The 72,089-nt window shown below is 36.3% G+C and overlaps 3 protein-coding genes and 2 pseudogenes across 5 annotated transcripts; 4 read left to right on the top strand and 1 right to left on the bottom strand.

Moving 5' to 3' along the window:
• The first annotated feature begins 5,115 nt into the window (after positions 1 to 5,115).
• On the top strand, positions 5,116 to 8,094 carry LOC142625707 (cysteine proteinase mucunain). Its single transcript, XM_075799401.1, has 4 exons — positions 5,116 to 5,743; positions 6,480 to 6,715; positions 6,850 to 6,990; positions 7,488 to 8,094. Exons 1-4 carry the CDS (start codon positions 5,251 to 5,253, stop codon positions 7,764 to 7,766), a joined length of 1,149 nt encoding a protein of 382 aa, XP_075655516.1. The 5' UTR covers positions 5,116 to 5,250; the 3' UTR covers positions 7,767 to 8,094.
• Positions 8,095 to 27,116: 19,022 nt separating this feature from the next.
• LOC142623881 (UPF0481 protein At3g47200-like) lies at positions 27,117 to 29,418 on the top strand (annotated as a pseudogene).
• A 3,612-nt stretch (positions 29,419 to 33,030) lies between these two features.
• LOC142623232 (UPF0481 protein At3g47200-like) lies at positions 33,031 to 40,565 on the top strand (annotated as a pseudogene).
• A 4,325-nt stretch (positions 40,566 to 44,890) lies between these two features.
• On the bottom strand, positions 44,891 to 48,154 carry LOC142626058 (protein RER1A-like). Of its 3 annotated transcripts, none has more exons than XM_075799829.1 (4): positions 47,613 to 48,151; positions 45,505 to 45,685; positions 45,313 to 45,378; positions 44,891 to 45,233 (listed from the first exon to the last, which is right to left on the bottom strand). In XM_075799829.1, exons 1-3 carry the CDS (start codon positions 47,969 to 47,971, stop codon positions 45,322 to 45,324), a joined length of 597 nt encoding a protein of 198 aa, XP_075655944.1. In that variant the 5' UTR covers positions 47,972 to 48,151; the 3' UTR covers positions 44,891 to 45,233; positions 45,313 to 45,321. The 3 variants fall into 3 exon arrangements, with proteins under 3 accessions (XP_075655944.1, XP_075655945.1, XP_075655946.1); XM_075799830.1 differs by having other exon boundaries at positions 44,891 to 45,022; positions 47,613 to 48,126; XM_075799831.1 differs by having other exon boundaries at positions 44,891 to 45,378; positions 47,613 to 48,154.
• Positions 48,155 to 55,807: 7,653 nt separating this feature from the next.
• LOC142625730 (phosphatidylinositol 3,4,5-trisphosphate 3-phosphatase and protein-tyrosine-phosphatase PTEN2A-like) lies at positions 55,808 to 64,111 on the top strand. The gene is made up of 13 exons (XM_075799433.1): positions 55,808 to 55,983; positions 58,275 to 58,715; positions 58,929 to 59,030; positions 59,123 to 59,179; positions 59,350 to 59,415; positions 61,026 to 61,202; positions 61,315 to 61,401; positions 61,488 to 61,552; positions 61,628 to 61,704; positions 62,318 to 62,364; positions 62,485 to 62,615; positions 63,258 to 63,327; positions 63,459 to 64,111. Exons 2-13 carry the CDS (start codon positions 58,275 to 58,277, stop codon positions 63,972 to 63,974), a joined length of 1,836 nt encoding a protein of 611 aa, XP_075655548.1. The 5' UTR covers positions 55,808 to 55,983; the 3' UTR covers positions 63,975 to 64,111.
• Positions 64,112 to 72,089: the final 7,978 nt, after the last annotated feature.

Below are 72,089 nucleotides of genomic sequence, written 5' to 3'. Positions count from 1 at the left end.
AATATTGATGATTTGTTTTATATTTTATCTTAATTGCTTAAAGGATAAGGAAAAAGGGGTGAAATTGTCAATTTATAAAAAATGCAATTTCCTTTAAGCTTGGAAATTTGGATTCCCGTATGTTTTAAAGGGAATCCACATTCCTATTGAAAGGGATTTAAGGGAAGAATCTAGATTCCTCTAGCATTTGATTCTCTAGCATGATTTGCAACCAAACATAGAAATCTTTAAACATTCTTGGGAATCCTAAAATATTGCTCCGTACCAAACGCCACATTAGAGTTTTAGAGCTGGTCAGCTCTATTTTCGTTTTTATTGTTGGAAGAGTAGAGCTGAAACTATTATAAAAATCAAATTGGAAATTACAGGAGTACGAGACTATGAGTTGTACTCGTAAACCTGTTTCCTATTCATATCAACGTGGAAGTGATGACTTTAGGATTAACAGTTTTTCGAAAATCTCATTTTTGGATTCTTTTAAGAGGCAATTTAAACCCTTAAATATATATATATATATATATATATATATATATATATATATATATATATTAGTGTGTCAATTTAATCCATGAAATACTATTTTTATAACTTAATCTATCTCTATGTAGTATAATTTATTACATCTTTTTTTTTTTTTTTTAATTTAGTAAATTGCGTGATTCACCTAGCTATAAGAATACTATACTTTAATAATTAGTTCAAGTTGGACTCAACAATTTGTAAGCCACCTGTTCATCATTTTCTTAATGAAAAATTCTATTCATCATAAACATTAGGTTGAATTAATTGTTCAAATTAAAAATACTATGGACTAAATTGACAATGATTGGCTCACGTTATAAAATTTTAAGGGTAGGATTTGTTTAAATCTTAAGAGTTTATAAAGAGTTTCGCTAATAATTTGTTTACGGGCATATAGAAATAGTACATAAAATATTACTATACCAGTATTTGATAGAATAGTGCATGAATATGGCTTAGGAATGAGAATACGATTTGATAGAAATAAACACACAAACCTAACCATTTCCGATCGATTACCAATTTTAGCAACAATTCAAAGGATCACAATTCTAAATCAGTTTATGTCCATCCTAAATCAAATCCAATATATCAGTTCTCCCACTATAATAAACTTTGGAATTAAAACGTACCATTTAAAAAAAAAAATTCTTTTGTTGGAATACTTTACTACTTAAATTTCGTTCTACTACTATAGTTTAAGGGATTGTCTGGTTGTGTTTGGGAATTATCACAAAAGAGCTTTAAGAGATTTCTAAATAATTAAAAAAATATTTAAAACTTGGGGAAATGGCTTCCTATTTTTTTGGAGTTTTAAACCAGAATTCACTATCTTCTCAACTCTCAACCAGGAAAAAAGCATTAATCATTATATTTTTTTAATAGCTGAAAGTGTTAATGAACTTTCCAACCCAATTAAAGCTCTATGTTGTAAAAGCATAAAAGCTACAGATCCTGCAGCACTATCCAATAAACTCTAAAGTATCAATATCCTTGATATAATTCAAAAGTCTTCTTCTCCAAACTGACTATTAGCTAATTTTTTTAAAAAAGATTACGTGAGATAAGAAATAACTTCAAGCAAAAAGTCAATTTAATCTCACTTTTAAGCAAATAAGTTGACAAATTCACACTATTGGCTAATTTTAGATCCTTTATTGTTTTGTTTTTCAAATTGGTTGTTGTTCATGTTCTTTATTCAAACTTTTTTTGTTTGATAGGATTTAGTCAAACTTTGTAATTAAATGTTATAAGTGGTAAATGGTCCTCTTTTGTGACCTTGAAGTAAGCATTCCACTTTCCTCCATTCCCCATTGGATTTTGCTTAGGCAAGAAGGAGAAGGGGATGGTCCCTTCCTCTTGAGTCCTCTTCTCATTCAATGACTCCTTTGGCAAGTAATCAATTATGAATGCACAGAGAGTCACATGACACAGAAGCTAGTTGGCCTTTCAGACATTTTAATCGAATTTTATGATCTATACAATCCATTTGAATTTGAATAATTTTAGTAACACAACTTTTTTTCATACATTTTTTTCATAACTATCTTACGTGATAAATTATAATTGACAAAATGTATTTTCATACTCATCCCTAATTGCCTATCATTTTTACGTAAAATAATAAATTTATTATTTTTCTTTCACCATTTAAAACCCTGTTACATTAAAATTGTGGCAACATTGTTGCGTAAATAATAAATTTATTATTTTTCTTTCACCATTTAAAAACCTGTTACATTAAAATTGAAAAAAATGTTAATAGGCATTGTGCGGTGCTTGTTAATATATATATATATATATTTTTTGTGTTTCACATTAAAAAAAATAAAAAAAAATTGTCAAAATCTAAAAAATGCCAAAAATCGAAAAAGTTACACAGTTAACACAACCCTTCATATTGTGGTAAAGTTGTTGCGCAAATTTATATTATTATTTTTCTTTCTTTGTCATTCCGTATTTAAAGCCAACTTGCACTTTTCTCTTTCGGCCATCCTTTTTCTTTTCTTTGCCACAACGGCCATGCAGTGGCACGGAGTTCAAGTTGACTGGCAGGTTTCAGGAAATCCTTACCTGTGATGTAAGAAATCTATTAAGAAATTTTACCTAGCAAAATATTATTAGCGGAAACAATGGGCTTTCCCTTCCTTTCCTGACCCAATTCCACATTATTGGGGCTCTATTTTAAACTGGAACTATTGCAAGTCCCAACTGGCAAGGGACTCGGGTTGGTGTTCTATTCCTAGTGACCAAACGAGGAACCAACAGGCCACATAGTGCGGCAGTTCTGCTCATGTTCCTATGAGTTAGGTCCCGTTTCTCTCTTATTATTTTTTGGAATAATTATTGGGATTCTCATCCGCCACCAATTTCCCAACACGACGTAACTTTACAGGTGAGCGATTGAGAGGGCTTTTGGATTGCGCACATGCGAGTCCACGTCCACTTTTTTCCTCTTTTTTTACACCAGCTGCGTGTTTTAATTTTTCAGCAGTGAACAGTGCATGAATATATTATTTACGAATTTCACAAATTTTACTTTTTAATAATTTTTTTTATTAAAATAGGTCTCACGGTACTATTCACATATTTAAAAATTATTTTGCTACAGTGTTGTCAATTTTCAATTTCAGCAAAATAAATTATATCCAAACCGACCCTGAATGATAGACAATTTTTGCTCACTTAGAGCATTCATTCTCATAAGATGTTTTTAAAAAAATGTCATTTTGACACATGAAATATCTACTTTATCATTTTATCACATCATTTTATAATATCCCATTTATCAGATATTTTATCTTTCAATTCTGATACATTAAAATAATATTTACAACAAATTAAAATAATATATTTTCTCCTCCCATCGTTAACAGCAACCACACCAACAACAACGGCACAACCAACACCACTGCCGCAATAACACCAACAGCCACCACCGGCATAAACTCACATCCACCAACACCACCTTATAAATAAAAATTAAAAAAAAAATCACAACTAGAAAAAAAAAAAAAACCACAACCAAAAAGAAAAAAAAAAAAACCACAACCCACAGCTCAGGCAGCGATAATCACCACAACCACCAAATTGCCGCCACAACCACAGTACCACTGCCACAACTAACCCACAAGCCACCACATTCACAAACCTCAAAACCCATCCCAAATCAAACAAACCCACAGCTCAGGCAGCGAGATCGGAGATCGGCTTCAGGCGGGAGACGTTGGCGGCGAGATCGGCTTCAGGCAGCTTCAGGCGAGATTGGTTTTAGCAGCTTAAGGTGGCTTTAGGCGAGAGAGAAGACTATTATGGCTTGAGGTGGCTTGAGGTGGCTTTAGGCTAGAGGGAGCTGTGCAGGACGACTATGGTGAGATCAACGGGCGGTGGCTCCAGGCGAGCGTGTACTGATTATTCTGCGGAGTAGAGTGAGGACGAGAGAGGAAGAGAGCGAGAGAAAAAAAATGAAAGAGAGAAAGAAATAGGGAGCAACGAGAGAGATGGAGACCAGAGAGGAGAGAGAACTGTTGCAGATGGAGAGAGAGATGCGTTGGGAGAAGAGAGAAGTAAATAAAATAAGGAAAAGAACTTTTGGCACACCGTCCGTACCGTCTCAAATTTGTGACGGTACGTAGCAGTGTGTTATAATTTTTGAGATTTAAGATACCTGATGAGAACTGATTTTTGGTGTTTGATGTGTCAAATATGTTATATTATAGCATTTAACACATTTACAATACCTAATACGAATGCTCTTATACGAGGGAAGGTATACCAATGCATGTATGTTTCACTCCTCTCGCATAAAGATTAACCTCACATATGGAATTCCCATCTTTAGTGAAAGGAGAGAAACATGCATTCGATACATAGTGTATTTTCTTCATTTACATAAACTCATCATTTTTAGTAAATTATTCACAATGGTACAAGTTGGTAAGTTGTGAAATTAAATATAAAAATTGATTAGTCTATAATATTTCTTCCACCTCCAAGTGTTTAGAAGAAATGCATGTTAATGACATTACAAATTTTATTCCGTAGCTTTTACAAATTAAACTACTGGTCAATTATAAACAAATATAAAGTAATTATGATATTCATTTATCACATTATTAAAGTTGCATAAATTCTAAGAATTCAATTGGTTGGTGTTTCTTAATAGTTTAATTCAAACCCTTATTCCTCCAAGTATCAAATTAACACCAACAAAAGAAAAAGCAATACCAATCATATCCTTGATACATTATTTTGTAATTTTTTAAAAGTAAAATATGTAGTTGCTTTAGTATTTTACATTTGTAAGAACACTACTTGTAAGTGAAGGAAAAAAATAGCATAAGATGTCATTTTTGCACATTTAACCTTAAAATCACTTGTACCAATTTAGTCAAACTTGTATAAAAATAAAAGTAAGTTTTTATCGCCAAAAAAAAAATCACAAATTCATGAGAAAGCTCTTGTAACAAAATAGTTACGTGCCAAGAGTGACTTCCTTTAATAATTAATGCCTCTTGTTTATTTATTATATATTTATTTATTTTGATAAAGTTGATAAATTATTAATTTATAACATCATGAACCAATCCTGAATATTATACCAATTCATTTTCCCATCTACTTTTCGCCTTTTTGGTGAGAAGCTCCGTTTCTATATAAACTCAACCCACCTCCCCACATTTCATCAACAACACATCTCATTTTCCTTATCTTTGAAAAAAAAAAAACATGGCTCCCAACCTTTCCTCTTCTAGCTTGACAACCATGTCCATAGCCATAGCCACCCTTCTCTTCCTCTCCTTCGTTTCCTCATCATATGCCTCTGACATGTCCATCATATCAACTTCAACTTCAGCTTCGCGAAGCGACGCAGAGGTGATGGAGATCTTTCAGTCGTGGCTCGTAAAGCATGGAAAAGTGTACAACGGGATTGGAGAGAATGACAAGAGGTTTGAGATCTTCAAGGAGAACCTGAGGTTCATTGACGAGCACAACTCTCAGGCTCGCACATACAAAGTTGGGTTGAACAAGTTTGCTGATTTAACCAACGAGGAGTACCGTGCCAAGTATTTGGGCACCAGGTCTGACCCTAAGAGAAGGGTCATGAAGTCAAAGAACCCAAGCCGGCGTTACGCTCTTAACGCCGGTGAAACGTTGCCTCACTCCGTTGACTGGAGGGTGAAAGGTGCCGTTAGTCCGATCAAAGATCAAGGAAGTTGTGGTTAGTATATTTCACCTTTAAAAAAAGAAATGTGTATATATATATATATATATATATATATATATATTTATTTTTATATGTTCATATATTTTGTAGCTGAAGCTGTAGATCAGCTCAGATTGACCAAAGTGACCTAACATAAGATTATTTTGTTTCACCTTTTGGCGTTTATATGGGGCTGTTTGGTAATTTTGTTACTTATGTAATTGTTTTTAATTATTTTTCATGTCTATTTTTTATTATTATAATACTTTGGATAAAAGGAAAGAGAAGAAAGAGGCTGCAAATTACTAATAAGTCGAGACTTGTTGGCCGAAAGTTGACTGGTAGAGTTTTCTTTTTGGTAAATTGACTGGTGGATTTGGACCATACGTTATGGAAGTTAGATGGAATCTAGATTCCATTTCGGTTTCTTACAGGTCACGTCAAAATAGAATACCAAAGTCATATAAGGGAAAGCCTTGCTGACAAAGTTTTGTGAGGTCGGTTATAAATTTTTAATAAGGTTAGGTATAACATTGGTCACGGGTATTTTTTTTTTCTTTCATTCTAATAAAAGAAGGTATAGTATTTGATACTCCCTTAATTAACAATAACAATATTATTTTTAATGATGTCGAGAGTAGTTTGTAATAAAATTGGAGTAGCTTTTGCATTTCTAAATCTGTAAATGAATGAAACAGTACAGACCCCCTCAAGTAGTTGAATATATGCTGTGTTTAATGCTGGTATGCAGGAAGTTGCTGGGCGTTCTCAACAGTGGCCGCAGTGGAAGGCATAAACCAAATTGTCACCAGTGAACTAATCTCTCTATCGGAACAAGAACTTGTGGACTGTGACAGAGAGTACAATGGTGGATGCAATGGAGGTCTCATGGATTATGCCTTCGATTTCATTAGGCAAAACGGTGGCATGGACACCGAGTCTGACTACCCTTACCTAGGTGTTGACAGCAAATGCGACGCGACCAAGGTTCGTATCAAACTGCTCAATTTTCTCATGTATTGAATCAGATTGATTCAATTTACTACTTAGGAACATCTATCTGTTTTAGGGTAATCTTGAATTTTGATTGTAATTGGGTATTGTGTGTTGGGTTATTGCAGAAGAATGTTAAGGTTGTTAGTATTGATGGGTACGAGGATGTTCCACCCTTTGATGAGAATGCTTTGAAAAAGGCTGTGGCACATCAGCCTGTGAGTGTTGCAATTGAAGCCAGTGGCATGGCTCTTCAGCTCTATGATTCGGTAAGCTGACTAGTATTTCTTTGTGTTTCCTTTATTTGATTTTACTACATAAATTTGGTTTTAGAAGCTAGAGGCATACTTGTCAGCTACTCAAGGAATTGGCTTTATCCATTTTTGGTTCTATAATTGGCTCAGTTTAGAAGCATATGATCTGCTTATATTGAGCAGTATCATAAATTTTGCTTTTGAGATTACTTATGGCTGAAAACTGAAAACTGAAAACTGAAAATACTGTACAAAAATAATTTTTTAATGTGTAAAAATTACTGTTCATCCCAAAAAGTACTGTTCATTGGCCTAAAATCACTGTTCATGGCCAATGAACAGTGACACATGCGCGTGGAAAAAAAAAAAAAAAAAAAAAAACTGCCCAGACGTGGACGCAGCCTCCTATCCAAACGCATTCTTTATGTTCTTTGTGGCTAGGTATCAATTGCCCCCTAATTTACTCTATTTGTACACTGAAGTAATTATTTATTTTCCTTCAAAAATTTCAGGGTGTATTTTCTGGTGAATGTGGCTCAGCGCTAGACCATGGTGTGGTTGCTGTTGGATATGGCACAGAGAATGGCGTGGACTATTGGCTTGTGAGGAACTCATGGGGAACAAACTGGGGTGAGAATGGATACATCAAGATCCAGCGCAATGTGTTGGAGACATATACTGGCAAGTGTGGAATTCTAATGGAAGCCTCTTACCCAGTCAAGAATGGCCAAAACCCAAGCAAGGCTTTTTGGGCCTTTGAAAGCGCTGTTGAGATAATCAGCAGTGCTTAAAGTGTCTTCTTGGATATTTTTGGGCCAGGGAAGAAAAACAGTGTTAAAGGTGCATGAAAGCGACGCTTCTATTTTATAACCCATTTAATCCGGTCATGGTTGATAGTCGTATTATGCCCTTTATTTCTTGGCCTAAATTTACGAAAGGATGACCGGAGTGCTGTCATTGATTTGAAAAATATGATCATTGTTGTACATAGTATTTAATATTGTCGCAATTGCATCCCAAAAATTGATGACATTGTAGTTCATTGTCATTTGCTTTGCAATGTAAGCCTGAATTCCCACCAGGGACTTGAAATGAAATGGATCCGTTATTATCTGCAAATGTTTTATTGTTAGCTAAAGAGTTTTATTTCATTAAGTGACCAAATTTACAAACTAAAATACTTTTTTTTTTATACAACAAACTAAAATACTCTTTGTTATGGATCACACGGTAATAAAATCAGTTTTCTAATGACTAATCTATATATCTATATAATAATAATAATAATAATAATAATAATAATAATAATAATAATAATAATAATAATAGGTGAATCTGGAAAAAACTCAAATTATAATTTTAAATTAGAGTTTCAATTTTGTGTCATGTGTCCTAAATTATTTATTCTTAAAGAGTTTTATTTATTTAATTTTAGAATCAAATATGGGACCACATCATAAATATTCATCCAAATAAGTTATTAGTGTAAGTGCACAATTTGTATCCGGACCCAAAAACAAGTGATGGGCTCAGGCTCAAAGAACCTTATACAATGAAATTTGTAGAGTATGAGTTTGAAACCTAGGTTCGGGATGTTGGAAGGTTGAACAACATGCTAGAATGCCGCTGTCTATGCAAGTAATAGATGGACGTAACAAAAAAACCTCATTGGACGTAAGCCAATGACAATTTGTATAATATTTCTTTTTTCAAGCAAAAGATTACAACTTTTAGGTTTTTAACCTAGAAGCAGCGATCCCCCTCTTCTTTCTTCTCTCGTCTTCTTATATCCTTCTTCTTCTTCTTCTTCCCTGTTTCATCCACGTGTAACACAAATCTTTCTCTCAGATACTTGTCCCATCCACCACTTTCTTAAAGTCTTCAAGTAATAGCTGGAATGCTGAATTTTACCGTTCGGAGGTCATTTCTCCATTAATGCGGCCAGGGAGGTAGATGCAGGGCCTTTAATGCGGTGCTAGCAGCTTTTTCCTCAGATATTTCTCACACGTTCCTACTTCTAAAGGGTGCTTAGATCACACCTTTACCCAATAGATCTTCCAGAATTCTTCCTTTAAACCGTTTAGCAAGTCCCAAGGCCTTTGCTGGGCCCGTCCGAGGAGATACTCCTCCTTGGACAACTCCTTGGATCACTATAGTACGGACTAACCTGTGAGCCTAGAGACCCTGATTGAACAGATTTGTACCAACTAATCAGGCCTAAAACCCAAATGCATATTCGAGCACTTTTACCCCCACAATAGCCCCTCAAAACTTTATTTTTCCCTCCCATCTGAGGAGAGAAATAGAGTTTTGAACCAAACAGCGTACCCTCCACACACTTTGCAAACCGCCACACGTGTAGGGGTCTTTTCGTTCCCTTAAAACGTCTCTGACGCTTCGAAACCCGGAACGCGCGCATTTATGACTGTAAGTTACATCTTGTTCCCCACGTTCAACAGTGAGATACATATCCAACGGCCTAGGTTTGTTCTAAAAAATTGGGCGGGATAATTTTGATTCGAAGCCGCCTCTCACACGTCAAAACGCCTGGGAACCCGTATCTCCATCCATTCTTTCAGAAATCAATCACATCTAAGTGCTAATCATTATCTTTGCTCTCAAGAAGCTCGTGAAGAATCGTCAAATCAACTCCTGTAAGTTCTACACTTTCTTTACTCATTCCTTCTCGGCTTCTATCCTCGGCCACCATCTAGATCCCTTTCCTTCTTTAAACTTTTGTTTTCATTCCCACCAAATGGGTAGATTTAAGTGTCTAGTAGATACTGACACCGGTATGGAGGGTTTTAGGGCCAAATATCATATTCCTCACGATGTAGGCTTGAAATATTGCCCAGTAGAAGCCATAGGTGGCGCTAGGAGAGAGGGAGAAGTTATCATTCCCATGATCGCCTTCATAAAAGGTGGGATGACCCTCCCCATGAAAAGCGTAACCAGCGAATACTTACGTAACCATAGGTTATGCCCAGATCAGTGCACACCAAACGTATTTAGGGTCTTAGGTTGTGTCGATTCTTTAAACGAGCAAATGAGTCTGAACCTCATATGGCACGATGTTGCCTATATGTATGAGTGCCATAAACTCAAAAGTGTAGGATACTACATTAAATCTAGGTCTAGCATCGTTAGGCTGATATCCTGTCTTCCCAAATCCAACAGAGGCATGAAAGACGACTATCTCATCGCCTCGGGAAACTGGTTTGATGGTCCTCACTACCCAGTCAAATGGGGAGAGCCAAGTGTGACTCCATAGGAGTTAGATTTCCTAACCCATGACTTAATCCCGTTACTTTTGCCGTTTTTAATTATATTGCACATTATTGCTTTTTCCCTTGATATTTATCACTAATCCAAACATGCTCGTCTTCTCAGATGTTTCTTTTCACAGATAAACAACACGTACGTCCGCGTCTAAGCCTTTGCAACGTCGTAGACTTGAATCGTATCCTTCGCTCCGAAGTCTTTGTCAGTGAAGACCTACAAGTGAGAGCTGCCCACCTGATACTAGGATACGATCCTTTATCAGTGGATTTTCAAGAAATTGACAACGCGATCACCGCGGGAAACAAACGACGTAGAAGGATAGACGTGTCACGACCAGGCTTCCTTTCTAACCGCGAACTCCCAAACGACCCCTCCATCATACTATACTCTCGCCCTATCGCAGCAATTCCTCTTTCGGCACATTCCCAGACAACCGCCGTCCGAGAAGAGCCAGCGTCCTTGCAACAATCGTTAGACGAGGAGATCGACCAGTTTCGACTCGAGGAAGCTGAGAGACCTCGAGAAGATCCACTCGTCATCCTTTCGGATGAAGAGCACATGCCCGCCGAAACTTTGGGCATACAAGGTCTAATAATTGCACAGCCTGACTCCAGCTCTGAAGAAGACGACATGGCCACTTTACGGAGGCTGATGCATAAAAGGGGCTCGAAAGTCTCTAACAAGGAAAAGGGTGGGTCCCAGGTCCCTCCGTCCTTGCCACCACCCCCTCCTCCCTCTGATCCTAAGCCTCATGTTCCGGAGCCTAAGAAGAAGAGGAAGAACGAGGCCGAAGAGGCAGATGCGGAGAGGCAGAAGAAACTGAAACAACAACAACAACAACAACAACAAAAAACTGGCAAAGGCAAGCGACGTGCCTCTTTAGTGGAAAGTGGAGAGAACCGGGACCTTGTCGAGGTACGCCGTACACCGGCCAACTAGTATCCCGAGTTGAAACTGGACGGGGCACCAATCTCTTGCCAATCCAGCATTAGGGCGTTCCAACAAGGTCACGCTCACCACCTGACCGATGCTTTGGAACGTCCTCTTCTTTTGCCTAAGGACATGGACGCCCTAGACAAGATGAACCAACCGCATCTGTTCCTCTCGCTAAAAAGGGACTTGGCTTTGATGAGTATCTAAGTCTTATCCTCACTTTATTGCTTTCATTACACCTTAATCGAAAAAACCATTCTTATGTACTTTAAATTTGCGCTACTAATAATGCATTTATTTTAATATTTCACCACAGGCCATTCAGGAAGTCTTCACTGCTGAGAAGTGGGTGGAAGACTCTCGGAAGAAAGCTACAGCTGAACTGGAGATTAGGCAAGAGACCGAGAAGTCCCTGGCCAAGCTCTTGCGCAGAACGAGAAACTAACCACACAGCTGGCAGAGCAGAAAAGGGAAAGGGACAGTGCCGAGGCTAGCCTGAAGACAATGAGGACCCAGGTGGAGGGGCAACGCAAGCTTCTTCGTCAGAAGGACGAAGACTTATGCAAAGGTCAGCAAGAAAACTCCGACCTGAAGAAGGAGCTTGCTAGGATGAGGGATGAGGCTCGTACCTTCAAGGACTCCATGGAGGCCGCGAAGAAGACCGCTTACAAGGAAAGGGTGAAGGCAACAGAATACCAACTGATTGAGGAGTTTGCCGAGCTGTGCCGGGAATATTGTCAACAAGTGTGGAAGGAAGCTTTAAATGTGGCAGAGATTCCCACAACCTCTGAGTTGAGGAAGCCTAAAAACATCTGGCTCCCCCAAGACAACCAGGTGCTCGAAGAACTTCCTCCTGTCGCACCTGCCCCCGAGACGGCATCTTCCACGCTCCCCTCCATGATTCCAGAGCCCATTCCAACTCCTAAAGAACCTAAGGGTTCCAACAAAGAGAAGGAACAGGGCGATGGCGCCGAGAAGCCTACGAGCCAAAATGTCTAGCCCAATGTCCCTCCATCGGTGGCAAGAGATAAAGGGAAATAAGTCCAGACCTCATTTGAACTAGAGCTGAAACGAACAGAGGCTGCCAGCACTTCCGAGCAGGACCCCCTTCTAAGGCTTAAGGCTTAGGCTAGTTAGGACTTCTTCCCTTTTTGTTATGTAACAAATTTTATATTAAGGTTTTTGCTTTGAATGTACATTAACAGAAATTAATGAGAAACTTTGACTGGTTTGATTTTCATTTGACTTCCAATCTTTAGTATAAAAATACTCATCAGCGCAAAAATGAATGAATGGAACAACTAACTCCACTTCCAATATTTCAATTTGCCGTAACTTTAAATAAAAGTACACATACTTAGCGTATACTTGTAAATCATGCCTTAAGAGTATAATATATGCGACACAGCAATACACAATCAAAAATTTAACTTAGAATTCAGTTTGGGGCATAAAGCAATCCAAGTGGCTCATCAACACCTCAACACTAATGTGGTATGGTTTCTGCTAATATTCCCAAAGTAGAGGGTCCGAGGACTCGATATAACTAAACTTCTTTTTAACAAAAATTAGGATGTCAATTTCCACAAGGCATGTGGTCCGAGGACCATGCACGACTAAGTTTCTGTTTGATACTTAGAAGTAGTAACTTGAAATGTTAATTTTTCCAAAGTAGAAGGTCTGAGGACCTGACATAACTAAGGTTCTGTTTAACAAACAATATGATATCAATTTCCACAAGGCATGTGGTCCGAGGACCATGCATATCCAAGTTTCTGTTTGATACTTAGAAGTAGTAACTTGAAATGTTAATTTTCCCAAAGTAGAAGGTCTGAGGACCCGACATAACTAAGGTTCTGTTTAACAAACAATAAGATATCAATTTCCACAAGGCATGTGGTTCGAGGACCACGCATGTCCAAGTTTCTGTTTGATATTTAGAAGTAGTAACTTGAAATGTTAATTTCCCCAAAGTAGAAGGTCTGAGGACCCGACATAACTAAGGTTCTGTTTAACAATCAATAGGATATCAATTTCTACAAGGCATGTGGTCTAAGGACCATGCATGTCCAAGTTTCTGTTTGATACTTAGAAGTAGTAACTTGAAATGTTAATTTCCCCAAAGTAGAAGATCTGAGGACTCGACATAACTAAGGTTCTGTTTAACAAACAATAGTATATCAATTTCCACAAGGCATGTGGTCCGAGGACCATGCATGTCCAAGTTTCTGTTTGATACTTAGAAGTAGTAACTTGAAATGTTAATTTCCCCAAAGTAGAAGCTCTGAGGACCCGACATAACTAAGGTTCTGTTTAACAAACAATAGGATATCAATTTCCACAAGGCATGTGGTCCGTGGACCATGCATGTTCAAGTTTCTGTTTGATACTTATGAGCTGCGATAAATAAACCAAACTCCATAATGATAATTTGAACAATGAATGACAAAAATATTTTTTATTAATAATAATACCTTTGTAGGTTGTTTACATTCCAGGGGCGTTGTACAATTTTTTCATTTAGATCAGCTAATCGATATGACCCTATGCCCGCTACAGAGATGATCCGATATAGTCCTTCCCAATTTGGTGCTAGCTTTCCCCATGCTAGATTTTTGGCAGTACCCACGACTTTCCTCAACACCAAATCCCCAGGCGCTAGTGGCCTCAGCTTCACATGAGCATCATATCCTCGTTTAAGCTTATGTTGATAATAAGCCATTTAGACCATGGCGGCCTCTCGTCGTTCCTCGACCAGATCCAGGCTTTTTCCCAGGAGGCCATCATTATTCCCCGGGTTGAAGGAACTCGTCCTTAATATGGGAAACCCAGATTCTAAAGGTATCATCGCCTCGGCCTCGTAAGTCATGGAGAAGGGTGTTTCTCCAGTGGATCTTTGCGGCGTAGTCCGATATGTCCACAGAACATGTGGCAACTCCTTTACCCATCTACCCTTCGCATCATCCAGCCTCTTCTTAAGTCCACTGACTATAACTTTGTTAACGGCCTCAGCCTGCTCATTTTCCTAAGGATAAGCTGGGGTGGAGTATCTATTTGTGATGCCCAAGTCGTTACAATATTGCCTGAAAGCTCTACTATCAAATTATACGCCATTATCTAAATAAGTGTGTGTGGGACCCCAAATCTAGTGATAATATTCTTCCAGATAAATTTCTTGGAGTCGACATCCCTAATATTTGATAAAGGCTCAGTTTCGACCCACTTAGTGAAGTAATCAGTTCCCACGAGCAGCCACCTTTTATTTCCCACAGCCCTCGGAAAGGGCCCAACTATATCCAGTCCCCATTGAGCGAATGGCCAAGGACTAGACAAAGGATTAAGGACTCCCCTAGGCTGATGAATATTGGGAGCAAACCTTTGGCATTGGTCACACTTTCTTGCGTAGTCTTGAGCTTCCCTCTGCATATTGGGCCACCAATATCCCTGAGTCAGAGCCCTATGGGCTAAGGATCTCCCCTCAGTATGGCTTCCACAAATTCCCTCATGCAATTCTTCCAAAAGTGCCTCCGTTGCTTCAGGATATACACACAGCAGGTATGGTCCGGAAAAAGAGCGTTTATACAATTTCTGATCCTCGGACAACCAGAACTGAGGCGCCTTTCGACAAATCTTATCTGCTTCAGCTTCTTCTCGGGCAGAATATCGCTTTTTAGAAAGGAAATCATAGGGTCAATCCAACTAGGTCCGGGCCTTATTAGATGGATATGGACGACACTTGCAGTGGTTAGAGTTGGATTTAGCAAGTCTTCGACGAGGATAATCCTAGGCAAATATTGAGCCGAGGATGTCGCCAAAGTGGCCAACGAATTCGCATGTGTGTTTTCACTTCTAGAAACGTGCGAAAGGATGAAAGAATCGAACTTGGATTGTAAATATTTGACCTGGGTTAGGTACTCTTGCATTCTTGGATCCCTAGCCTCCATGGTCCCCATCACTTGGCCCACAACTAATTGAGAATCTGAGGACATATGAATTGTCTTTCCCCCCATTCTCTGTACCATATTCATACCGACCAAGACAGCTTCGTATTCAGACTCGTTATTAGTAGCCGTGAACGCTAATCTCAATGATTTCTCAAAAATAATTCTTTCAGGGGATACCAAAACAAGTCCAAACCCAAACCCCTTCTGGTTTGCTGCCCCATCAACATACGCTTTCCAAATCAGAGGTCCTTTGCTAGTGATCATGCCAACTGATTTTTCATTCATGTGCGATTCCTTCGCAGTTTCTTCTAACGATGGTTCGGTGAACTCCGCCACTAAATCTGCGAGAACCTGGCCCTTCACCGAGGTACGTGGCATATATTTGATATCGAAAGCTCCCAGAATAGTTCCCCACTTGGCTACCCTCCCCAAGTAGTCAGCACTTCGTAACATTGACTTGAGAGGCAGTTGAGTCAAAACCACGACGGTGTGGGACTGAAAATAGTGAGGAAGCTTTCGTGTGGCATGGACTACAGCTAGAATTGCCTTCTCCAAAGGCAAATAACGCACCTCAGCTTCATTCAAAGATTTGCTGACATAATAAACCGGTCTTTGTACCCCACTGTCGTCCTTTATCAGAACCAGGCTAACTGCATGGATAGCTACAGCTAGGTATGCAAACAGGATTTCGTCGACCTCCGGCCGAGACATAATGGGTGGTCGGGAAAGATATTCCTTAAGTTGCTGGAAAGCTAAAGCACACTCCTCGAACCATTGGAATTCTTTCCATTTATTTAACAGTTGAAAAAAAGGTCTACACCTGTCAGCGGACCGAGATAAATCTGCTAAGAGCAGCAGTCATCCCAGTCAATTTCTGAACTTCCTTTGGATTTTGAGATGGTTACAGGCCCTGGATGGCTCTGACCTGTGTCGAGTTCACCTTTATTCCTCTATGAGTCACCATGTAGCCTAGGAACTTTCCGGCACCCACCCCAAAAGAACACTTTGAGGCGTTAAGACGCAGCTTGTACTTCCTAAGTATTTGAAAGTTGTCGTCCAGATCTTTCACATGCATAGGTACTGTCTTACTCTTCACTACCATATCATCCACATATACCTCAATGGTCTTTCCAAGTTGCGATTCAAACATCCTGGTCATCATCCTTTGGTAAGTAGCCCCTGCATTTTTCAACCCGAATGACATTACTTTATAGTGATAGTTCCCTGTAGGAGTAATGAAAGCAATCTTCTTCTGATCACCTAACGCCAATGGTATTTGGTGATAACCCTGGAAAGCATCTAAAAAACTCATTCGAGGATGCACAACCGTAGCATCTACAAGCTGATCGATGCGAGGCATCGGGAACGAGTCCTTTGGGCAGGCTTTGTTCAGGTCTGTGAAGTCCACACACACTCTCGACTTTCCGTTCTTCTTTTTCACTACGACTGTGTGCGCAAACCATTCCGGGTAGAAAACTTCTTTAATTTCCCCAACCCTTTTGAGTTGAAGCACCTTTTCCTTGACAGCCTCGGAATGCTATTTCAAAGAGCACCGAGGTGGTTGCCTCTTGGGAACAACGGTAGAATTGACGTTCAAATGATGACAAATGAAACTTGGGTCAACCCCTAGAGCCTCATAGGGATCCCAGGTAAAGACATCGATATTGTTTTTCAAAAACATCACCAATTCCATTTTCTCTTGGTGGGGTAACCGTATCCCAACTTGAAAAAACCTTTCGGGGTCATCAGTTATGAGAAATCTTTCCAAATCTTCACACATGGCCTCCTCTGCTGTCACCGTACCGAGCGCATCCAGAGTTTTTAATTGCTATAAGTCCACCACAGTCAAGGCCGAGGACTTTGTCTTGGCCTAATACAGTACTGCTGCCGATATGCATTGCCTTATTACTGTTTGGCTACCAAGAATTTCTTCAATGATTCCACCCGAAGGGAATTTTACTTTAACATGCAAAGTTGAGGAAACAACACCCAAAGCATGCAGCCAAGGCCTGGCGAGGATGGCTGTGTATGGAGAATATGCGTCAACCACGATGAAATCCACATCAACCGTTTCCGAGCCGGACTGTACGGGCAATCAGATCTGTCCCTTTGGTATAACAATCTTCCCTTCAAAACTTATTAACGGCGAGTCATAGAGAGTGAAATCCTCCAGCCCTAACTTAAGCCCCTTGAATAAGTCAAGGTACATAATATCTGCACCGCTGCCTTAATCGACTATCACCCTCTTGACGTCATAATTTCCTATCCTCAATGTGACCACCAGGGCGTTGTCATGGGGTTGAATGGTCCCAACCTTATCTTTATCAGAGAATCCTAAAATAGGCGCACTCCCTTTGATCCTCTTCGGCCTCGAGCCTGACTCTTTGGCCTGGGAATGTGACTTTGCCATCACCTTGGTAGGACATGAACCGGTCCTGCCAGGTGCAGCGAAGATGACGTTAATCGTCCCCAAGGGAGGCCAAGATGAGTTGTTCTTCTGATTATTTGAACCCGAGCGATTTTCTTGTTCGTTGGGTTGATACAGGTGCTGCTTCAATTTTCCCTCGCTAACGAGCTGCTCTAAGTGGTTCCAAAGGGTCTGACAATTCTCGGTGGTATGGCCTACATCCTAATGGTACTGGCAAGAAAGGTTCTGATTCCGTTTCGTAGGGTCCCCCGCTATCTTACTGGGCCACTTGAAGTAGGGTTCCTTACGAACTTTCTCCAGTAATTGGTGAACTGGTTCTCGGAATACAGTATTAACTACTTGAGGAGTGGCTGAGCCAGATTGCCCAAAGTAATCTCTCATCGGCTTATTGTTATGGAACCTGTCCGACCTGAAATCCCTTCTCTCCTGCGGGATAACCTTCGTCTTACCCTTACCTTGTTGTTGATCTTCCTCAACCCTTTTGTACTCGCCGATGCGGTCCATGAGGCGACATACACTCCATACGGGCTTTTTGGTCAGGGATTTCCTTAAATCATGATCAGTGGGGAGGCCCACTTTGAAAGTATTAATCGCCACTTCATCAAAATTTCCATCGATCTCATTAAACATCTCCCAGTACCTGTCGGAGTATGCTTTCAATGTCTCACCCTCCCTCATGGCCATAGATAATAGTGAGTCCAACGGTCAAGGGACTCTACTACATGTAATGAATCGAGACGCGAATGCCCTGGTAAGTTCCATGAAAGGATCGACAAACCCTGACTTTAGTCCGTTAAACCATCTCATAGCAACAGGTCCTAGGTTAGAAGGAAAGACTTTGCACATCAAGGTTTCGTTCTGAGAATGCACCGCCATCTTCTGATTAAAATGGCTTACATGTTCAACCGGGTCTGTCCTGCCATTATAAATGGTAAAGGTGCGCTGGGTGGACCGTCTAGGGAGCTTTCCCTTCTCAATCCTGCGTGAGAATGGCGATTTGGAGAGTTGGTGTAACGCTCGGCTCATAGCATCATTCCCCAAGCCCTTGGAGGGAGGTTTCCTATGCTTACGACTTGGTAGATCATCCCATTTGTAAGAGAAGGTTTTGCTAGGGGGAGTCCTGGACCTTGGACTGTAACTGCTTCCCCGGGACCCCCTTGAGGAAGGATTAGATGGGGATGAAGCCCGCCTTCGTCTAATATGGCGTAGCTTTTTCTTGAGGTGGTTAATCTCCCTTTGCATGGCCTTGGCATCATCCTTATGGGTGGCACTGCTTCCACCACGCGAATGGCTCGCGTCAGGATATACGGTATGCACGCTTCCCTCTCGATCCTTCCGACGCTCAAAAAGATCTTCGCGCTGGGATCCCTAAGATTCTGCATGATGCGAACCTAAGCCTGCCATGATGTTCCAATTCCTTCAATGCTAGATTCTCACAGACGGCGCCAATTGTAAGTGCACAATTTGTACCCGAACCCAAAGTGATGGGCTCAGGCCCAAAGAGCCTTATACAATAAAATTTGTAGAGTATGGGTTTGAAAGCTAAGTTTTGGATGTTGGAAAGTTGAACAATAGGCTAGAATGCCGCTGTCTATGCAAGTAATAGATGGACGTAACCAAAAAAACCTCCTCGGATGTAAGCCGAGGACAATTTGTATAATATTTCTTTTTCTAAGCAAAAGATTACAACTTTTAGGTTTTTAACCCAGAAGCAGCGATCCCCCTTTTCTTTCCTCTCTCGTCTTCTTATATCCTTCTTCTTCTTCCCTGTTTCATCCACGTGTAACACAAATCTTTCTCCCAGATACTTATCCCATCCACCACCTTCTTAAAGTCTTCAAGTAATAGCTAGAAGGCTAAAATTTACTGTTCAGATGTCATTTCTCTATTAATGCGGCCAGGGAGGTAGATGCAGGGCCTTTAATGTAGTGGTAGTAGCTTTTTCCTCAGATATTTCTCACACGTTCCTGCTTCTAAAGGGTGCTTGGATCACACCTTTACCCAATAGATCTTCCAGAATTCTGCCTTTAAACCGTTTAGCAAGTCCCAGGGCCTTTGCTGGGCCCGTCCGAGGAGATACTCCTCCTCGGACAACTCCTCGGACAACTCCTCGGATCACTATAGTACGGATTGACCTGTGGGCCTAGAGACCCTGATTGAACAAATTTGTACCAACTAATCAGGCCCAAAGCCCAAACGCATATTCAAGCACTTTTACCCCCCACAATTAGGTACAAAAAACAAAGAGAAATAAATTGTAAAAAAAAAGTGCTTCACAATAATAAATAAATAAATAAACATGGACAATTTACATTTTATACCTAATAATAAACTTACAAATTTCTTTAAAGAGTTAACAAAATATAAAAATGACTATCAATAGTATTTAAATTATGTGTTCTAAATTATTTATTCTTAAAGAGTTTTATTTCTTAATTTTAGAATCAAATGTAGAACCATATCATAAATATTCATCCAAATAAGTTATTAGGTACAAAACCCAAAGAGTCTAGAATAGATAAATTAAAAAAAAAAAGTACTTCACAATAATAAATAAATAAATAAACATGGACAATTTACATTTTATACTTAATAATATCCTTACAAATTGTTTTAAAAAGTTAACAAAATATAAAAATGACTATCAATAGTATTTAAATTATATATATATATATATAAATTATATTACGTATCTTATTGTATATTTTTAAGTATATTTATATATATGTATGAGGTTATAAGTTGGTGTAAATAATCCTTGAATAGGCTGTCAATGCTGCCACGGCGAGAGAATGGGCGGAGATGAAGTCATGAAACCTCTCTGCTTTTTCACTAATTGTATATGTTCAAATGTGTAAATGTCAGTTAATTTTTTTTCTAGCTAAATAAATAAATAATAAGATTGAATAGGAGGGGAAAAAGCCCAAAGGGACAGGCCCATCTCTAACAAAAGGCAAGGGAGAGATGGGGTAAGGCCCATGGACTGTACAAGAATGGGCCTAAAGTGTTTGAAGTTTTTTTTCTCATCAATTCTAAAAACACCAATTAAACCCACTCCCATCAGCCCCAGAACCAATTAAACCTACAAAATTATATTTCCTCTCTTTCCCCAACACCCTTACTCACAAATCCACATCAGCCCCAGAACCAATTAAACCTACAAAATTATATTTCCTCTCTTTCCCCCGCACCCTTACTCACAAATCCACATCAGCCCTCTGTAATTTTAGAGGTCAAACTCAAACATAGGTCATTTGATTCCATTGGTAAAATTCATGTGATTTTAGGGGAAAACTAAAAGCTAAGACTATTTAACTTCTAGTGACCACCGCACATTCTTGGTGCGATAGTCACTTCATAAGTACAAGTGATTGTGGAGTGTGGGGGGCAAGGGCCGGGGTTCAAGTCTCTAAGAGGGAGCTTTACACACATATACACTTAGATTAGACTAGAGTAGATTTATATCTTGTATAAAAAATTAAAAAAAAAAAAAAAAAACAAACAAACTTCTAGTGCTTTTTATCCTTCTAGTACAACTTTAGTAGAGATATTAATAAATACCAAATTATACGGTTGTAAAGGGATAGAAAAACATGAGAAATTGAGAAATCATTCCTTAAGCTATGATTGAACAACTACATTATATTTGTACCAGTTTTGAATAAAGTGATACTCTTTGATTTTTTTTTTTTGGGTAGGAGGTGGAAATGCGAGATATTTTATTCCATTTTAAAGAATTATTTGATTTTTTCATTTCAAATAATTTACATGATAAACAATGTCAAATGTGCATGTCCCACCATCCTTTAACTCTCTATCATTTGTTTGCACTCACACACGACACGTGGGAAATTGGGAATGCATAATTATTTTTTATTTGGTAAACACTATAATATGTATTCTAAAATTTGCTAAAGATAATATGAGTATTAGTCACCTTGAGAAGAAATAGACCCATAAATCCAAAGATGTACTCTAACCCTCAACAATTTTCTCTTTCTTGATTGCATAAAAGCATCACTCATTTTATATTCATTTTGAATCTCTCTCTAAGAATGCAACAACTTTTTCAAGTATTTTTTGTCTTATTATTTCTACAAATGCATCTTTATATTTACATTTTTTATAAGAACATTTTTTTTCTTTGTAAGGGCATGAAATCTTGGTAGCCCAAGCCCACTTAGAATGGTGAGATTGATGTTCACAAATCCGGCCTAAATCAATAAATACTTGTAAAGAGAGTGGGATGAATAAGTTGGGCTTCGCCCGAGGACAAAGATAGAGAAGGAGGAGGCAAAAGTCTAAGATTTAAATTTGTAGATAGATCTTTACAAGCTTGCCTGAGGACAATGTTCTTGGGTTGTTGCACACACTGTTCACTCTCTTTCTCTCAGTTACTGTTCTGGCTCTAATCCATTTTCTTGATTATTTTCAGATCCCCTTTATCTGAGAGTCTCTTTCCTTTATATACTCCATGGCTTCTTGCATCCTAGCCCTCCATCTTCAATCCTCCTAAATATCCTTAGGACACTTGTCCCATTAGACTTCTAGTGAAGGTGGTGGAAGGAGCTACTGAGCTGTGGATCTACTATTCAGGTCACTTCCTCATTAATGCAACTGATAAAGCTGTTGCTAGCAATTTAATGCGGAGGAGTATGTGAGACTTTACAAGAAACCTCCCACAAATATCTTGTTTATCCCCTAAGGCGCCCACCTTCACTTCTTATACTCCCCAAGGACACTCTGTCACTTCCCATTTTCTCCTCGGGCCACCTCACTCATCAGGCTATAGATGCTTCTTCATGAGAAACAACTGAAGGCTATAGCGATGCTTCCAATCTTCGGTCCTCGGGTCCCCACATTCTTAATCTTAATTACTAATTATTTGCATATTTTGAGTGCGTTTTGTTAATATTAATTTTGCTTTTATAAATTGCGTTTTGTCATAGTAGGATATGTATCCTTAGCTTATCCTTCCGTACAATTGAACTTTCTAAGTTTCAAATTTAAAAGATATTTGGATGCCCAATTTAAATACTATATAGTAGGAGTGGCAAAATTTGACACGACCTGTGAACCCGATACGACACGACACGAAATTAGCAGATTATCTGTTGAGGCTTAACGGGTTCGTGTCATATTCGTGTTGACATGGCTAACCCGTTTAATAAACAGGTTGGGTTAGTGTTGAACAAATAAAACCTGTTTGACCCATTTAATTAAATGACATTTTACCAATATACTCTTCAAACTCTAGGTATATAAACTTATTAGTTGTTGTGATTTATTTTCTTTGACATATTGTGATTGATTATTTGTGATATTGGGATATACTTTAGTTTTGAATGATTATTTGTGATGCAATTACTCGTTAGTTTTAAATTTTATATTAAAAATATTTATTTGTTTTTTTTTTTTTCATTAATTTTTATTTTTCATTTTGATAAAATCTGATAAACAGGTCGATACGACTAACCTGTTTAATAAATGAGTCGTGTTAGGGTTGAGGAATCTTAACCCGTTTAATAAACATGTCGGGTTAGTGTTGACCTATGTAGTCGAATACTCATAATTTGACACGACATGAACCCGACACGTGAACACGAATTGTCACCCCTATTATACAACTATTTAAAATATAAAAAAATGGTTGTTTCACTAAAAGTTTGTTTGTTTGTTTAACCGGATGTTTTTTTAAAAGTTAACTTAAAATTGTGATTGATAATAGCCTAATTTTTCATATTTATATCATTAGTAGAAAGTATTATCATACTTATTTTGAGTTAATTCATGCATTTTTATATTTGGTTTTGGAATAATGTTGAATAATTAATTTAGTGCTTAATTGAATTTTAATGCGTGAATATGTCTTTTGTAGGAGAATGGAATTAAATGAGCATATTTGCGCAAAGAAAAAGGTTAACGAACTTTACTTTTACAAGGGCCATGATGAAGTCAAAGTAGACCAACAAGATTAAATTCGATTCCAATTGGAAAAAGGAATCAAAGAAAATTTGCACCAGTTGGAATTTTGGGCATAACTTTTAGCTCTCCAATTGCAATGATTCAAGTTGGACTGAAAAGCTAATTTAAAGGGCTACAACTAAATAATTTACCAAAAGTACGAATTATGACTTTAAATGGGCCAAAAATGTCTGTTAAGTGAAGCCTAAAAACTTGAGATTTTCTCCAAACGTGAATTCAAGTTGTAATAGGATTGCTTGACCTATTTAAACTTTCTTTAGGGTAAAATTCAAGAGGGAGCTACTATAGAACGAAATTTAGGTTTTCTTAAAGTTATTTATTTATTTATTTATACAGTTTTTTGAGTTTTATTTAGTGTGTTGGTTTGCTAGAAGCATTGCTAAGGAAAAGAGTGAAACACAACCGTTTATTGGTATGTTCTTAACAATTATATTATGGTTTTGATATTTATGTTCTTGTGTTTTTGATTGATTTACTCATTTAGAAAAGTGTTTAGTTCTGTATAATTCTTTGATTTATCGTAGACTCCGAGTACGTTGAATGCTCTGCGAACTAATTCACTAGTTTTGTTTTACCCAAAATCAATTAATTTCATAAAACCACCTTAAAAAATTCATTCTTGAGCTCTTATTGTTAAATCATTCAACTAAGATCATCTTTTATGTGAATTTTAGTTGAGTTATAAAATGTGTTGTGTGTGGATCCCTAAACCTTAGTGCCTTAATATATTGTTATTTTCCCTCAATCTAAATTGCCTTTACCAAACCATCAAAATTTCTTCAATTAAACTTTATTATTTTAGTTTAATTATCTTGTGGTTTGTTGATAAATCCCCTTTCCTCAACAATGGCACCAAAAACTTGATGCGACTTAAATAATACTTCCAAGTGCATGATTGTTGCAAAGTAATAATTTGGTGAGTCCGAGGTCGAATCCATAGGGAAAAAGAGATTGATTAGAAAACCACAAGAGAATAAAACAATATATTTTAATTGAAGATATTTTGATGGTTTGGTAAAGGTAATTTAGATTGAGTGAAAACAATAATATATTAAGACACTAAAGTTTAGGGATCTACACACAACACATCTATTGATAGTTTTAACAATATTTATTTTATAACCCAACTAAAGTTCATACAAAAAATGATCTTAGTTAGATGATTTAACAAGAAGAACTCAAGAATTAATTGTCTAAGGTAGTTTTATGAAATTGATTTATTTTAGGTAAAACCAAACTAGTGAATTAGTTCGCAAGACATTTAACTTATCCAGAGTCTACAATAAATCAAGAATTATGCAAAACTGAACACTTTTCTGGGTGAGTAAATCAATCAAAAATACAAGAACATATACACCAAAACCATAAAATAATTGTTAAGAACATACCAATAAATGATTGAGTTTCACCCCTTGACTTAGCAAGGCTTCAAGCAAGCCATAGCACCAAATAAAACTCTAAAAACTATATTAAAAAAAAAAAACTTAAAGAAAATCTAAATTTTGTTCTACAGAAACCCTCCTAAATTTTTCCCTAATGAGCCTTTAAATAGGACAAGTAATCCTACTACAACTTGAATTCCCATTTGGAGAAAATCTCAAGTTTTTAGGCTTTACTTAACAGACATTTGTGACCCATTTAGAGTAATAATTTGGACTTTTGATAAACTACAAAGTTGTAGCCGTTTAAGTTAGCTTTCCGGTCCAACTTGAATCATCTCAATTGGACACATAAGTTGAAAGTTATGCCGAAAGTACTAATTGATGCACAGACTGGAATTTTAATCCGAAATGCGCTTAGATTTGGAGCAGATTTCCTTTGATTCATTTCTTTAATTGGCCCAAATTTAATTGGGTTGGCCTACCCTTGTATAAGTAAAGTCCATTAGCATTCTTCTTTACACAAATCTGCTCGTTTAATTTCATTTCCCTACAAAAGACATATTCACATATTAAAATTCAATTAAGTATGAAATTAATTATTCAAAATTATTCCAAAACCAAGTATAAAATACATAAATTAACTCAAAATAAGTATGATAATACTTTTTAATAATGATATAAATATACAAAATTAAGTTATTATCAGTAATCCAAAATACAATATGGAAACACAAAATTGCAAAACAAGTAAACAACCGTAGGTATTTTTTGGTTCTCCAACAAACTCTCTCTCCCAACTTAATGGGAGAGAGGAGCAGAGTGAGTAATGTAATACTGCCAAATTTATTGAAAAGAATATGAAAAAATGTATTAAAAAAAAAGGATTGGAGGAAGAGTAGCTGGAGCTTGGAAGGTGTTTAATAAGTCAAGAAAATGAGCTTAAAAAAAAGAAAAAGAAAAAGAAAAAGGAGACAGATTAAAGGAGATTAAGAATAAGGTGTGAATAGTAGCACACCCCAAACACACCAGAAACAAAGGTTAACTTTTTTTTTTTAGGTGGGTCAACCTCAACAGTGCCTTTGACAAGTTGTAATAATTACGTTCACGTCTGGGAAACTAACTTTTATATAATATTTTTTTCTTTTATATATAGATAGTTCACGTTTATTTTATTTTCTATAGAATAAAATATACATATATCAAGTTACTAACCATAAGTTTCACAACAAAGATATATTAAAAAAAATATTGAAGAGAAGAAAGAAAAAAGACTTAAAAACTTGAACATAAAGAAGTCGTCACATTGCTTGTCTAAATTAAATGAATGGGTTTCATCCAATAGTAAACAATGAATTATTAGAGTTTAGTTGTATTCTATTCGGATTATATTTCATTTTTAGCGTATTGTAAATCTTTTATGTAGGAAAGAAATACCATTATTTCATATTATAGTTTTATGTCTTGTTTTGATATATAGAGAAAAACTATACTGCTCACATTTTCTATTTTTTTCTTATAAACGGTGAAATTATTGCAACTCTGTGAACGTAAATAAATTTTCAAATCACATAAATATTGTCTTGTATGATTTTTTTTTACGCATATTTTTTGCGTCTCACACATTTAAAAATTGTGTATATTCCATACAACTAATATCTTATCTTAAGCCTAATCTTCAATTTGAGACCTTCATAATATAATTTGGAACATTACCTTTTGAAATCCGGATCTGATCTTGTATACTGAGAACAAGCCTTAAGAGCATCCACAGCAGTGGAGCTAAAAATTTAGCAATTTAGCTCCACTAAAAGTTACTTTATCTATTTTACTTACACACATGCTGCAGCAGTGGATCTATTTTAGCTTTCAACACAATAAAATAATGTAAACATCACAATAAAATAATATATCTACCACAATAAAATAATACATCTCACTACAATAAAAACACCACAATAAAAAAGGTAATGTGAACACAAAAAAAAAATTAATTTTTTTTTAGCTCTCATGAACAGTGTACATCTATCTATAGATGTGCATTATAGCAATAAGCTAAAAAAATATAGATTTAGCTCCATTGCTGCATGCTTCTTTTTGGTGTTTTGGTGGAGCTAAAATAGCTATATAGTTATTTAGCTCCACTGCTGCAAGTGCTCTAAGCCTTAAAAGTATACACAACTAAAAGTTCTCTAGCACAAAAAAAAAAAAGCAATTGCTATTTGCTATTCCAAACCAAAGCGGTCCACCATGGCACCATCCATGTGGGCAGCACATTCCATTTAAGTGAATTAAAGTATCAAATAAATATATTGCTAAATCCTTTTGTTCACGTTATAATGTTGGGCTCCATTTTCTTTACTTCGGAGTCAAAATTCCTATGGAAAAATAAAGCATTTCTATCGTGCTTTTGTTACTTGCGAGGCATCTTTTTTAGGCCTATCCAAACCAAACACTGAATAGCATTCATTCTTCACCCAAAAAATGGTTGCTGTGTTTAACAAGGAGCTCTTGAGCTGGTACCTAATCACCCTCAAGCTCAGAGAAGCTGTAGAATCTGGGGTAGCAACAACATCTACTACCACACCATCTATAGAATTTCCAGAACAAACTCAGCATCTGCTGCAGAAACGGCAGCAGGAACCATCAGAATCACTTCAAATTGTCATAAGAAATGATGGTGAAAATTGTGAAGAGGTAGAAAATCCACCAGATTCTGAATGGGTGATCTCCATCAAAGAAAAACTTAAGCAAGCTAGTCAAGATGATGCAGTAAGTTCATGGGCAAAGCTGTGCATCTACAGAGTCCCCCATTACCTACGGGAAGGCGATGACAAAGCTTATGTCCCCCAGATTGTCTCTATAGGACCTTATCATCATGGCAAGAGACGCCTACGCCAAATGGATCGCCATAAATGGCGTGCCCTTCAACATGTTCTCAAGCGTACTAATCATAACATAAATCTCTATCTTGATGCTGTGAAGGAACTTGAGGAAAGAGCTCGTGCCTGTTACGAGGGGCCATCAATTACTAGTCTTGGCAGCAATGAATTTGTTGAAATGATGGTGCTTGATGGTTGTTTTGTGATTGAGCTCTTTCGAGGTGCTGCTGAAGGATTCAAGCAACTGGGTTATCCTCGAAACGACCCCATCTTTGCAATACGTGGATCAATGCATTCAATTCAGCGAGACATGATAATGTTAGAGAATCAGCTTCCACTCTTTATACTTGATCGCCTTCTTGGACTACAGTCAGGTAAATCAGACCAGAAAGGACTTGTAGCCAAGCTAGCACTCCAATTCTTTGACCCGTTAATGCCAGCAGATGAGCCACTAACAAAGAGTTATATAAGCAAATTGGAGTCATCGCTTGGCTATGCGACCACCTTTGACCCTCTATCAGATCAAGGTGGCCTTCATTGCCTTGATGTTTTCCGAAGAAGTCTCTTGCAAATAGGGCCTCAACTGGAACCTAGGATTTGGATGAAGCGATGGCCGCATAATCGTGTTGCAGATAAACGAAGGCAACAGTTAATACATTGTGTTACAGAACTCAAAGAGGCCGGATCAAGTTCAAGAAAAGGAAGACAGATCGCTTCTGGGACATAAAATTCAAGAATGGAATTCTCTATATTCCAAGGCTCTTGATCCATGATGGTACCAAGTCACTTTTTCTAAACCTTATTGCCTTTGAGCAGTGTCATCTTGATTGTGGCAATGGCATTACCTCATATGTGGTGTTCATGGACAACTTGATCAACTCTCATCAGGATGTGGGTCACCTTCATTACCATGGAATAATTGAGCACTGGCTTGGCAGTGATGCTGAAGTTGCTGACCTCTTCAACCGCCTATGTCAAGAGGTGGTTTTCGACATCAACGACAGTTACCTTTCCAACCTGTCCGAGGATGTGAACCAGTACTATGACCATAAGTGGAATGCTTGGTGTGCGAGTTTAAGGCATAACTATTTCAGCAATCCCTGGGCGATTATCTCATTAGTTGCTGCTGTTTTTTTGTTGCTGCTTACTTTTACACAGACCTTCTATGGAGTATATGGCTATTACAGGCCAAGCTGAATCCATTATATCCAAGCTGGCAAGCTCTCTCTAGTCTCTCTCTCTTTGGTTGAGTTTCAGTTACAGAGTCCGTATGATCCCCTGATATTGCCTTTTTTCCCCCTTTTTCTAGGGGACAAATGATTGAATATGTTTGTCTCAGTTTATACAGATATTTGCTGAAACCGAAGATTTAAAAATTGGATTGCAAATAAATTTCCACTAAGTTCCCAGCTATGTTTTACTTGTCTCTGGCAATTTAGAGGGATGTTCATGATTTGTGAATCCCCAATAGCCAATTCATCAAGTGTTGAGATGATCCCTGCTAGGCTTATAAATTCTTTCGCACATGATCATGATTTTTTTTTTTTAATTTTCTGTTGTAACTCAAATTCTAAAGAAAACGGTAGCAATTTCCAATGCAAATAATCACACTATGTTTTGACGATTGCTCACATGTACACCATGGATTATACAACAAAATCATGCTTTTCGGACATGTCCACGTGAAGCTTCCTGTGTCTTATTAATAGAATACTGAATACTATGAGCAAGCTAAAATCTAGCTTAAACAGTTTATGTTTCTCTAAACCTACGATGCAATCAAAAGCAAAACTAAAGTGTGCAGTCTGATAAAAGGCTGGCCTGCATGCGTCTTTACTTTTCTTCGTTAACTCATATGCTGACACCCCGAAATAGATTAACTGCAAAAACAAATTTCATGTTACACTCAAAAAATGTACCTACTAATTAAGAAATGTGGGGTTTGAGAACCTCCCATCGTTTGGTACCAAAGAGCGTTAAAAGAGAGTGAGACAAGCTGCAGCGAATTATTTGGCACAATAATTGTATGAAGAAATCACACTTACTAAAGAAGAGTAGCAAATCATTACAGAACAGACCCCGCCACTCCAAGCAATTCTCTTCTACGTTTTTGTGTGTCAAATCCAACAATTGATTGGCGACTAGCTGACTAAATTAATCAATCCGGTCATAGTTGATAGTCGTATATGCCCTCTTTTTCTTGGCCTAAACTACCGTAGGAAGACCGGGCGAGTATTGTGATTTACTTGAATATGATCATTGTTAAACATAGTATTAATATTATCGCAATTGCATCTCACAAATTGATGACAATGTAACTCAATGTCATTTGCTTTGCAAATTGCAATGTAAGTCTGAATTCCACCAGGGACTTGAAATGAAATGGATCTGTTACTGTCTGCAAACGTTTTATTGTTAGCCAAAGAGTTTTTTTTTTCATATGTGACCAAATTCACAATCTAAAATACTCTTGGTTATGGATCACACGCTAATGAAATCAGTTTTCTAATGACTAATGTAACAAGAATAACCCTTGGGTTAGGCTGTCAATGCTGCCACCGGAGAGAGAATTGGAGGAGATGAAGAAGTGTCATGAAACATCTGTGCTTTTTCATTAATTTATATGTCAAATGAGAAAATATAACTTGATTTTTTCCTGTCTAAATAAATTATGAGATTGATTAAGGGGGAAAGGAGCCCAAATGGACCCGCCCATCTCTAACAAATGGCAAGGGAGCGATGGGGTGGGGCCCATGGACATTACAAGAATGGGCTAAAGTGTTTGAAGTTCTATACTTATCAATTCTAAAACACCAATTAAACCCATCACCCCCAGAACCAAATCTTACTCTTGAAATAAACCTACAAAATCCTATTTCTTTCCCCTCTTCCCCCAGCACACTTACTCACAAATTCATATCACCCCTCTGTAATTTTGGAGCTAAAGCATATGTCAGTTGATTCAGTAGATAAAATTCTTGTAATATTTTAAGAGAAAACTAAAAACTAAGATTAATTAACTTCTTGTGCTTTCTACCTCTCTACAACTTTAGTAGGGATATCCAAAAAGTACTGTAGTAGAGGGATAGAAAGCACGAAAAGTAAACTACTTTTGACTATTGAGAAATCTTTTTTGGTAAGCCTACTATTGAGAAATCATTCCTTAGTCCTTACGCTATTAATAAGTACATTATATTTGTATACATTGTGTACTAGCATTGTTCTTTAAATAAAGTAATATGATTTGATTTTTTTATTATATTTTTTTGGATACACAATGGACTTGTCCCACGACACTTTAACCTTTTATATTATGTTTGCATTAGTCGCGAGTTTACATGCAATGCGTGAGAATGCATAATTATTTTTAATTTGGTATATACTATAATATATTTTCTAAAATCTTCTAAAGATAATATATGAGGATTAGTCGTCTTAAGAAGAAATAGACTTATTTAGCCAAAGGCATATTCTAATCCTCAACCATTTTCTCTTTCTTGATTGCATATAAGCTGATAAACATCACTCATTTTATATTCTTTTTGTATCTCTCTCTACAAATGCAATACCTTCCTCAAGTATTTTCCATCTCTCTATCTCTACAATTGCATGTTTATGTTTACTTTTTTTTTAATCTTAATTATACATTTTTTTGTGTGCATATTTTAATTGTGTTTTGTTAATATTAATTTTTTTAAGATGAACTATATTCTTCTAACTTGTGTTGTGTCATAGTAGGATACGTCTTCCTAGATTTTTCTTCCATACAATTGAACTTTCTAAGTTTCAAATTTAAAGGATTTTGTTTTAGAAGAATTTAAAGGATATTTGGCTGCCCAATTTAAATACTATATTCGTGATTTGAAATCAAAAAATGGTTGGTCTCACTAAAAGTTTGTTAACCTGGATACTTTTTAAAACTTAACTTAAAATTGTGATCCAAAAAACATTGTGCAAACAAAAATTTGCAAAACAACTCTAGGGTGTTTTCTGTCTCTCTCTCTCTCTCTCTCTCTCTCTCTCTCTCTCTCTCTCTCTCTCAATTGAATTGGAAAGAGGAGCAAAGTGAGTAATGTCAAAATTATAGAAAAGAAGATGGGAAGAAGTCCAAAAAAGGATTGGCGGAAGAGGGGAAGAGCTAAAAAATTGAGGAGATAAATTAAAGGAAAGTAGTTATAAGGCGTGGAATAATATGAAAGGAAGGGAAATTATTTATTTATTTATTTTTATGTAAACGATAACAAGGAGGAAAATGATTGAAAACACTTTGGTTGATATGGTGTTATAGTATATTAATGTATAAATAATGGACTAATAAAGTCTTTGATGGTTGTATAAGAGATTTGGAGTTCAATCTTCGCCTACACCAAAAACTGATCAGTGTCTTGGTCTAATGATAAAGAGCTATTATCAGAAGCAGACGCCATAGATTGAAACTCTCTATAAAAAAAAAAGATGTATTAACAAAAAAGAAAAGAAGACTTAAAAATTTGAACGTAAATCCAAAAACCTTATAGCTCAATTGGCATATTTTCTTACACAAAATGTCAGCATATTGTAGCCATCTAAAAAAAAAAAAACTTTAGTGTAAAAAGTCACATTGCTTGGCCAAATTAAATGAATGGGCTTTCATCCAAGAGTAAACAATGTGTAACTAATATCTTATCTTAAACCGAATCTTCAATTTAAGGCAAACTATATTTTGGAACGTTATCTTCTAAAATCCATATCTGATTTTGTAAACTGCCCAAAATCTGAGAACAGAAGAAAAAGTCTTAAAACTACTGAACATAACACATACCTCTGTTTGGATACCGCTTATTGCTGAAAACTGAAAATACTATAGTAAAATTATTTTTAAATGTGTGAATAGTACCGTGGGACCAAATTTTAAAATTATTTTTGCTGAATTTCGTACTTGTAAGTCTTGTGAATAGTGCGCAGGACCTAGGGAAATGAAACGCAAATGCACCAAATGCCACTCCTGCCGCTATCCAAACTCACACCTAAAAGTTATCTATCATCCATGTGGGCAGCACATTCCATTCAAGTGAACTAAAGTATCAAATGATTATTATATAGAAAACTCCTTTTTTTTCACATCATTAATGTTGGGCTCCCTCTTCTTTAGTTCGGAGTCAAAATTCCTATGCGAATAATAAAACAGTTCTGTTATTTATCAAAACTAAAAATAAAACATAGAAATCATGCTTTTGTTCTTTCTTTTTTCTTTTTTTTCAGATAAATTCGTGCTTTTGTTACATGCAATGCATCTTTCAGGCCTATCCAAAGCAAACACTAAACAGCATTCTTTCTTCACCCAAAAATGGTTGCCGTGTTCACCAAGGAGCTCTTAAGTTGGTACCTAATCACTGTCAAGCTCGGAGAAGCGGTAGAATCTGGAGTAGCAACAACTTCTACTACCTCACCAACTATAGAATTTCCAGAACAAACTTAGCATTCGCTGCAGAAACAGCAGCAGGAACCATCAGAATAACTTCAAATTTTCATAGGAAATTATGGTGAAAATTGTGAAGAGGTAGAAAATCCACCAGATTTTGAATGGGTGATCTCCATTAAAGAAAAACTTGAGCAAGCTAGTCAAGACGATGCAGCAAGTTCATGGGAAAAAGGTGAGCATCTACAGAGTCCCCCATTACATACGAGAAGGCGATGACAAAGCTTATGCCCCCCCCCCCCCGGGCGGCGGGGCGATTGTCTCTATAGGACCTTACCATCACGGCAAGAGACGCTTACGCCAAATGGATCGCCATAAATGGTGTGCCCTTCAACATGTTCTCAAGCGTACTAATCATGACATAAATCTCTATCTTGATGCTGTGAATGAACTTGAAGAAAGAGCTCGTGCCTGTTACGAACTAAGTTGCACCGACACGAACACCGGTACGGATATGGGTGGACAGGAATTTTTGAAAAATAAGAGTACAATACGGCATGAGTACGGCAATTAAATAATTAATTATATTTTATATTTAGGCATTTTAAAAATATTTTTAGACATAAATTACGTTTATGTCTAGAATTTAAATAAAATTCTCAATTTAGTTTATTTTACCTTTATTTGCAATTTTGTATTATAATAATAAAATAATTATGTTTGTTAGGTTATATTTTTATTTTGAGTTGATTTAGATAGACCAAAAGCTAAGCTTAAACCCAAACCCAAACCCAACTAAAAGTTAAGCTTAAGCCCAAATCCAAAACAAAATATTTCCCTCTTTTTATTTCATACTATATTCCCTCCCTCCTACTTGCCAATTGTCACATCAACTTCTCATCAAAGTCGAACAGTCTATATTTTATTTACATTTTCTTCTCTCTCTCCAAACTCCTACCGCACATTCATTCACTCTTTATTTTTACTTCTTCCTTTTGCAGCATCGTAACCCCACCAGTTTTTATCACCTTCGATTGGTTCTTCTCAGTTCCTAAGCATGTGTTTATTGTTGCAGATCCGTATCGGCGCCGGGTCGGAGAAGCAAAAAAAGAAAAAAAAAAAAAAAAAAGACACCCCTCGGATACTGAAGTCTGGCGAGTCTTACCGATATCGGTGTCCGACACGTGTTGGACACCGGTACTTCACTTAAAATGGTGTGTCGGTGCAACCTAGGTTATGAAGGGCCATCAATTACTAGTCTTGGCAGCAATGAATTTGTTGAAATGATGGTGCTTGATGGTAGCTTTGTGATTGAGCTCTTCTGGGGTGCTGATGAAGGATTCAAGCAATTAGGTCACCCTCGAAATGACCCCATCTTTGCAATGGATGGATCAATGCATTCCATTCAGCAAGACATGATAATGCTGGAGAATCAGCTTCCACTCTTTATACTTGATCGCCTTCTGGGACTTTAGTTAGGTAATCCAGACCATAAAGGACTTGTAGCCAAGCTAGTACTCCAATTCTTCGACCCGTTAATGCCAACAGATGAGCCATTAACAAAGAGTTATAGGAGCAAATTAGAGTCATCACTTAGATATGCGACCACCTTTGACCCTTTATCAGATCATGGTGACCTTCATTGCATTGATGTTTTTCGACAAAGTCTCTTGCAAAGAGGGCCTCAATAGGAACCTAAGTTTTGGATCAAGAGATGGTCACATAATCGTATTGCAGATAAATGAAGGCAACAATTAATACATTGTGTTACAAAACTCAGAGGCTGGAATCGAGTTCAAGAAAAGGATGACAAATTGCTTCTGGGACATAAAATTTAAGAATGGAATTCTCCATATGTTAGGATTAGTGCCGTTAAATCCTATTGTATGATGCTATGTATGACATTATGTATGATTTAATGTTATGATTAATAAAGTTGTTTTATTATTATCTAAAATAATGGTAACATGAATATTTGGACATTATCATATAGTTCATGAGATGCATAATATGTGATTTATGTGATTTAGTCATAAAAGATATAAATCACAAGTTCTTTGTAAACTCAAAATTTTAGTTCATAGTCGATGATGAAATTGGGCATTTCATCTGCGAAGACTATAATATATTAACTAAGATTATTTGTCTTGATCATGAAAGTAGAGACTTCTAGTTGATATGTTGTTATGTTTTAAGAGTTAAGACATATTGAATTGAACCGCTGTGAGATTTATTATTCTCCTAATGACTGTCAAATGAATAATAAATCTCACGAGTTTAATTTACATAAACTCTCAATCCTAAGAGGATAGTGAACCCGATCATGAAATGTAGGTTGTTTTGATATATCAGGAGTGAGATCTAATTCAACGGTCAAAATCTCAGTATGTTGGACAGCCACACATAGTGCTAAAGGAACACATATCTTTAAGATGGAATTCATAGTCTCTTTGTAGAGATATAAAATATTCCCTTGAGATAAGTTTAATGATTTTAGTTACTTAGAGTGTTAGGCCTGACCACTTTAGTAAAGAGTTACTAAAATTTATATTTTATGAAATTTGATTTCATAAATATATATATATATATAAATAGTTTAAAGGATTAAACCGGGTACTCAAGGATCAAGAGGTAGTAATTTTCAAAGTGACAGTTATATATTATGACTTTGTATTACTAAGAATATTTTCATGAAGAGGTTAATTGTTTAGATAATAAAGTATTGAGATTTAATTTTATTAATAAAGCTTAGAGTGCAATTATATTTATATAGTGGTATTAAATATAATTAATGGTAACTTTGGGTTTGTCAAGGTTGACAGATAAGCCCAAAGCCCATTAGAGCTAGAGCTTTATTTGTTCCTTTGGTCCCATCCCAATCCACACACTAAAACCCAATTGGGCTGTTCCAAAAGGCTAACCCAAATAGATAATCAGTTGTTTATTTAATAAGAGTTATTAAATAAAGTAACTGTCTTTTGACAGTTAAAAAATGCACATACGATTGAAAGAGAAACAAGACAGTTTTCTCAATATATATATATATATATATATATATATATATATATTATTTTCTCTCTTGAACAAATGCGTACATAACTGATTGAGGGACCACACATCTTGGGCATCTGTGGAATTAGGGTGAAGAGTAAAGGTCTTCCTAAGTCCGAAATTCTTTTGTTTTGAATATCACTCCATCAAGGTATGCCTTTCTATTCTTTGTTTCTAAAATTCTAGACATTTCATGTTATCTTACATGAATGAACAAGATACTTGTGTTACTTCCGCTGTGTGTTTTGTATGAGATGTAAAACCAGTTTTTTCAACAATTGTAATCATAAACCGACAATGGAGGTTGTGAGACTCAACCCTTGAATCTCGCTCCCACTAGAAATTTTAAAAGAAATGTTTTTATTTAGAAATCATGTGTAATCTCATCACACACTTGATCAACACTAATTAAATTAGTTTTACATGATTAAAAAACACAATCCCATAAAATAATAATTAAGTGAGATTGAGTTCAAAAACTTAATTTCACAAATGCTATAGTCATAAAGTGAATTCGGCATGCTTAATGTTAAACTAAAATAACATTACAGATATACCTTCATAGTAATAGTTTATATAATTTTCATGTGTATGAATCCATATGTATAATAATATATTAAAGGATTCCAAGAATCCAAGAAACACTACACATCAAATTCTAATATTTTCTATTTATAGCATATCCTTTTATGAAAGTTTTGCATATGAATATATATATATACACACACACGTACGAATTCAGTAGCAACCTTGATGCATACTCATGACACGACACCATAAAAGCATGAATCATAACTTTAGTATTACCACTACAAGTTTATGTGTTCATTGATAATATAAAGCAAGGAAATAAATACCGTACCAACGATTGTACTAGTTTGGCCAGTGGTACGATATATTTCGGGTATCGGTCAATACCGATGTACCATTTCGGGTTTATCGCTATTATTTATATATATATATATATAGACATACTTGATTATATATTTAGAATTATTTAAATCTATATAAGAATCCTTAAATTTATAATAGCATATTTCTCTAAATTAATTGCTTATTTTTAATATGATTATTTCTTGCTCAAATATCAACCCATTAATATAACCTAACATACTAGATTGCAATAATAATAAAGAACTAAAAAGATGATATTAATTATTAAAAAAAACATAAAATTTCTTATCCAATCTAAGTGGCAACCAGCCTAAAAGTCCAAGCATTATTGAAATTTGAACTCATTAGAGTTCACGTGGGTTGTCAGGAGACTCGGAACTCACACAAAACAATTAAACAAGAGTCACACACACAACTAAAACAAAAGGCACAAGAAAACAATTAAACAAGAGCCACACACACACAACTAAAACAAAAGGCACAAGAAGACTAGTGCAATCTCGGTCAAAACTGAAGAAGGAGAAGAAGAAGAAGAAGAAAAAAGAAGAGAAGCAGCTGGATAAAACAGAAGGAGGAAGGCTGGGGGAATGGCCGACAACATGGGAAAACAGCCAGTGAGGACGGTATTGTGAGCTTTCTGCTGCTAACTTTTTCCATTTTCTTCAAGTTTTTAGTACCGTCGGATTTCCATTTTTCGGCCGAGATGTCTGATATTCGGCGATACATCCGGTAAGGATCAGAATTTTAAGCGGTACGAATCATGGGTTTTTTTGTTCCCGTTCACCTGCCGATACGATAAATTCCGGCAGTACCGGCCAATACAGTACGGAATTGACTTCACTGATATAAAGACTATAAAAAAAATAAAAATAAAAATAAAAACAGAATCATCGACTAACGGACATGATCATATGCCACTTTGAATAACAGGCAGTTGTAATCTTGATGCATACTCATCCGTTATAAACTTATCTCAAAAATTCAATTTGCAATTAAGTAGATGGTGTTCTACACAAAAACAAACACCAAATAAAAGCACACATGACACAAAAAGAATATAAATGTGGTCTTAAAAATAATAATTAATATATCTCATTTATTAATCAAGGCATATGGGAATTATGCAGAAAAAACTACAGCATAATTTTAAAACACCAAGAAAACGGTTTTCTTTAATTTTAAAACTTAATCACATGTTATAAAAGCATGATATTAAACCTGGCTCTAATACCAATTGTTGGAAAAATTGATTTTGCATCTCATACAAAACACACAGCGGAAGCAAAGCAAGTATCTTGTTCATTCATGTAAGATAACATGAAATATCTAGAATTTTAGAAACAAAGAATAGAAAGGTGTACCTTGATGGAGTGAAATTCAAAACAAAAGAACTTTGAACTTGGGAAGACCTTTACTCTTCACCCCAATTTCACAGATGCTCAAGATGTGTAGTCTCTCAATTAGCTATGTACGCACTTGTTCAAGAGAAAAAATAATATATATATATATATATATATATATATATATATATATATATATATATAGAGAGAGAGAGAGAGAGAGAGAGAGAGAGAGAGAGAGAACTGTCTTGTTTCTTTTTTAATTGTACGTACGTTTTTTAACTATTAAAAGGCAGTTACTTTATTTAATAACTCTTATTAAATAAACAACTGATTATCTAATTGGGCTAGTCTTTTGGGTCAGCCCAATTGGGCTTTAGTGTGTGGCTTGGGATGGAACCAAAGAGACAAATAAAGCTTTAACTCCAATGGGTTTTGGGCTTATATGTCAACTCTTAACAAGCCCAAAGTTACCATTAATTATATTTAACACCACTATATAAATATAATCACACTCTATGCTTTATTAATAAAATTAAATCCCAAGACTTTATTACCTAAACAATTAACCCATTCATGAAAATATTCGTAGTAATACAAAGTCACAATTTATAACTGTCACTTTGAAAATTGCTATCTCTTAATCCTTGAGTACCCGGTTTAATCCTTTAAGCTATTCATATATATCTATGAAATTAAATTTCATAAAATATAAATTTTAGTAACTCTTTACTAAAGTGGTAACACTCTAAATAACCAAACTCATTAAACTTATCTCAAGGGAATATTTTATATCTCTACAAAGAGACTATGACTTTCATCTTAAGGATATGTGTTCCTTTAGCACTACATGTGGCTGTCCAACATACTGAGATTTTGACCGTTGAATTAGATCTCACTCCTGATATATCAAAACAACCTACATTTCATGATCGGGTTCATTATCCTCTCAGGATTGAGAGTTTATGTAAATTAAAGTCATGAGATTTATCATTCATTTGATAGTCGTTAGGAGAATAATAAATCTCACAGCAGTCCAATTCAATATGTCTTAACTCTTAAAATATTACAACATATCAACTAGAAGTCTCCACTTTCATGATCAAGACAAATCATCTTAGTTGATATATTATAGTCTTCGCAGATAAAATGCCCAATTTCATCACCGACGACGAACTAAAATTCTGAGTTTAGAAAGAACTTGTGATCTATATCTTTTGTGACTAAATCACATACTATGCATCTCATGGACTATATGATAATGTCCAAATATTCATATTATCATTATTTTAGATCATAATAAAACAACTTTATTAATCATAACATTAAATCATACATAATGTCATATATAGCATCATACAATAGGATTTAAGGGCATTAATCCTAACACCATATTCCTCGGCCCTTGATCCATGATGGTGCCAAGTCACTTTTTCTAAACCTTATTGCCTTTGAGGAGTGTCAACTTGATTGTGGCAATGGCATTACCTCATATGTGGTGTTCATGGACAACTTGATTAATTCTCATCAGGATGTGGCTCACCTTTCATTACCATGGAATAATTGAGCACTAGCTTGGCAGTGATGCTGAAGTCGCTAACCTCTTCAACTGTCTATGTCAAGAGGTGGTTTTCGACATCAACGACAGTTACCTTTCCCACTTGTCCGAGGATGCAAACCGGTACTATGACCATAAGTGGAATGCTTGGTGTGCTAGTTTAAGGCATAACTATTACACAGACCATTATCTCATTAGTCGCTGTTGTTTTCTTGTTGCTGATTACTTTTACACAGACCTTCTATGGAGTATATGGCTATTGCAGGCCAAGCTGAATCCAGTATATCCAAGCTGGCAAGCTCTCTCTATCTCTCTTTGGTTGAGTTTCAGTTACAGAGTTTGTATGAAACCCAAATATTGTCTTTTTATTTGGAGATGGACTAAGCCTCCAACTTTTTCACAATACTTTCATAACAAATCATAGATGGTAAATTGTTATTGGTTCTAATTTGAATCTACTACTAAAATTACTTTTTTTTGCCTATTAATAACAGCTCGTAATAACCTGCCATTTAAAATTTGTTGTGAAAGTGTGGATATAATATTTCTCTTTCATTTGAGGGACAAATGATTGAAAATGATTGTCTCAGTTTATACAGATATTTGCTAAAATGAAAGATTTAAAAAGTGGATTGCAAATAAATTTAAACTAACGCTCCATTTTTTTTGAAGTAAAATATTTTCTCATTTTCAAGTATTTGTTTGCAGGTAAAATATAGTCAAACTTGTAAAATATTTTCCTTTGACCATAGAATTCTTTATAAAAAGGTTGTAAAATTTTTACCTTTAAAAATTTGGTAAATTTTTTTACAAAATCTTACAATGGCTTTTCCTCCCTCTATCTAGTGGCTAAGTCATCGGTCCAATGGCTAGAGACACCACTTTGGTGACTGGTATCGGCGGTCCGATGGCCGGAGACACCACTCCGGTGACTAGTATTAGCGGTTCGATGTTTGATGACTCTGCTTTGACAACCAATGTCAGCAGTCTGGTGGCCGAAGACTCTACTCTAATGCCTGGTGTTAGCGGTCTAGTAGCTGGAGACTCTTCTTCGACAATCGATGTCGGTGGTTCGGTGGCCGAAAACACCGCATCAGTGATCGTTGTTAGAGGTTCTGTAACCAAAGACGTCATTTTGACTATTAGTGTCGGCGGTCTAGTTACTAGAGACATCGCTCCGACAAAGGTCGTCGGTAGTTCGGTCGCTGGAACCACCACTTTGATTGTCGATTCTAGCGGTTTAGTCGCTGGAGCCACCATTCTGACTACCAATTCTAGTGGTCTAGTCATCGAATCTTCAACACCAGCAGCTCCAGTGGTTGAGCCACCAATTTTTGTTACTTGCCTAAAAATTTTTACTGGTCATACCAAATACTTGAAAATATTTTACTAAAGTTTTTTTACATGTAAAATATTTTTCTTCAATAGCCAATTCCTCAAGCATTAAGAAAATTCCTGCTAGGCTTATACAATTTTTCGCCCACAAAATTGAGTATGAGTTTTTTTTTTTTTTTTTTGTAAGTTTGTAACTCAAAGGCGAAAATGCAATTTTAGTCGCTACATTTTGGGCCGATTCTCGTTTTGATCCCTACTTTTTAGTCACACCTACCTAAGTCCCTAAAAATAGAAAATCGTTACCATTTTGCTCCCTACCATTATTTCACTAACGGAAATAACCTATATGGCAAACGGAGTGCACTGCTGGCATGTGACCATTAAAAAAATTTATTTGACATTTAAAAAATGCCACGTAAGGATTTTAATAATAAAAATAAATTTAAAATAATTCCTAAAAAAAATTATTTTCCAATCTTTTTCTTCTTTCCTTTAGATTAAACCCAAAAAGAAAAATCAAAACAAAAATAAATATTTGTGTAAATCTTATCTCTCTCTCTCTTTCTCTTTCTCTGATGGTGCGTGTTTGTGTTTGTATCTTTCATTTTCATTTCTCTCTCTCTCTCTCTCTCTCTCTCTCTCTCTCTCTCATTTAATTGTTCACCACCGATATGGGTTTGATCTGGGTTTGATCTGGGTTGGAGAGAGAGGGGCTCAAATAGGTGGTGGTGTAGGTGGAGATTGGTGGTTGTGGGATTGATCTTGGCTCAAATAGGTAGTTGTAGATCGGTAGGGGAAGTGGAGATCGGTGATGGGGGTGAAGAGAGGGGCTTAGATTGGTGATGGTGGTAGTGCAAGTGGAGATCTGTGATTGTGGGTTTGATCTAGGCTCAGATTGGTAGGGTGTGACCATGTGTCTTCAGTCGTGGGTTTCAGCCATAGATCTGTGGGGAAGAATGGTTTTCGAAAGCTCATGGTGTGCTTGTTGAACAAGGAAAAATGGGAAACTGTTTGGAATCCACCTTCTCAAGGAGTTTCAAGGTGTTATAAAAGGGAACAAATTTTGACCGGTAGTAAACACACCAAAAAGTACACCAGTTTTATGCGTGCTTGTACCACAAGATTCATGATTTTGCATTTGAGTTGAATTTTCTAAGGTTTTTTTTTTTTTTGTGTTTATTTCCTAAGAAAATTTCTAGGTTTATAGGTTTATTGGAGATTAGTTTGTTTACTGGAGAATTCGGTGTTGCTAATGTGACATTTTCTAAATGCCAAATAATTTTTTTTTTATTTTTAATTTTATTAGCCAAGTTAATATCTAACTTGTCAAATATGCACCCCGTTTGCCACATGTAAGCTATTTTCGTTAGTAAGATGACAATAGCGACCAAAATAGTAACAATTTTTTATTTTCAGAACTCAGGTAGGTGCCCAAAATGTATGATCCAAATTTTTTTTTTTTTCTTAAGAAAATGATAACAATTTCCAATGCAGATCACACTATTTTCTGACAAGTGCTCACTGTACACCATGAGTTCTACAACAAAATCATTCCTTTCGAACAAGTCCGCGTGAAGCTCCCCTGTGTGCTTGTAATAAAATACTATATGAGCAAGCTAAAAGCTGGCTTTAAACAGTGTATGTTTCTCTAAGAGCAAACACGTTAGTTTGTTCATTTTACACGTTTATTTTTACACTAAAAACTTACTTTTTCTATTTTACACATTTACTTTTACAAAACACCCACATTAGTTCATCTATTTTATTACCTCTTTTAATTAAATAATCAATTTTCTCAAATTTTTTTATTATTTCTCTTAACTACCCCCTTAACCTACCTGCGCTCTCTGTCTCTCTACCCTTTTTTTTTTGATTTATTGCTCTCTCTATACCCATCTCTACCCATTTTCATCCACAGGAAACTCCTCATCCTCCTCTTTCCTCTTTCCTCTTCCTCGCCTGCTGCGACCACCGCTTCCCTTTCCCTCTCCCCACACTCTCACTCCCCAACAAACCCTTCTTCTTATCCACCTCCAACTCCTTTATTTCCACCGGAGCCGCAAACTTCAACTCCATTATACCCATCTCTCTACCCATCTTCCTCTCGGTCTAATCCACAGCATCTCGGTCACAAGCATCGACCCACAAGCACTGATCTCCCTAGCTCCAACCCACAAGCACTGATCTCCTTAGCTCCAATCCACAAGCACCGATCAAATCCGAGATCTCCCTAGCTTTGATCAGGCTCCGATCAGGAAAGACTCATCTCGGTCAGATCTCCCGATCTCCGATCAAGCAAGCCACAAACACCAATCATTCCAGTCAAAGACCCACAAACACCGATCGTTCCAGTCAGGCACCGATTGTGTATCTGTGTGTGTGTGTGTGTTTTTTTTTTTCTTTTTGAGCAAGTGTATCTCTGATGTTTTCTCTGTGTGTGGATGTGTTTGTTTGTGGGGGGGTGTTTGTGTGCATTTGAGGAAAAAGAAGAAGATGAGGAGAGAAGAAGCAGTTTGTTGAGCACGAAGAAAAGAGAAAAAAAAACGAGCGAACGTGAAAATAATAAAATAAGGGATAAACGAATTGCAGTAACCGTGTAAATATACACAGTTACTGTAGCTTATGGAAGGATTTGCACATCTTTACCCAACTTTACACCTACTGATGTGGGAATTTTTTTTGCCAAAATGTGTAAAATGAATGAATTTTTGTATTATATAAGATTATCCACCAACTGATGTGGATGCTCTAAACCTACGATGTAATCAAAAGCGAAACTAAAATATGCAGATTGATAAAGGCTGGCCTGAATGCATCTTTACTTTTCTGCGTTAACTCAGGTCATGTGCTGGCACCCCGAAATAGATTAACTGCTATTGATACACATCATCAGTGCAAATACAAATTTCATGTTACACTCCTTAAAAAATGAACCTACTAATAGAGAAATGTGGGGTTTGAGAACCTTCCAACGTTTGGGACCAAAGAGCTTAAAAAGAGAGTGAGACAAGCTGCAGCAAATTATTTGACACAATAATTGTATGAAAAAATCACACTTCTTAAATCATTACAGTAAATCATTACAGAACACAAGCAGACCCCACCGCTCCAAGCAATGCTCTTCTAGGTTTTTGTGTGTCAAATCCAACAATTGATTGGCAACTAGCTGACTAAGTGAGCACCATGCTCTGTTCAGATATTAAACCAACTTCAACAAATCCTATCCTATGATAAACTTATATCCCTAGTGGCTAGTTCGGTTAAGTGGCATTTGACAAAGATTGAGCATGCCATAGCCCATGACCAACTGGCTAATCCAGCTCAACCATTTCCACGAAAAAAATGCAATTTATTTGGTGAATGATGACGAAATTAGTTCAGCATAATCTTCACATCAGAAATTAAAACAAACAAGATCTGATGAATAACAATTTCTGAAATTAATTCTTCTGAAAAAGGTCAGCATGATAGCAGGGACGATTTTAACTTTCAAGCAAGAAATACACTTTAGAACTAAATTTGAATTAATCCAATTGCGCAGCAAGAGTCATTGCAAGATTCATTCCATACTGCCAAGGCTCTGTGAAATACATGCTAATATATGAAAAATCCCGCGACAGGAATGCAGAATGTCCCTCCTATACAAAAGGATTTTTTTTTTCTTAATACTAGGGATTAAAATAAAAGAAAAAGACATCAGCAGCCACTTCATCTCCCCAAAACTAAACTTCCAGGAGGCATAAGGAAGCCTGCCGGGAAAAAATGAAGGGGAAATGAACTATAATCCAGGTGCTGAAACTAGTTCTCCAGGTGACTTGCTCTACCACAATATCCGTCAGAAAGATCTGTCTGTTGACATAATATTGCAGAATAGTTTGAGCCACCAGTGGATTTGTGATTTAAAAGAAGCATATATAAGTTAATCTACCTGAAGCACTCAATCCCTAGGAAGGCTTGTACTGTCAGATGATGAGGCTCTCTTTCCATCATACCGCTACCAAAATAAAATAAAATAAACTTAATTATCAAGAGCAATAATATGATACCGATAGCAATTAAAATGTCAAGCACACAGCCTACATTGATCAGAATTTTGAAAGAAAGATAGGTGTGTATATACCTGCTTTCCAAATGAGAATGGAACGTATTTGTATTTGATCATGTGTGTTATCTGTCTCCTCATAGTTAGAATAAAGAGTGCCAACCAATAGAAAAGCAGTATTGGCCAGAAAACAGGTACATCAAATGCGCTGAAGAATGTCATCAAAAAAGCAATGCAAAAGGCCTTTGTGATAGAGTACCTTCCAAGGAGGAAAACCGAGATTTCAGTACACATTAAAGTGTGAAAGTTCCAGTGTGTTAAAATTTCCAACTTATTGGTAAAAAAATGACAGCATAAAGGATGGAAACTTTCATGATCATATAAGTAATTTTGGTATAAGAGTAACTTGGACAATGAAGTCCCAAAGAACATTATCTAAAAAGAACCTCTAACAAATAAAAGATGCAAATTAACATTCTCTCTAGGGTCAAGTTCAATTACTTAGATACATTTTTGTGTAATTTTTTAACAATGTTACACACTTCATAACTTTTCATTTTTTTTAGGTATGTTAAGTTTACAAAGGACATGCAATTTATAAATTAAAAAAAAAAAAAAAAAGCATACAAAGAACATGTAATCTAATAGTGGACTTGGCTCAATATTGATACAAGATTAAGTTATTGACTAGTATAACATTAAATGAATTTTATACCAAGTGTAACTTAAACCCAACCCTTGCTATATAATACCATGAAAACAAAAAATCACAAGTATTCTATATATAATAGGGTTAAAGGTTATTATAGCAAATGACATCTGAATGATGTAAAATTTGGTAGATATAATATTACATAGAATAACACCAAGTTTAATTTAAACCCAACCATTATTTATTTAATATTAGAAGTAAAAAAAAAATGTCAGAAAAGATAACACCAGTATTATATTATGAATGCACTAAATCAGCTATACTGGCCTAGTATCATGCAAATGGAAGGAATAAAATGTTCCCAAAGAATATAAAATATCCAATGTGGAAATTATATAACTCTGTGTGTGGGTGAATATGTCTACATGTAAACTTTTTTATTTTTTGAGAATGTGTCTACAGGTAAACTTACGTGTCTAGAGTGTGCTAGCATTTTAATCTTACTGCACTATTTAACCCTTTCATTTCAGTTATTCCACAACCTCTTTTCTTACAGAATTTTGACAATAGTTAGGTGGCACATTTTGAAACATTTGAAAATTAGCTTATCACTTCTTATAGGGGGCATCACATTAATCCAAAGTGACATTTTCTAAGTGAATAGTTCTCCTTAAATAAACATGGATTATTATATAATCTTTTCTTAGTGTGTATCCACTCCAAGCCTCCATGATCAACTTGCGCACTGGGTACGTCCCAGCTAATCTTCATGTGGATTTCACCACTTCTCACCATTGTGTAACAATTCAACAAAAACAAGCTAGTATACTATAAAAGATATTTTGATTAGTAAGGTACAAATTCACCCGCATCCCATTATTACAAGACAAGGAGCGCCATTTTAATTATAGCTCATTGGTACCATACATAAAAAGATGTTCATTAGGATTTACAAACAACTCAAACCGGAACACAATCCAGATTCCAATTGATGCAAATGCCAAAAGGCACAAGAAAAAGCGCCCATCTTTTATTCTATCGTCCATCTAAATCCTCCAAGATTACTCTGAAATTCCAGAGACGAACAAATCCGAAGCCTAAATGACCATTGACCATTAACATCCGAGCTTGGCATGACTAAACCTTCACTAATTAATCTTGCTTTGGGCAAAGCACATGTACCATTAACTCAAATCAAACGCATACACGGACTTATCTACATGTATCTAGCAATCAATAATACAAAATTCAAAACAAACAGAAAAATAAAAAAAATACAATATTGCTTGTAACTCCCTTAACAGCTATCATATCAAAATCAAATCAAACCAAACCCTAAATCAAATTTCCAGTATTTTCGGTGACATAACTGATTATCAACAAAATTTCAATTCAAAACACAACACTGATATCCACAGCTCATCAGTATCCCCAAAATCACGGAATCTCGAAATGCCAATCCCCCCATATATAAGTATGAACCATTGTCAAAAACCCTAAAAACGGTCAAAAGACAAAATTGAGGAAAACGCACCAGAATTTGAACTCAGGGAGGCGGCGAACGAAGGGGCGGAACTCGTCGGAGCCACGCGTAGGGAGGGTGGGGCCATCGGAGAGGTCGTGGATCTCGGGATCTACCTGAGGAGAGAGAAAGCCAATGAGGAGGTTGAGGAGGTAGATGCCGAGGCCGTAGGAGACGATGTAGAAGCCTTGGAGGAAGTAAACGCGGACGGCGTAGATGAAGGCGATCACGACGGCGGCGATCCAGCGGTTGAGAACGTGCGGCGTAGACTTGTCGAGGAGATGCTGGTAGCGCTGTGACACCGTGTACGTCCACCGGGTGATCACGTTGGCCGGCGAGGCTTCATCTCCGGCCAGTGCCGCAGCATCCATTAGAATTTTTGGACTTTTCTCTGTCTCTCTCTCTCTCTCTCTCTTTCGTGTTGGTTGGTTGTGAATTTTGGGTTGTTTTGTTTTTTTATTTTTGTTTTTTATTTGGGTTTTCCTTTGGGTTCTGCGAGTGGGGAGTGTGTGGGGGAGCACGGTTTGTTGTGAGCGACTCGTGCTGGTGCTGGTATCGTAAAGTAGAGGTACAAGTTTTAGGCTTTTAGCTTGGAGTTGGACCGGTTCGGATTGTTGGGATTACGTGGGCTCGTAAATGGATTGGATAGAATGGACCTCTCTTTCCCATCAAGCTAGGTGCTTGTATAAGTAATTTGATTTTCAGCCCGTTTAGGAATGTTGTAAGATTGACTTTCCAAAAAAAAAAATTTACTTAATCAGTTCACTAATAAGAAATGTCACATTCACAATATTTTTTGTGAAAGTTATAACACTTTCATAAAAAATATAAATGGTAAGTTATTATTGGTTCTAATTTGAACTCATCATTGAAATTATTTTTCTGCCCACCAATAACAGCAAGTAATAACTTGTCACTTAAAATTTTTTTGAAAAGTGTTATGAAAATTTTGTGCACATAAAATTTCTATTATTATAACAAGTGTATACAATTTGTTAACGTTAATTTTAGTTTCATTCTCACTTAAAGTTTTGTTCGGTAAGTGGGTTCCAGTTTGTTCAACTAGTAAAGTGTCTAATGGTTGAATAAAAGATTTAGGGTTCAATCCCAACCTACATCAAAAACTAATTAGTTTCTTGGTTTGATAATAAAAGGCTACCATCAAGAGCGGACACTATAAGTTGAAATTCTCTAAAAAAAAAAAGGTTTTGTTTAGTAATAAAGCATTGTCCAACTAATTTATTGGAAATTAGCAAATTGGCTTGAGAGCGTATCAATTTTCGTTAAATTTTTTAAAAAAAATTTAATGAAAAGTTTGGTATGTAAGTTTGTTATAAATCTATATCTTCAAATAAAGGTGCGATAACCAAAATTTTAAAAAAAAAATTACAAATTTCCTCACCCCTCCTCTCCCCAAATGGCATTTTTGTGGGTGCCAAGCACAACAACCCAAAAGAGACAAAACCAAATGCAATTTGATTATGAAAATGAAAAAACAAAAACAAAACAAAACCAAATGCAATAGGTGTAATCGAGGTAGAAGTAGGCATTCAAAACGACACTACATTAAGGTGGCGTTTGGTACGGGGTAATGTTTTAGGATTCCCAGGAATGTTTAAAGATTCTCATGTTTTGTTGCAAATTACGCTAGGGAATCAGATGCCAGGGGAATCCTTAAACCCCTCTCAGTGGGAATGTGGATTCCCTTTAAAACAGGTGGGAATCCAGATTCCCAAACTTAAAATAAATTGTATTTTTTATAAATTGACAATTTTAACCATTTTTCCTTATCATTTAAGCAATTAAGATAAACTATAAAACAAATTATCAATATCTTCTCTCTTGTCTTTATCTTTTCCCGCCAAAACAACATAAACAGGATAAATAACTCTGCTAATAGTTGTTATTTTTGTATTATTCTTGTCATTTTGAAACGTTAGATCACAGTTTTAATGAATGTGTTGCTAATTAATAGTTTATATAATGTTTTTTATCTATCTATTTAGAGTAAGATATTTTTTTAAAAGACTAATTAATAGTTTATATATATTTTTTCATTATTTATTTAAAGGAAGATTTTTTTTTTTTAATGAGCTTGGTACTTCACATTCAAATCTAAGGACAAAATGGGAAAAACAAATAATTCATTTAAGATTCCTAGAAATACACCAAACATTATCATCTCACATTCCTGAAAATCTCCCAATAAAACCAAACATAGGAATAGCTACATTCCTAGGAATGTGATTCCTAGGAATCACATTCCTGGGAATCTAGATGCCAGGAGTAATGTGGATTCCCCGTACCAAACGCCACATAAGAGTAGAAAAAAGGGTTGTAAGGGATGATGAGGAGCTACATTAATTGCACCAATGGTGTGCACATCACACTGAGAGAGACTATAAGAGTTGAAGATTCGGGTTTTGATATTGGTGATTAGTTCTAGGAGTGTGCAGTGAACTTGCGAACCCGCTAAAACCGACTTGACCCAACCCAATCCACCGGGCTAGGTCGGTTTTTAAGGGTTGGTGGGTTAGGTTGGGTAATTAATTTTTTTTTTTTTTTTTTATAGTGGGTTGAGTTGGGTTCAGGTCATGAGATTTACAAATTCACCTAACCAAACCCGACCCACTTCTATTTAATATATTTTTAGTTTTAAAAAATATATATTAAAAAAATATATTATATAATTTTGTTATTTACTTTTTCACCCCTCTTCCTAAATAAAATCCAAAACCTAAGTTCTTCTCATCTAGTTTGTGTTTGTTAGGTGTTATGTTTATGATTATTTGGTTATAAATTTGTTCATATTTGTGATGGTGTTGTTCTAATGCTTGATTTAATAATAATAATAGTAATTAAAAAAAATTGTTCAATCCATGGGTCCAACCCGACCCAACTTGATCCATGTGGGTTGGGTTGAACCCCTGTAATTGGTTGGGTTAGATTGAATTTTTTTTAACCCACCATGGTGGGTTAGGTTGAAAAAATTCCTCAACCCAACCAACTTGACCTATACACACCCCTAATTAGTTTCACAATCAATAAAGGCCGTCAATGACCTCCAATTTGATGAAATCCATTTGTAAATTAGGGGAGGGCTGAATCTTAAGGCTAATAAGATCTAAATGGGGGAAACATGGATAACGGTGTTTGATTTTGATAAGTGTTTGTAAAGGAAGAATATCATTTTCCTTTGTTGGCAAGAAAGAATGGAAAAGAGAGAGTAGAAAAGGAGGGGCCGAGGGGGGGGGGGGTGGATGAGAAATGGGAAAGCAGGGGAGAGAGAACTTTGTTTGATTCTTAGGAAAGTTAGCAAAAAATGGGAGAGAAATGAAAAAACCTTTAAAAAATAAAAAATAAAAAACCTTGATTGGAGGTTAGGATTTGGAATTTTGGGTACGTATCATAATTTGCAATGCATAGAACCCGAATTTAAAGCTTTAATTGCCTTTGATTTCAACTTTGAACCAATTCCAAGTGCCAACAATATGCTGCAAATAATAGTGAAACTGGGTTTATTAAGATGCTTAGAAAGTGTGACAAAATGCTTGATTGGAATTTGGCATTAGATGAAAATAAGCTCTATTGTGTTTTGATGCTGGAAAGGAGACTTTTATTTTGTTATTATTAAAAAATGGGGTTTCTCATTTTTTTTCTTACCCATTTGATTTAAAGGGTAAACTTGGTATTTCATGTTTGTTTCTCTGTAGATAACACTGAGATGGGACACAATCCTATTTTTTTGGGATAATAATTGAGTTAAAAGAATGAATATTCTTTTTAAAAAATATTTAAATTTTATAGAAAATGATAATAGTAAGAGGTAATTTGCTAATTTCTCTTAAACTTGGCTCCAATTAAAATTTTAGGAGGGATTGAACTGCTGTTATCCCATAATTAATGGGGACAATGCAATTAACATTTTTTGTTAGGACAGTGCCAAGTTCATTCCTTTCTAAAGCTATAAATGCATCAACTTGTTTATGATCAGCTTAATCTCGACTCAAGAAAAAGCTTATTTATGTTCATTTGTTTAGAAAACAAGTCAAATTCAAGATTTAAGTTCAGGTTCGATTATTAAACGAAACAAACTCAAATATAATAATGTGTTCATGAATAAAATCATGGACATAAGAGCTCAATTTAATTATATATAATTTTATACTTTTATATGTATACTTGTCTAAAAATATATTTATAGACAAGAAATAAATTGTATAAGTTTGTCAATAAATTCATATGATATTAAATTATAATTTAGTCAATGCTTATCTATCAAATAACAATATGTTATAAATGCATGACCATAAATGGATTGGCATGCCTCCGAGTTACATGACTTTAGGTGATTATTTTTATTTTAAACGGTAAATAGATTCATTTGACAATTTGATAGGACTTATTAGACCTTTACTTTAGCTTTTTTCAAAAAAAAAAAATTGTGTCCATATTTTACTTTGTGATACTTTACCTTAGAGCATCCGTAACAGACGTTGCAAATGTGCCAAATGCCAAATATTTGGCACACCAAACACAAAAACGAAGCATTATCAGATGTGTCAAATGTGCCATATTTATGCAATAATGAACAGTACCATTGCATTTTTGCCACGGTATGGACAGATGTGGCAAATGAGTTTATTATTTTTTTATTTGACTTTTCTCTCTCCTCTCAGTTATTTAGTTGATTTTTTTTCTCTCTCCTCACAATTTGTCTCTCACTTTCTTTCTCTCCCAACCGGTCTCTCTCTCCCTCTTCAGATCAGATTCCCAGCTCCTCCCTCAACCTCAAACGTCTCTCTCTCTTTGCACCTTAAATCAAACCCAAAAATCTTCCCTGACAATCTCGATCTCGCCGATCTCGGTCTCGATCCCTGCCGATCTCAATCTCAATCTCGATCTCGCCTCTGTCAATTCCTCCATGCCGATCTCGATCTCGTCGCCTCACTTTCTAGTCCTCACCGCCGATCTCACCATTCCTCGTCGATGATCTCGCCGCATCATTCTCCACAGCTCGCCGCCGATCTCACCGCCTCATGATCCAGCGCTCGCCACCGACATCCACAGCCCTCATTGCCGACCTTCAGATCGTGGTTTGAGTTTGGATCTGTTTGAGTTTAGGCCGATCATTGTTTGAGTTTGGGTCTGTTTTGAGTTTTTTTTTTTCCCCTCTTTTTTTGAGGTTTTTGGATTTGGAATTTGCTGGTGTTGTTGCTGTTGATGTTGCTGTTGGTGTTGTTGGTGTTATTGGTGTTGGATTGTTGGTGTTGTTGGTGTTGATGTTGTTGGTGTTGTTGATTAGTGTTGATATAGTTGCTGTCGTTGATGATAATAGGTAGAGATAATATATTATTTTATTGTGTAGTAAATATTAATTTAATGTATAGAATTGAATTTTACAACATCTGATAAATGAGATGTTGTAAAATAATAAAGTAGAGATTTTGTGTTGCAAAATGACTTCATTTTTTTTGCAACATTTGCTGTGGATGCCCTTAGCTGAATAACATGGCAATTGACCTTTTAAATCCAACAAAATGTGCTTTTTTACCGTAACTTTGGAAAGCAAACGTTAAATGCGAGTTATTTCCATTTTCATTGTTATATATGTACGCGTATGTTATGCATATAAACTAACTAGGTTATATATAAATTATTGATGGTATAGACTTCTTTTTTTGTAATAAAAATTCATAAAATCGTGAAGAGGTAAAACATTTAAAGTCATGGTTTCACAATATATAAGAAAATAATAAGTTAATTAAGTTTGCTTGTGAAAAAGTTCAAGCTTGCTCAACAAGAAAATGGAACCAAACTTGAATATTGTCGAGGGTTCTTTTTACGTTTCTTGTACCTTAGACACGTGTCTTGGTGTTATTGGACAACGCTTAGTCTAAGCTTTTTCTAAGAAGGAAGTTGGGTCTGGAGCTCTGCAGAATGGGCTCCAAAGTACCATTCTGCCTTTGCCAGTTTTACACAAACGTTGAGTCCAAAGTCCAAGGGAAGACGCTGCAAAGTGGGCTTATCCTCTATTTTTGCTGTAGAAGAAACTTTTCTCCACAGTTCTGACTTTTCCGCTGTGCAGTAAAACTTTCTGCTGTGCAGTAAAACTTTCTGTTGTGCAATGAAGTCTTTTGCTGTGCAGTAAAGCCTTTTGCTGTGCATTAAAGCTTTCTGCCGTGCATTAAAGCTTTCTGCCGTGCATTAAAGCCTTCTGTGATGTGAATGACTACTCTTCATTTTTTACTGTAGAAATACTTTTCTACTTCTTGCACATAAACAAATCTAAAACCCAAAGAAAATACCAATCAAGCAAATGTTAGCTTACATGGGTTAGCATATTCTCAAATATATACATATACATATTCGTAAATATACTTATACGTATTCACGTATACATCTATAAAGTATATTCTGCAGAACATGAGAAACAAGATATATATGTATATATATACTTATGACAGGATAATGATTAGTTTGTGTCAAAAGTAAAACACGTAATAGCAAAGAAATAAGAAAGTTTTAGCAAAAGAGGTTTAGCTAGTATAATAGTTAACACGGTAAAAATAATAAAAATGGTGTTACAACAGAATAACTAGTACAGCAAGTAGAGATACCACAGTAGGACAACTGATATAGCAAACATGATAAAAATGTGCTACAACAGAATGACTAAATACAACAGATATAAGTTATAATGAAATAAATCAAATATATTTACAATTGAAATCAAGTATTGAATCTTCCCATAAAATAAGTAAACCAAGAAGGAACTCAAACCCTAACTTAAACAACCTTGTCATAAGATTCTGCCATTAAAGTTGTGTATTTTGGAGAATATGCCTAAATGACTACTAGCTATTACTTTTGGAGACTTCAAAGAGTGGGTTTGGTAAGAGGGAGGGAAAAGATGGTCTATTGATGCATGTTCCTATTTCTGCAGTGTTTTTTCTTTTTTTTTTACCACTTTCTTTCTTTCTTTCTCTCCATTCTTTTTTTACTCCTAGTTTCTAACTACTATCTTGTCGTGAGTTGTTTTTCTCACTTAGGTCTTTTCCCTTTTGGATCCCCCTCTCCCTAGGTGCTTCCCTTAGGTGTTTACTGCTCTCTTATCATGGGTTCCCCCCTTAGGTGCTCCTCCATTCGGTCTTCATTTTCATCCATAGCTACCTCCTTCTTTTATAATGAGCCAATTCAATGGGATTTCTCCCTTTTACCCCTAGGGCCTCACCAACTGTTTTTGGTTTGTTGTGGGCATCCCTTTAGGACTACTCATCAACCCATTGGTTGCCCCGACCACTGCCATTGCTCAGTACATGTTTGCTGCACCACTACTCATTTCACGACAAAATTCCCTTTTGTTTGTTCTTACTGTATACCTCTATCTCTAATTCAAATGGATAAGGATTGAGCTACCTCACTACCTAGCTCTATGGCATATATCAGATGGTCTCAACCATCTATTACTTCTTTTGGGTAAGATACCATCCCAGTAAGGTATATTATTAAAAGAAGTCACAACTGGAAACCAAATATAGACCCCTTTTTCCCCCTACCACCAAACCACACCCTCTGAATCCCTTTGACTGTGGACCCACCTCCCTTGTATTGGCTGGGTACAGGTTGGTGGTGCTTCAGCCCTTCTGTGCTTGCTCCACTATCTTCTGTTTTTGTTTTCTTTCGTTCCCACGCCGTTTCTACGAAGCAGATTAGTTTTGTTTCGTTATGCTGCATGTTTTTTTGTTTTATTTCTTTATGTGTTTCTTGCTGCGTTTGTCATTTTCTTCGGTTTGGCTTTTCATTCCTTCATGTGATTCCTGCTGTTGATACTTTATGTTGTTCTTTGTTTCTTTTCATCGTGCTTCTTCATATTAGTTTTCACGCCTATCCTTTTATATAAAAGGATTTGGGCCTTTGTGGGCTAAATAATGTTGATTGGATCAAAAGGGTCTTGGGCCCAATTTGTCTTTATCTACCGAAGTCATTTTGCTAGAGAGCTGTATTCTGCGGCAAATGCATACTCTGCTGCAGAACGCTTTCCCTTGCATTTCTTTCTTTGGACCTCTCTTAGTCTTTGGTCTTCTTGGTGGGCCTTTGGGCCTTGCTTTTCATTGGGTTTTCCTCCGTATGGGCTGTTGGGCATGAATCAAAAAATTGGGCATCAACAAATATAAAATATTATTTAGTGATGAGCTTAAATATTTGTACAACACCATTTTAAAATTTATTAATCATTTAATTTACGCCGTGACCACCTCCAGTTGCTGATTTGCTCTGCTTTATTTATAGAATTTCATTTCAATCTCGAAACAAAATCTCCACACTCCACAAGATTCGCAGCTCTCAAATTCTGTCAACGCCAGCACTCACTTCAGTTCTGGTAAATCCACATTGCCCAATATAGCTCTATACGTATTATTAGGGTTTTTTTTTTAAAAAATCAGTCCAGTTTATGATTCTTGTAGATTCGTAATGCAATTGATGAAAATTTACTTATTAAATTTGAATCTGTTTCAAGCTTTTTCTGCCAGATCTCAGTGGTCATTTTGTAAATCTAGTTGTTTGGGCTAATGAGCCGGCAATAGGGGTTGAATTTTGAATATACTAGCTTCAATTACATTTGTCGCTTTTGGTTGGAGGATTTTAATGCATTGTACATGCTGCGCAGAATGAACTTTTGTGTGAAAATTTGGCTGGGTTTGGAAATATGATTCCATGTTTGTACATTTAATTTGTCGAAATTTTGTGTGGTCGAATTTGTTTGGACTAAAATGTTTGAACAAGATGATATAAGACACATGTACCATGAAAAATGAAGCACAATTAGTCTTTTGCCCAAGGGTAATCTATGCCTATGGTCTTGTTCATGAAATGCATCATTATACTTCCTTTATGCATCTTAGTAAAAATTAGTGACTTCATTCTTCTGGTAGTTTGTTGCACTGTAGCTCATATTGCAATATGCTTAACTTGTATGTGTGTACTTTTTCACATAACATTAGCTTTAACAACACCAATAGCTTTAAAAGCTTAAGTTGATCAGAATGAGTGAATTTGATCATTTAACCGTTAAGCTAACATTTTTTTTATGGGTAATAAAAATATCTTATTGAAATACAACAAAGAATCTTAGGGTTATACGAGTCGTATGCCCTTAGATAGTTCAAAAAAGTACACGAGTAGTCCTTCCATAAAGTCATGGAGCGTAGGAGGTCTATTCAGATCCACAGATGTCCAATGAAATAGTGAAGTTAAAAATTCTAAGTGAATCTTTGGGGTAGAAGCTTCTTTATCTTTGGCTCCCTCCAAATGAACCACATTAGACATCTTGAAACCATATGTCCTATGTTCGAATGCTTTTGGTCTTTGTCGCCAACCTTATAACATTCCTTTCACCATTATAGGCATCAACCGATTTACTCAAAAAGCTAGTAAGATGAAGTTTCAGAGCCTCATTGCCACAGGACTCTGAAGCTACAAATGATCCTCTGATCCACAGTTTCTTTGTTATTTTTACACATAATGCACCTAGGCACCAACATCATGCCCCTTTTCACTGAGTTATCTATAGTAAGAACTTTCCATGTCACAGTCCACACACACACACATGCACACACAAAAAAAAAATCATATTCACTTGGCATTTTAACCTGCCAAATAGCTTTCCAAAGGGAATTTAAGCAGCATGTGCCTCTCAATACCTCATAAAAGACTGAACACTATAGTATCTTTCCTTTCCCGGGCTCCAAGCATTCTATCCCCCTCATCTGTATGAACTTGTATTGAGTAGAGTTTGACAGAAATGAGTAAATATTTCTAACTCACAAGCGTGAGCATCTCACACGAACATGGGATTCCAGAGGATTTCTCCATTTCTTAACTCTAGCAATCCTACACCATAGCCTCTTTGTTAACAGTTAGCTGAAACATCATGGAGAATGAAGAAGCTAAACCCCTGTCAAAGCACCGCACATCCTCCCAAAATGTAATCCTTCAACCATCACCTAATTTAAACCAACAAACCCAGTAAAGGAATTCCATCCTGCTCTAATTGCCTTCCAGTTACAACAACCATAAGAATGTTTCACTGGCTGTGAGGCCCAACTCACTGCTAATTCACCATATTTGTCCCCCCCAGTCTCCTCATTAAAATATCTTATTCCTGACTGACGCTTCCCCAACCCATTAGCTACATTGTTGGCCATAGTGAAGAGAGACATAATATGTATAGGTAAATATAAGGTGTACTCGCTTCTCAAAAAAAAAAGGTGTACTCTTCTTGATCTGTGTGAATTGATGCCACTTGGAAAGGTCTAATCCCAACCAGCCAGTCATCCCTCCATTCTTTCAATGATGTTATTCCATACATGCCTTGCCTTATATTGGTTCACATTTTGACTTATATTTGGGAATCCCAGATACATTTTGACTTTTTTAATTAAAGCCTTTATCCATATTGCTAGAAGCTGTTTACCTCTCTCTTTGGATTTTTGGTGACTTATTAGCCCTGCTTGGTTGTGCTTATTAGTTTACAGGCCCTATAGTTGAGCTTCTACTTATACATCAAAAATAAAAAAGAAAAAAAAGTTGAGCCTCTACTTATTCACCGAAAAAGAAAAGAAAAGCTGAGCCTCTACTGTGGACTGATATTAAGTCTGTTTTGCGTGGCAGATGGATTTGGTGTCTGCTGATTTATCATCCCAACCTCCTGCTAAAGCCTCTGATATCGAACATTCTGCTGCTGCTGCTGCTGCTGCTGCTATCTCCGAGCAAAATAATGATACCCATGACTCACCATCTATTATAACTCCCTCTGGCATATCATCTTGGGCTGGAAGTTTGAAATTTCCACAGTCCTGGGGAGCAGCACAAGACTCACAGACTGGAAATGCTGGGATGTCAACATTTGGACGTTTCACTAGTGGGTTAGGATTACGGATTCCTTCAGTGGCACCTATACCAGATGAGAAAAATGAAGAAACGGCAGTAACTGCCCAATCTGGCGTTCTCGAATCATTCACAAAAGGGTTAGTTGACTCATCTCGGAGTGCAGTGAAGGCTATGCAGGTCAAAGCACGTCATATTGTCTCTCAAAACAAACGAAGATACCAGGTTGTTTACCACTTTAATATCTACATAGATTTTAATATTATTTATAATCTTATGAGTGTAATAACAAGTTAATGAATTTGTTTTATTGGTCATGCCTTGATTTAACAATTCTTCACCTATCTTTCTTAACTACTCTAGTTTTTTACTATAATGTCTACACCAAAGATGTCGTTGATTAAATCATTGTAAGGAGATTCTATACCTAATTTGCAGGAAGGAGGATTTGACTTGGATATGACATATATCACTGAGAATATAATTGCTATGGGGTTCCCAGCTGGTGATATGAGCTCTGGGCTTTTTGGATTTTTTGAGGTATAATTTTTGTGTGGTTTGCATTTGACTTTAAATTGGCCAAGTTCATTTCTATAGTTAGGACAATTTATTAACTGAAACTTGTGATGCAGGGATTCTATCGAAATCATATGGAAGAAGTGATTAAGTTTTTTGAAGCACATCACAAGGTAAAACATTGTTTGGTATTTGAGGCTGACAATTTTTTACAATAGGCAACACTGGGGAATCTAATTGTTGTTCCTTGGAAAAATCTTTTCACAATCAATTACCATAATAGGAAACATCGTTCCAATATGTTGCAGAATTTCTCATCTCTTAAATGAACATTTACATGCAGGGAAAATACAAAGTGTACAATCTTTGCTCAGAGAGGTTGTATGATGCATCTCTTTTTGAGGGGAAGGTACACCCTTAATATTTATTTGCATTTTAGTATATTTATCATTGTATTCAATGCCAAGTTAGAACCTAAGCAATTGGAGCTTGATATATATATATATATATATATATATATATATATATATAAAAAACGAAAGCGGTTAAGTTCTGGTATCTGCACAGTAGACATGAAAATTTCGACTTCGAATTCTAGATATATATATATAGAAAGGTAATCAGTGATAAGGTTATCAGTACCTTTGATGTGTTCAAAGAAATCCTGGCAGTCAAACATGGTATTGAAAAGTTCTAGTTTCACCTCCTTGGCCACAACTTTTTTGTAGAAATGGACATGTCCTCTTTTCCAAAAATGCTCCAATTCAAAAGAAAAATGCTCCCACATCCTCAGTTACTCAGATAGTCAAATTGGTTTTCACAATGGTAATCCAAGTCAAACACATCAAAGGTACAGATAACCTTATCACTGATTACCTTTCTAGAAAACCTCCAGTCCTTCATACCACAATAATTCCTCCACCCTGTATGGGTTTGACTGGGAGGCTCGGGTTGACAAATGGCATGATGAGATTTTCAACATGTATTCATGGTGTACAGCTCAAGGCCATACAAGTCTGGAAAGTTTGATTACTATGTTCTCTATCCTAGAACCAGGAAAAGAGCACTTTTGTTTGGCAAAGGGAACTTGTCAGACAAATGTGCACATAGGCGTCATGCCTGGGTCAACTTCCAGTCTTGTAAAAAGCTTGCTTAATCTAATAATATCTCTATCTAGAATTCGAAGTCGAAATTTTCATGTCTACTATGCAGATACCAGAACTTAACCGCTTTTGTTTTATCTTCAATATCAGTGGTTGATTGGATAGTCATTGAACTAAGTTCTGAGTTGTATTTGGTATGGATTTTTGGTTATCCTGCATGGTTTTGTTAATTTTATTAGTTATAAATATTGGAGGTTTTTTCTTCAATTTTCCTAATATCAAAATTCAGCACATTCAAGCTTATTAGTTCAAGGATCCACTAACTCTCACTGTTTTACTTTATTTTACCTTCTGAAAATTAAAGGTATTCTCACAATGTAGTAAAAGATTTATATTTGGAAATAACTCAAGTAAATGGTAAAATAGGCAGGTTGTTTCCATCTGCTTGTGAGATACTCTAAATATGTTCTGAAGATAGGATAATTCTGCACCACCTGTAAAGCTTTTATGGTTTTAATTCCATTTATCACATTCTAGAATCTTATGCATCATATGCTGACATCTTGAATAAGAAATGAATAGCCAATGATGAAATCATAATTATGTTGTGGAAATGATGCGATACATCGGTTGAGACTTGGGATTCCTTGGTCTGTATAATGTGTTAGTTGTCTACATGGGTATATTGCTCAAGTATAAGTATATTCAATATGTAGATATCATTATGTTTCGGGAAGATCTAAAACATAAAAAGAAAATAGTTAAAGAGAAATTTATATGACACTCCCGTCTACCATTAATTGTTATAACCAATTATCAATTGACAGATTTAAGTTATTGAGGCTGTAATGTTGTTGTTTATGAAGTCATTGTGGTATAGACACTTCTGTTTATGACCCATCTGGCTGCTTTCCAGGTTGCATCTTTCCCATTTGATGACCATAATTGTCCTCCTATCCAACTCATAAAATCATTTTGTCAAAGCGCATATTCATGGTTGAAGGAGGACATTGAGAATGTTGTGGTTGTTCACTGTAAAGCTGGTATGGCGAGGACTGGATTGATGATTTGTAGCCTTCTCTTGTTCTTGAAGGTTAGATTGTGTAGTCAGCCCCATTAAAAGTTTGGGGGTTTGTATCATTGAAATACGTCGCTTATTTTGGTCCTATATGTCATCATTTAGATGTTTTGCCATCTCTGTGTAGTTCTTCCCAACATCCAAGGAGGCCATTGATTACTACAACCAGAAAAGATGTGTTGATGGGAAGGCTCTGGTTCTTCCAAGTCAGATTGTAAGTCATTGCTTTGCTGTTATCTTTTTATGGATTGATCTTCCTCGCATCTTTCTGATAATTTTGTATTTCTCTGCTTCTCCTAGAGGTATGTCAATTATTTTGAGCATGTCTTAACACACTTCAATGGAGAAATTCAGCCTGGACGTAGGTACACTTTTGATTTCTCTGTCATGCTTTGATATTTTACCCTCATAAAGAGTTACTGAAATAAAAAATTGTACAGGTGCATGCTTAGAGGATTTCGGCTACACAGGTGTCCTTTTTGGATTAGGCCATCCATTACTGTCTCTAATCATAATGGTATGCTCTCCAGCTGCTTCTCATCATATTCATCCTTACATAATTAGTTAATGTCGAGATGTCTCATTTATCCTGTATCATGATGTACAAGAACCTCTATCTTGTGTGTGAATATATATATATGTGTGTGTGTGTGTGTGTGTGTGTGTGTGTGTGTGTGTGTGTGTTTGTTACTTTGTACCTTTGTCATTTCTTAAACAAGTTCGATCATGATCACAAGTTGTATGGAGAGGAACTGTCTTTTATTATTATTATTATTATTATTATTATTAACTCATCTTAAGAGTTAAAAAGGAGAAGAAATTAGGGATAACTCCTTAGAAGTGCCTTGCATTTCCTAAATCCTAAAAGATTTTGAGAATAATTCATTGTGTTACCTGTGTTTTTGTGTGTTCTCAAATGCTTTTAAAGGCTGTCTATATGCATCTGTTGTTGTTATTCTGAAAGCCTAAACATATGGTACATCTGTATGATTTTTCGTACAATCTATTGTGATGCATGCTATTTCATGCCTTACGTTTTCCCAAGTTTGCATTTGTTACTGAAGTTCTCATGTTACTTGTCATTCTTTTGTCTAGGAGGCATTAACATAGAAGTTTTACTTTATCTGCAGGAATTCTGTTCTCAACGAGAAAGCATCCAAAAACAAAGGATCTAATGGTGAATATTTGTTGAATATGGTTGTGTTTTAATATATATGCTAGCTATTTTAATTTCGTATGATCTCCATGATGTTACATTATTTAAATTTCTGATATGAGCCACCAATCATTTCTGTAGCCAGAGGATTTCTGGATTAGTGCACCAAAGAAAGGGATTGTGGTCTTTGCTCTGCCGAGAGAGCATGGTCTAACGGAGTTGGTGGGCGACTTCAAAATCCATTTTCATGACCGCCAAGGAGATTTCTATTGGTTTGTGAACTTATGACTTTCTTTCACAATTGTTTCTGATAGTTTGATATGACTACAAACTCACTTTCTTCTGAATTTTGAACTAGTATTTTTATACTGAATGATGTATCCATCTGTTCTCATTTTTTGTTTAGCTTCCTCTCTGGCCAAACATAGAAGATTCCCTAACCTTAAGGATTCCTATCTTTAATGGGTTGAACCTTCGGCCAGTGGTGCCTTCTGTCCAATTAACTCATTTATAAAATGACAATCGCTGAAAACTATAACACCTTTTTTTGTTTTTTTTTTAAATAGGCAGACAAAGTACACACCGTATCTTGTGTGCTCCCGCTCCATGCGCATAAGATATCCACTGCACCACACCACACCCATAACTTGTGACCTCACCTCATCCATTGTGTTTAATGGATGGATTAGGTGTCATTCAGTCCAAGAATGATTGCCGAGCATTGAAGGCCCTGGATTTTTCTTATTCCTGCCATGCATCATCTTAAGAACCTATATTTTATCAATAAAAAAACAGTGTCATATCCGAAGAGAATTCTTTTTCCGTAGGAATACTCTAATAACATGCTTCTTTTTCTTTCTTCTTCTTCTTCTTCCTTTTTTTTTTTTTTTTTTTTGTGGAAATTTTACTTTCAGTTGGTTAAATACAACGATGACAGAAAACAGAAAAACTTTGAACACCTCTGATCTTGATGGTTTCGATAAGGTAAATGACGCAGTCTTTTCCTGATATATCTTTATACTGTTAAGATAAATCTTTTCTCTGTTCTCTGATTATCTGTTATTCTTTTTCCCTTCTTGGTATGTCTTTAATGAACTGCTGAATATGCTTTCCAGAGAAAACTGCCCTCTCCAGGATTTCAGGTTGAAGTTGTGATGGTAGACTACAATGGTACTTTACCAACAAGGTCTGAAGCTGATTCCACCAGCAAGCAATCTGATGGTACTTCAAATGCTGGGGTTACAGCTAAATCCAACCGAAGTAAGGTCACTAGGAGTGAAGACAATGACAATGTATTCTCAGATAGTGAAGGAGAGGAGACTTCCGCTTCCAAAAGCAGTGAAGCTCAAGCTACTTCTGGAGCCAAATCTGCTGCAAATAGTCATGCTTCCAACACTACAGCAGAGAAAATTGGAAATTTGACACATAAAACCGATCAGCTGTCCCTTGGGTCTCAGGAACCCACACAAGGTAATACTTACAAAGAAATAACTAGTGATGGAACTGGGAAACCTGCCTCAGGCCTTAAGACTCCTAACCTCGACTCATCAGGGGCAAGTGATTTCAAGGCAATGGCTGCTGATGCTTCAGTATTTACTTTTGGGGACGACGAAGATTTTGAAAGTGATTGAAGCAGTATGGAATTTCACACTGCTGATTGTAACATTTCTTAAAGCACGTGTATATAAACCATTTTAAACAAATGAGTTGGTGAATATCAGGAACGTCGGGTATTGATTGAATTCATTACTTTCCGTATTTTTGTTCATTCCAAACACACTTTTAATGAGTTTGCCACATTGCCCACTACAGTGGTGCAAGAGGGTAGATAGCAACCTCACTTCACCCTACCCTCCTTGGGATTTGGATTTTGGAGCCTCTCAAATTCGAGTGGAATGGAGAGGATCTATCTTAAGACTATGGCTTAAAGTGGAATAAATTCAGGGTTTAGATTTTGCCAACTCATTAACTCTAGTTTAGTTTAATCATTGTTAAATTTCACCATAATTAAATTTTAAATGAGTTGCTAAAATCTAGGCTTTAGATTTATTTTGCTCGAAATCATAATATTTAAATGGACAATTTTTATTTCACTTTGAAAAAAAAAAAAATCCAAAAACCCCCTAGAACAAGGGAGAGTTCAAGTTAGACTCAATGTAACTTTTCAAATGTTACACATTCTTTAAACCATTGACGGCTATAAAATTTGTCATATTAAATGCCATGGCTCTTTAATTACTTTCCATGTCTCTTATTTAATGCAACTCTCTCTCTCTCTAAGTAAGATTATGCTAACACTATAGTATGATTTGTATTGAATACCATGGCTCTTTACCTTTTGTTTTACACCACTTGAAAGCTTGGCTAGTTGCGTTCCATTTTGACGAGGACAACCCATTTGCTGACATCTGCTAGATTCATTTGCTCTATTTCCTCATTTTTCGACCAAAAAGTCACTAAGAATTGATCTCATTGTGGACAAACAAGGCTTCTTCATTGATTTGTTTGTAAATTGAAAGGGATGCCGTCAAATACCAAGATAAGCAAGCAATTTGCAGAAACACCTCAAAAAATCTTGCTATAAATTGATGCACTAATCGATTGAAATATCTTAAGATATAAATTGTGTAAATTAGACTGACACCATCGAGGTAAGGCTAAATTACATTTGCTATACATGATTTTCAAGAAATGACTCTTTGCCACCAAATGATCAAAATACTTTAAGATTTTGCTTCCCCCCAACCGCACTTTTTCGAATTATTTTTGGAGTAAAATGTGAATTGTTTTGATCACTTGGGAGGTGGGAAAGGAGGCAAAGTGTCAATTATTTTGATCATTTAGGAGATGGAGTATTATTTCTTAAAATCAAGTATAACAAATCTAATTTTACTATATCTCAGTGATGTTGGTAAATTATACCCATTTTAAATAGTAAATTATTCATAATGCAGTTGCATGCTAGATAGATAAATTATACCCTTATTAAAATTCTTTGAAATTGGAAAATTATGTGATACAATTTTTTGGTTTGACTATATTTTCATATGGATGATTCCCAATTATTTTCCCTAATGCAAGTTGTTATGACCCAGGTGTTGGATAGATTATTTGAATTTAGTTTAGTGATAGAAAAAGGTTTCCTAGATAGATTAGTATGGTTATTTACTTGTATCCAATTTAATTCCTATATTTTAGAATAGAATTAGTCCCTATGTTTTAGGATTTGTTAATGAGGTTATCTTATCTTAGCTATTATTGTATGTTGAATGCATTAAAGATAATTAAACATAAAATTAATCTAAAACTGAAAGTCTATTATCCCTCTCAAGTTCAGGTGGTTAATCATCTCAAATTGACTAAGATATCTTTTTAATTTTTCGGTTCACAACTCAAGCTGTATGATTACAAATTTCTTGGTAGCACAACCCCAACTCTTAAATCAGAGGCATATTGAGATTTTATAATCCCCTGATTTTATGGTTTTCGGCTTTTGAGAGGAGATTATTTATTATTATTTTTAAAGTGTAAAGGGAAAGAAACACAATTGGAATCAAATATGCAGGAGACCTTTAAATCCTAAAGACTTTAACCATTGGAAAATGAGGAACTAGATGACACACTCGCTGGCATATGGGTTGTTCTTGTGGTAATGGGACTCACTTTGGACAAGAAACCAAGGTGAATTACCTTGAAATCCTTCCTCTTTTACAAAAGTCTTCAGAAAAGAAACCAATACATCATTTGACCTCCTTGTAGGATCACTCATCACTCAAGCTAGCCCCAAGCTTTTTATCGTGAACTTTTAAGAATTCTTTCCAGTCTCCTTTAGTTACCCTTCATTCCTTGCTTTTGAGCCAACTTCATCATTTCAATAAGGACCTATTCAAATTCATATTATCAGAAAGAAAAAAAAAACATTAAAAAATTTATGTAGGCACATACATATAGTGTGAACACATTGCAGCAAACATAACACTAGGTCTTTTTCAAGGACTTCACCAAGAATAAGACACAAACCACTTGTTAATCAAATTTTTCTAATATTTCCACACTTGAACAAAGTATTGCCACCAGTGCAAGGTGAAAGCCCAGTCACTTTTTTTTAAAGAAATTTTGTCTCTCAACTAAAATTTCAATAATGGGCCAATGCCTCATTTTCTCTCCAACAATGCAAATGTTGTATCTTCAAACCTTTTTTTTTTTTTTCTTCTTTTGTATATATAATTATAATGTTAGACTTAGACAAACCAAAACACCAACTTGCTCATTTATAATCAATTCATGTAAGAGGATTTTTACTTTTTTTAGCCAATTGGGAGCAGAGATGCCTAATAAAAGTGTTGCTTTTTTTTTTTGGGATGAATAATAAAAGTGGTGCAGTTATTACTACTTTAGTTGAGGCGAGTTATGAAACGTGGGTCAAAGCAAAAGAACATTTCTTTTTTGAGTAAAGCGTGCAGAAAAGCAAGTGATTGGCAGAGAGAGAAAAGTGGCCGGTGGGGTGGGTGGTTAGTGGTTACCATTTCTTCTGCGGTGTCAAATACTTCTTCCATTGGGAATTTGGGCGAGGGCGAAGAAACAAAGAGTTCCAGAATTTGGTTATATTTGTTAGTGTATTGCTTAGATTAGATTAGTCTATTGGGCTTAGCCCAGTATACAACACTTGTTGTTTACTCATATTACTTGTACTGCACACATACCTAGCCTATATAAGGCTCTCTATTATACATTATTATTTACATAGAATATAAAGACTTTTCAATCTTTCTCTCTTACTTTATCTTCTTAACATGGTATTAGAGCCAATGCTCTGACTTTCTGGCACCTGTGGTCTTCTCCGGCGTCTTTTTGTTGCCTTTACCTTCGTCCAGTGCCCACTGTCAGAAGCAAGTCACTGCCGTCAGACCCACAACACCAAAAACTCTCGGATCCAATCTTTCTATCCATCACCTTGCCAAATTGAGAGCACAGATTGATAGATCGCACAATTCCAAGAAAAATGCAACCCGAATCAACTCCATCCAGCACTGCACGCGCTCCCATGCACCACCAGAAGGTTCGGTCTTGTAGTAACACGGGCCCACGCGCCACCGCCCAATCTCACGCGCCTTTCCCTGCCACTTCGCCATGTCAACACACGTCAGCCCTAGTGACGTTAGCATCCGTTGACCGCCGCCGCCGTTGACTTTGACCGTAACTGTTGTCGTCGTTGACCGAGGTCAAATTTTTTTGAAGGGGCCTATCTTGCTTAGTTTTTCGCATAGATTCTGTTTCTGGGCTCCGTTTCTTCGTTTGAGGTCCCTAAATCCCTCTTTTTGGTCATTTTCTTCATTATGGCTCAACAAAACGAATGAGATATCATATGTCCTATCACCATTATGTTGGATGGTCCTACTACCTATCGTGCATGGTCTCAGAATATGACTATCTTTCACAAGGGTCATAAATTGTGGAGATATGTGATTGGTTCAATTCCTAAGCCAGTACCAAAACCTACGTCCAAAGTCACAGCTGCTAAAGATGCCTCAAAGACTGCTATTACAGTGGATGATTATGAAGAACACCTAGAGGAATGGGAGAGTATTCAAAGTAAGATCTTGTCTTGGTTTATCAATACCTCTATTGCCTCCATTCACAATCTTCTTCCTCGTCTTGAGATTACTAAGGCTGCTTGGAAATTTCTGGCTAATCGCTATAATTGCACTAATAATTCAAGCCTGGAGTTCCACATTGAATCAAAACTTTATCAAATGCGCCAAGAGACAGGTCAGTCTATTTCTAATTTTTATTCCCAGACTTCTACTGTGTGGGAACAACTCTCTGCTACAGATCCTCCACTAGTGTGTTCTAAGGACATTGAGCTCTTTGTCAAATATTGGGATTGTCGTAAATTTATGCACTTCAAGATGAGTTTACATGAGGATTTTGAGCCTACTAGGGCTTCTTTGCTTAACCAGTCTCCTACTTCTTCTCTTGATGCTATAGTCAAGGAGCTCATTTCTAAGGAGAACCATCTGCTTACTCATCACATGTCATCATCTGATTATGTATTGGCTACACCATCTCCACAGCCTCTCATTGCTGCTTTCACTGCTCCTCCACGAATAAACTTTGGGTGTTCCACCTCTTAGTCTTCCAAAGGTACTTGCTGCGAGTTTTGCCATGCCAAAGGCCATGACATCTCAGTTTGTCGCAAACTACATAAATTTGTGCAAGAGTAGAATAAAGCTTCTCTTTCTTGGGCAGCTGCTGTATGTCCTTCAGATCTATCGGTTCCTATAGGTCCATCTTTGGCTTCCTCACTTACTATGGCTGATATTGAGGCAGTAGTTCAACAGGTTTTATCCCGAACTTTCACTGACTTTTTTGTCACCTCAGGTAAACAACCTTGGTTTTTTTATACTGCATATTGTAACAATATGACTCCTAATGAATCCCAATTTTCTGATAAGGTACCCTTAGAACACCCCATCACCATTTACACTGCTAATGGAACTCCTATGCATATTAGTCATAAAGGAACAATCTCTTCTCCTTGTTTATCACTTAGTGACACTTTTCATATCCCAAAGTTATCCCTCAATTTGCTTTCTGTTGGTCAACTTTGTGAATTAGGCATAAATCTTCCATTTATTAATCATGGTGTGGATGTGCAGGATCCTCGAACAGGTCAAGTGCTCGGGACAGGCCGTAAGGTTAGTCGCATGTTTAAGGTTCATGACTTGAAGATTCCTTCACAAATTGTTTCTGCAGCTGCTACCACTTCCACCCCCTCACCTGATCTTTGGCATGCTCGTCTTGGTCATCCATCCTTATCTTGTCTTCAGTTGTTAGCTTCTTAAGGTCATTTAGGTTCAATTCAGTTTCAAAAATTTGATTGCATTTCCTGTCATTTTGGCAAACAAACAAAATTGCCCTTTAATAATAGTGACTCCTTTTCTTCTACACCTTTTGATCTTATACATTCTGATATTTGGGGTCTTACACCGGTTCTCACTGAGGGGGGATCTAGATATTTTGTCATATTTGTGGATGATTTTTCTTAATACACTTGGATTTATCTGCTTCACCATAAGTTTGAACTTGTGTCTATTTACCAAACATATCATAAAATGATTGAAACACAATTTAATCGCACTGTCAAAGTCTTTCGATCTGATAATGCTCAAGAATATAATGAGAAATCTTTTCTATCCTTTTTAGACAGTCATGGTACCCTTCCTCAGCGTTCTTGTCCTTACACCTCTCAACAAAATGGTTGTGCAGAATGAAAATATCGTCACATTCTTGATGTTGTTTGCACTCTTCTCATTTCTGCCTCTCTTCTTGAGTGCTTTTGGGGTGAGGCAGCACTCACTGCTGTGTACACACTTAATCGCATTCCTTCATCAACTACACACAACAAATCACCATTCGAGCTTTTCTATGGTCAAACCCCTGACTACTCCTCTCTTCAGGTTTTTGGTTGTGCTTGCTTTATCTCTCTTCCTCCTCATGAACGAACAAAGCTCCAGTTTTGTGCTCGTCTCTGTTGTTTCCTTGGTTATGGTGTATCTCAAAAGGGGTTTCACTGCTATGATCCCATTTCTCATCGCCTTCGTGTCTCCCGTCATGTTGAGTTTTGGGAACATCGTCCTTTCAAGAGTCTTCAACAGTTTCCTGCGTCCTCTTTCTCAGAGTCTCCCATTTTTATTGATCTTTTCCTTCCTCGCTATCCTGAACTTATGGAGGATTCTTCGACATTAGCTGCCTCTCCAAACGATTCATCTCCAGTTCTGTACTCGACATATGACCCGCCTGTCTTGGATCCTGTGGCACCACCCTCTCCCAAGTCTCTTGTTGGTCCTGAACTTCGTCGTTCCACTTGCGTAAGCATTCCTCCCCCTTATCTCATTGATTATCACTGCTCTTTTGCTCTTGCCACCCTCTATGAACCTTACACCTATCGTGAGACCCATATTGACCCTTTTTGGCAGCAAGCTATGAATGAAGAACTAGATGCCCTTCATAAGAATCACACTTGGGATATGGTTGATTGGCCTCCTGGTCAGTCTGTAGTAGGGTATAGGTGGGTTTACAAGATCAAGACCAAGGCTGATGGATCTGTTGAACGATACAAGGCTCGCCTCATTGCCAAGGGCTTTACTCAGGAGTATGGCATTGACTATGATAGAAATGTGCAAAAAACTGTGGAACCGAAAAAACCGATTGAAATCGACCGAACCGAGGCAAAAATTTCGGTTCAGTTCGGTTCGGTTTCAGTTTCGGTTTTATATTATAAAAAATCGAATATTTCGGTTCGGTTGTCGGTGTCAAATTATTATACACCGAACCGACTGAACTGAACCGAATTGAAACATTATTATATATTATTATATTAAATATATAATATAATATATATTTAATAAGTGGCATACTTTGGCCCAATTTTATTCACAATTGGGCCAATGGTGATTCAAAATTTTAAGTGATAATGCTGTGGGCCTTGAGTCTTGACTGATCCGGCCTTGTTTTTTTTTGTTTGTTTGTTTGATAAGTGATCCGGCATAATGGCCTATAATTAAAATAAAACCCATTAAATTAATTACCTATAATTAAACTAAGTAAATATTTAATGATTCTAATTAAACTAAAACTAATTACACTATAAAATCTAAAGTTGGAAACCCTACCCTACATACCCCACATTTTTCACCTCAGACTTTCCACTCTCTCTTCTCTTCAGACTTCAGCCGCCGCTCTCCATCTCCAAAACTACCCTGCTCCTTTCCCTTTTCTCTCTCTCTCTCTCTCACTGACTGACACTCACTCACGCACTGACAAAGACTAAAAAAGAATCACACAGTGACCGACTCTCACTCTCGATCAAGCCATGACTCGACCGGCTAAAAGGGCGAGTACAAGAAAGACTCGACTCGACTCGGGTTGACTCGCAGCGATGTTCACGGACCACCGCTCCTCACTTAAACGCCGTCGTTCCCATTAGACCGCCTCCACACCCACAGACCGCCTCCATTCAGCCTCCATTCAGCCTTCGAAACAGACCGCCTCCATTCAGCCTCCATCTCACGGTGAGCCATAGGTTCTCCATATTTGGTTCGATCGAATCGATCTAACTTGTGTTTTGGGATTCCCAAATCTCAATGTAGTTTTTGTTGGGGCTTTGGAAAAAAATAAAGGAATATTTGGTGGAGGTTGAAACGTTGCGTTTTGTAGCTTTCTTGTGTCCAAAAATTGGTTTTTTATTTTTATTTTTATCAAAGTGTCCTAAAATTGGTTGTCATCAAAAACTCATTGTTGTAATATTTTTATAAAAAAATTTATTTTAATTATTTAAAATTATTTAAGCTACAGAAATGAAACCGCATATTGCGTGTGATTATTTTATTTGACAAACTAAACATGCATGTCAACTAACAAAATTATATGGTAAGATTATGTGATAATTTATTAAAAACATGAATGATAATAATTATTAATGCAAACAGAATATAATTTCAAATGGTAAAATCTATATTTTGAAATTTTATGGTGTACAATTCAAACATTCCCAAAATTTAACCCTAATTTATTATTTAAAAGTATTTTCTCGATCATTTTTTTTTAATTTTTAGATTTTACGATCTCTAAAAATTGTTTTTAGAAAATATTTTTGGGTGTATTTACTTTTGAATGTTTGACATCTCTTTAGTCTTTATACTTTCAAAATTATTTAAAAATAATGTCTTTAACATCATATTATG

This window comes from Castanea sativa, chromosome 2, assembly GCF_040712315.1.
Source record: "Castanea sativa cultivar Marrone di Chiusa Pesio chromosome 2, ASM4071231v1".
Taxonomy (NCBI): Eukaryota; Viridiplantae; Streptophyta; class Magnoliopsida; order Fagales; family Fagaceae; genus Castanea; species Castanea sativa.
Note: the sequence above shows the minus strand (reverse complement) of the source record. Positions and strands in the feature narration are given on the sequence as shown.

Coding starts and splice junctions, on each gene's coding strand:
- LOC142625730 (XM_075799433.1), top strand. CDS start 58,275: ATGGATTTGGTGTCTGCTGATTTATCATCCCAACCTCCTGCTAAAGCC. Junction 61,402..61,487: donor TGGTTCTTCCAAGTCAGATT/GTAAGTCATTGC, acceptor TGCTTCTCCTAG/AGGTATGTCAATTATTTTGA. Junction 63,328..63,458: donor ATCTTGATGGTTTCGATAAG/GTAAATGACGCA, acceptor TATGCTTTCCAG/AGAAAACTGCCCTCTCCAGG.
- LOC142625707 (XM_075799401.1), top strand. CDS start 5,251: ATGGCTCCCAACCTTTCCTCTTCTAGCTTGACAACCATGTCCATAGCC. Junction 5,744..6,479: donor CAAAGATCAAGGAAGTTGTG/GTTAGTATATTT, acceptor GCTGGTATGCAG/GAAGTTGCTGGGCGTTCTCA. Junction 6,991..7,487: donor CTCTTCAGCTCTATGATTCG/GTAAGCTGACTA, acceptor CAAAAATTTCAG/GGTGTATTTTCTGGTGAATG.
- LOC142626058 (XM_075799831.1), bottom strand. CDS start 47,971: ATGGATGCTGCGGCACTGGCCGGAGATGAAGCCTCGCCGGCCAACGTG. Junction 45,686..47,612: donor CTCCCTGAGTTCAAATTCTG/GTGCGTTTTCCT, acceptor CCTCCTTGGAAG/GTACTCTATCACAAAGGCCT. Junction 45,379..45,504: donor CATTCTCATTTGGAAAGCAG/GTATATACACAC, acceptor TTATTTTGGTAG/CGGTATGATGGAAAGAGAGC.